Here is a 72089-nt window from a genome sequence, read left to right as displayed (position 1 = left end):
ATATGGGTATTTAACAATGGTATTAGCCACCATGATAAAGTCAACATCAGTGACATTGGTCCTATGGTTCAAGTATAACTTATATTTAACCCTTGCTTAGTTAATCATTATCTATGGTTTAATTTAGTTAATTTTTTTGTGAATTAATTTTGAGGAAGCTCTTGATGGTATTGAATTTGCAAGAGGTCCTATTACATCAAGATGGGGTAAAGTAAGAGCTTCTTTAGGTCACTCCAAACCTTTTGATTTGAGATACGTCGGTATTGGAAACGAGGATTGTGATAAGATAAACTACCAAGAAAGCTACCTCAAATTCCATGATGCCATAAAGCATGCATATCCAGATATGCAAATTATATCAAATTGTGATGCTACCAAAAAAGCGTTGGACCATCCAGCAGAGCTGTATGGCTTCCATATATATTCAAATGCTAAGCAATTCTTCTCATTGTACACCAAGTTCGATCATATGCCTTGTTTTGGACCAAAAGCTTTTGTTAGTGAATATGCCGTTTGGAACGAAGATGCTGGGAAGGGAACACTTTTGTCTGCATTGGGTGAATCTGCATTTCTTATGGGACTAGAGAGGAATAGGTATGCCATTTGCTTAATTATCAAAATTTCATACGAATCGTTAGTTAGTTAGTTAACCCCATTAATAAATTATTTTCACCTTTTTCTTCCAACAGTGAGGTCATCGAAATGGTTAGCTATGCACCACTTTTTGGTAACACAAACAACCAAAGGTAATTAATGTTGTCTTATGCTTTGTGTTATAAAGTTATCTTTTTAAATTATTAATATTTTTAAAAACTGTTTGTAAATAAGTATATATAGATGGTTGCCCGATGCTATTGTATTTTATTCTCATCAAAGTTATGGAACTCCGAGCTATTATTTGCAAAAGCTATTCTCAGACTCTAGTGGAGCAATGCATTTGAACTCAACGCTTAAAGCTCCTTCTTCAGTTGTTGCATCTGTAATTGCTTACACAAGTTTAACGGAAAAGAAGAATTACATAAAAGTAAAGGTAGCTAAATTTAATCCATGATGATCTTTATTTCCGACTAAGAAATAGAGAGGAAAAAACCCTCAAATTTGTGTGCTTTTATCTCATTTGAAATTCAAAATATTTGGTAGGTTGTGAACTTCAATGACAATCGTGCGAATTTTAAGATCACTTTAAATGGGTTAGATGTAACTGCAAAATCAGCAAAACACTACTACAACAGAGACTTTTTGCTTGTGTTTTGAAGGATTTTTTACTTCTGTTTTGGGAAGGACATTCAAAGAAAGGACGTAACTAGTACCCTATATTTGACTTCTGTTTTGAACAGATGAGAAAAGTGGGACTTTTCACGTCTGTCTAAAACAGAAGTAAAACATAACACTTTTATTGTCTGTTTTTGAGAAACAAAAGTAAAAAGTCCCACTTTTTACGTTTGTTTTGCCAAAAATAGACATGAAAAGTGAGTTTTTTTAATTAAAAAAAAAGGCATCTTTTTTGGATTGGAAGTTATTCCAGTCTAAAAAACATGCCATCTACTTATTATTATTACATAAAAATTATTTTAAGATTAACATATTTAATAAAATTAATCAGAAACAATTACCGTGCATTCATAATAAAAAAGTCCATCTCATGATCAATAAAAGAGATCATCCAATGATAATTACAATATAAGAAAACAACTAATAAAATAATATGACTCTTTTGTTCAATACTAAATAATCCATGATAACAATAAAACATCAATACAATGACCCCTATTTTCTTCCGGTCTAAATACAAGTATACGTCCATATTTGGTTCTATAGGCGTTTAGCCCTTCAAGTGCTTCCCACAAAATCCCATTTATCTGCGGCAAAACTTAATTATATAAAAACAATCCAACAGTAGATGAGAATAAAGCATAAGATCAGTAAAGGAACCAAAACTTTAAACTTATTGGCCAAGATGAGAATTGAAGGCATGCACTGACCTTTGAAAAGAACTTTTATTCCTATATACTCTGTACAACAAGAAGTACAACACCAAAAAGACGAAAAAGGGAGAAAGGGGGAAGACAATTTAAATTAAGAGTTTTGACACTCTTATGTTCCCTTTCCATCATTAAAAGTTAATCAAAGAAATTAAATCTGATGGAGTCGTAGAGTAGTCTTTTAGTTTGTTCATCTCCACTTACACATGAGAGATTCAGATTATGTACTTGCCTGAGAACTGCATGAACATATAATATATATTTTTTCCCTTCTTTGATTCATCTCTCTGATTGAAAGTTTGATTGCAATTGTACCAATAGTCTCTTATTCATATTCACAAAACAATTACCAACAAAATTTAGATTCAAAGAAAAAGAAAATTATAAAGAATAACCTTAGAAATAATTAATAAAACAATTACCAATAGAATTTAGATTCAAAGAAAAAGAAAATTATAAACAATAACCTTAGAAATAATTAACAAAAATAAGCAAACACATATACTTCAACAATTGAGTCCCCCTGTATTTTTTTTCAGACACAATAGACTACATATTTTGCAATTTTGTGATAGTCACATCAAGAACAGGAATGGAGTACCTTGAAGTTGCTGTCTTTGTTTCTTGAATAGCTGCTTATAATTTTTTGGCGTTCTTGAGATGAGGAAACCAAAGGCAAAATGAGAGAAGTAAGACTTGCATGAAAGAGGAAAATAAGAAGATATCTCTGAACTTCCAGACAAAGTCAAGCTAGGTACAAGCAAATATGATGTAATTCATTGTCCCAACTTGCAGCATATGCATATAGGTTGTTTTTAATACATAAAATAAAGAGCTAATAGAGGACGGTTGAGAATTTTCATGGGTATAATCAGTTCACATAGCCTCCAGTGGTCCTTTTAATGTCAAGACCTGAATATATTAATTAAAAATAAAAATATTTTGACAAGTCATTATCAATAATAGAACCCCAGAAAAAAAATTGTAATCAAAGACGATCCACATACCAAGTGGTCTAATGAAAGCGTCAGCACATTCCTCATTGTAAGAGTCCTCAGAATCACGAGTGATCTAATAACAAACTAATGTTTAGCTGTCTGCATTCTGCAAGCTTGGGGGGGGGGGTTCTAATGGAAACAATCACGTGCCATAGCTTTGACATATTCAATTATATCAGTATGGTTGTATAAATAATCTTTCCTAGGTATTGATAAAAAATAATCTTTTCTAGATAGGTGTGAGTTTGCAAGATCGGTGTGTTTTTTGACAGTGCGAATGAGAGCAAATAGAAATTAACATCTCGCACTAGCACAAGCCATAATAATTGGGGCAACGCAACAAAAAAAGTTATGAACCCATGGATTCAAATCCTCTTTTATTAGAAAATATAGTTTTCAAACATAGCAAAGTCGTGTTCCATTTAGGTCATTACTACTGTTATCTCGTGTTTGTCTTCAACCGAATCCTATATAATAAGTTCCTAATAAAGCCAGACACCCTCTCAAACATACCAACACCCTAAGCTAACTGTTTCAAGTAAAAAAAGATTGATTCTTTGTATTTTCTGCAGATATCAGAGTTGCGCTGAAAATTTAAGACGCAGATATGAACCAGAACAAGAATAATATAAATCCTTAACTATTGGATCGACGGAGAAAAAGCAAAATACAGAACAAGCACAAAAACCATGGAGGAGAAAAATCAGGATGAGGCCGAGCAAGATGCGCAAAAGCATGATGGGTATAGTCACCGGCGAAGCTTCGCGTTTTAGCTTCTGGAGACCACGGCGAGAATAGCGTTCACGGTGCGTGCTTTCAACCAAACAATCTCCTACGCACTTCAACCGAACAAGCTCCCTTTCACCGGTGTTTTCACCGTGATGCTTCCACCCCTGGAGTCGCGAGTGTGTGTGCGGCCAGTGAAGCCGCGCACAATATCAATCTTCACAAAGAGGAGAGGCTTGAGGGTATAGGGTGTGTCGTTGCAGATTGAATTAGCCCTAGAGTTAATACTTAAGCAAAATGCTTGTCTGTTTTAAAAAAAAAAACAGACGAGAAAAATCTCCTATTCTCGTCTGTTTTTTTATAAATAGACGTGAAAAATTATTTTTTCCTTAGAAATTACAAAATTTTCACTGTATTGATTTTTTATGTCTATTTTTAGAAACAGACATAAACTAGGGAGGTAAAAACTTTTTTTTTTAAATAGTGAAGGCAACAAAGACTGTGCTCACATCTGCTCATGTAAAAGACGAGAATTCCTTCCAAGAACCTACGAAGGTTCATTACATACATCCATACGCACACATGTTATTAATTTGTTGCTATATTAAAATTAGTCTGTGAAAGTGGAGTTTATTTGAAAATTATTTTATCCAAACATTTTTATGTGTGCAGATTGCTCTGGTGCAAAGTCTTATAGAGATTGGAAAGGAGATGACTTTCAAGCTTCCTCCAAATTCAATCACAGGTTTTGATTTCCCAAAGTGACGGATCACTTGAGTTTGAAGATAGGGACACGTATGCAATAAAAATTTCATATCCCTGTGGTTTTAAAAAAATGGAAGAAGATCACCCGTATTATAATGGTTGAATCAATATGATAAACATCCCTTGAATTGATTTCAGACTTTTCCTTAGCAAGGCCCACGACCCATTTGCAAATAAATATGGAGTATTTTTTAAGAAAAATCAATTAATTATTAAATAATTAATCCTTATATCAATCTTATAATTTAAAAAGTTTAAACTTCTACTATAGTATAAAAAAGACTATACAATTGGTCTCTACAAGATCAAAACAAATGTGTTTCGAGTTTTCTTTCTTTGATACTGCATAATGGCATTTGAAAATATATGGACCACACTGTGCATACATATATAAATGTTGACGTATATGTCAACGCACATTTGGAACATTTGAAGGAATGAAATATTTTATTAATGTCGTAGGAATTAACATTAATGTAACATTATGTCCATACATATATAGATGTTGACGTATATGTCAACTCTCATTTGGAACATTTGAAGGAATGAAATATTTTATTAATGTTGTAGGGATTAACATTAATGTAACATTTTAGGCTATAAGGATAAATTTTAAAAAAAACTTCAGATTTATGGGTACTTGTTTAAAATTTGGTATGAACTAGGATCAGCTGATTGATCTTTTCTACCTTTTTATTAAAGAATAAAATTTAGTGATAATGTCCTGGAATGCAGGAATGGTATGGGAGAGTAATTTTATTATTTCAAGAAAAATGAATATAAACAAGTGCGCAGAAGAGAGAAAGGTAGGGGCGAATTGTCTCATAGTCGGAACAAAAACGCTGAAGATGTTCCCAAAGAGGCTGAACTATAGACCAAATGGAGGGATTTTCTCAATTTTAACCCTTTTTAAAAAAAAAATCCTAAGATACTAACTAATATCTCTGATACTTAATATATGATTCACTTAATTAATTTGAAAAGATTAAAAAAATTACTAAATTACTTTAAAGTATATATATTTATTGTATTTCTCCAAACTAATTTGACACATTCTTAAATCGACATATGATCTAATGATACACATAAGTATTTTAGAGAAATCATGTAATTTAGTAGCTTCTTTAATCTTTTCAAATTAGCTAAGTGGGTTTTGTATTAAATATTAGAGGTACTATTGGATAGCTGATAAAAATAGGATGGCCTCCCACTTAGAAAAGAGCATTTATATTACTACCTGTGATCTTAATTATAAGATTTTATTTATAGGGTACAAATGAGATTGTATAATAGGAGGCAGTACTATGCTATAAGATCATTTATTCAGTGGGTCCCACGAAGAGAATTGGAGCGACTTCATGAACCTTGGCGCCAGGAAGAATGAAAATAATACAGCATTTTTTTCCTGTGTGACAATAATACAACCTTATATATATATATATATATATATATATATAAACAGAGCTTTGTTCTCCCTTTTTCAGCGAGTCCCATTGTCATCATTTTTCCCTGTGCAAATTATATGAGTAATTGCGTATATACCAATTACATCAGTGGGCCCATGACATTTAATTAGATTAAGAAAGTTAAGTAGGTTAGATAAGAAAATATGACATGTTTTTCCTAAAACACTATAATCATCTTTCTTAATATTCTTCTTATCTCTTCAATTTGATTATGGTTGAAAGAATATCAATAAGTGTAATTTCAAAAAAATTAATAAATATGATAAATAGGTTTTACATTTAGAACCAAAATCAAATCAATAATTAAGTTTTATATTAAGAACCGGAGGAGTATTTTTTAAATTTATTTTTTCTTCTATGCTTTTGTATCTCACTTTCATTTTTGGAAGTATTTTCTTTTTTTAATTTTCTTCAATCAGAGGGTGAACCCACAAGGCAACAACAACAATTATGTAACGGAACAAAATTGTCTTGAATGAGAAAATATATGTACTTATTAAAAAAAAATTATAAAGCAAAGTTAGACAAAAAGGAGATTTAGTTTTGCATTTACCACCATAGGTTCGGCCATGCTTCTAGTAATGTCGCTAATGTGGTTAAGTTTGCAGTGATGGAAAGATGAATAAGAACTCAAATTCCTATCTTTATCCCAAAAAGAAACAAAAAACAAGAGAACTCAAATTCCTATTCTCCATTCAGTTCTATCTCCCTTTTGTTTCCTTCTAATGTTTGACTGTTACTTTTTGGACTTCTTATATCTAATTTTATATATATATTAAATAAGGATAAAGTTAAGAAAATTATTAAATTTTAAGAAATGGTTAGTGAAATTTAAGTTAATCTATTTCCTGATCTGTGGACTCCAGCACTAATGATGTTTGAACTGCCGACAAATATCATTGTCTCCCCCATATTTGATATAAGAGGAAAAGAATCTACTTTGCGAATTGAATTCAATTGTATCTGTAGTTTTAAATTTTTAGTGCTAGTTTTTATACCTTTTTTTAAAATAAAAAAAGAGGGAATTGAAGATGATATGGAAAACGTGAGTACTTAAAACCGAGAAGAAAATGCTGAGCATGGCCTATGTAGAAGATTTTTAGTGGTCCATTCTATTCTGAATCGTGAAGCGTCACAATTTTCGAATTTATGCAGTTCTTCTACGTCATATTAACCAGAGTTAAACAAAATAAAATGAGTTAATTCCTCAAAACGTGACGAGCCAAAAGGTTTCAATATCTGCTCAGAGAGGTATCAAACAAACGCGGGTTAAAATTGATGTTGAGGCAACTGTATATTTCAACAACATGAGTTAATGAATTTGGAGCAAATAAAAGCACATATTAAACCAAGCATCACTTCACACATCAAACAAGCTAGCTAGTTCGGGAATACAAATTAAACAGCAGTGCCAGTGCATATACAGATGAATACATATATAAATGATTAAATCAGAGATTATTCGAAGCAAAGTAGGCTTAATTAATAAAATCCGCTTATTATGAAGCATCTTACAACTTTCCATAGCAGTCTCGTTGGTACGGACCCCTACAACCCGGGCTTCCGGGAGCTACGGTTTTCCTGTCGCCGAGACAGCTCGTAAAGCGTCCGTTATTTGATGGACAGCTAACTGCAGGTCCAGGGGTAAGGGTCTTGCCAGTGAATTTGAGGCCAATATGCTCACAAATCGAGGATCCGAGTGGAACGAGTCGGTGTCGGCCACATCGGCGCGCGGCAGCGGCGGTAGGAGTCACAGGCTGCGGTGGTTTTGGGGGCATCAGCGGTGGAGGAGACGGTGTCGTTAGCCGGAGAGGTGCTGTGGCGCCATGAAAGAGAAGCTGCCCCGCAATTCTGGGTTTGGAGAAGTATTATGAAGACAATGGAAATTAGAAAGACGAAGCTAAACGATATGTTCATCATTCTGTATCAGTCTAGCTATTTTCTTTCCCCTCCTGCTCACTTACAGATGTGCCTTCTAGGCATAAGGTCTAACTTCATTATCTCAAGCTTTCATATAAAAGATAACTTGAGGTTGGGCTGATGATTGTCGGTATATTAAAAAATCAAGGTCTGGTTAGCTGGTTTGGTACTCCAGAAAATTCACACGCGCACATACATTCTCATATAATTGGGAATCCGTGAGCGATAGTCACTTGAAAAGTCGACTGGAATACTACAAATTGCAACAAATCTCGTGACATGAATAGGTTAAAATTTGTCTTTGGCATATGTGCATTAGGATAACACAAATTATAGCTGGTGGGAATTATTTGTTCCTATGTATACTACTCACGCTGAAATGGGAATGAAATTGGTACGAATTAGATTTTTTTTTTAAAGGAGGACTATGAAAATAAAATGATGAAATAAAATTTATTTATTATCAACATAAAAGATTATATTATGCTCAGAGAACAACACTTTCCTTATGTCTATATATAATGTGTAGTTTTTTTTTTGCCAACAATGTGTAATCTGTTTGATTTTGATTTTATTTCAGTTTATGTGACATAATTAATCCAGATGTATGCAGTAGGAGCTGCATCATCAATTTCTAACTGTATTTCTCTTACAAATTAAAAATTTATGAGTACATATACTAGTACCTATAATTAAAAAAATTATAACAGCTCAATAAAAGGAAAAAATTGCAAAAACTACTCAATTAAAAATGAGGTGACATGATCTAAAATTTGCCCAGCACCATAAGCTTTTTCGAGAGTGCTGAAGTATGCGTGAACCTGGGAGAATGAGGATGAAAGAAGTGGGGTTTTCGGAGGAGTTCTGTCGAGAAAATGTAGAAGGTGTGCAGGAGTTACATTCCGAGACAATTCTTAACACACAAAAAAATTTCTCAACAACAAAAGCCACGTCACTTGCTTATGTCATATGCTAGATAGGATTGTTTTGGTCAAATTTGAGTGAGTCATCAAATTAACAATAAGACAAAACAGTTCTCTTAAAATAGATATGGGTGCACCGTTTTAAACACTTTAAGGCAAAATTGTGCCATAAATAACTTCATAACATTAGGTGTCTCAGCATAGTACTATGTGCACTTTAACCCCAACAAAAAAAAATCCTAGAAATTGTTAAATCACAAATCACGATAGATAAATTTCAAAATTCTAAAGCATATCCTTTGTACTAATTTTAGAATTTTTAAATATTGCAAAATGACACAAATACTCTTTACCTTTTTTCCCTTTTCTTTCTCTTGTTTTTAAGAATGCCACATCAATACTCCTAGCTGAAAACTATCTATTGAAGCTTCAATGGATACTTCTGTTTAAATATTGACTACTATTATTTGACTATTGACTATATTTGTTTGTAGAGCTCTGATAACTATTTTTATTAAGCTATTGACTATTCTAGTATCGTGATTGATTGCTTTTGCTTGTCTCTATAAATTTGATGATTATTCTTGTTTAATTATTGACTACTCCCTCTAGCTCTTATTATAAGAGACTGCTAATTCATTCATACATACTAATAAAAACAGTTAAATGCATTAAATTTGTTATAAAATTTAATTAAGTGATTTCCAATATTACCTCATTAACTACACTAAATTTCAATATTATATTAATTTCTACTCTCTCACTACCCTTATTAAATATGAGTATATATAGTTAATGTTCGTTGAAATTATCATAGGACTAGAGGAGTAACATATAATGTTATTAATTTTATATTTATATATAGGCACACAACTTTGTGCATGTTAACTGAACTGAGAATCGACAATTCACTTGTTACATTTGTTGTAAATCCGAATCATCTTCCACATTATATGCTTGATATTGTAGCGGATTTATGTACATAGGATATTTGTATACTAGAATTGTCACAGCTTTCATTCAATAACTTCCTTTAATCTACCCAAGGTTCTTGATGACCAAATTACTTTAGTACGTGATTAGGATTATGCCATTCTACAATATGAAAACATATTAGAGTAATCAAAGAAAGAAAAATTTTAAGTGTTGTCAAGCAATACTCTAGAATCAATTAGCACAAAGATTTATATGGTTGCCACATTATCTCATCATCGGTCATTTTGTCATAGAAACTCCTATATTAGCATAAGGATGTGGCTCTTGGATGAGGGTTTCGTCGTACATTTTTTCATCTATCATTATCAACCTGAGGATGCATCCACGAATGGATTGTTGAACTTGTACATTGTTTACATGATCGAGTAAGTGATTCAAGTGATCTTCTAACCAACTCATAAGCAGTCATTGTCCATGTATTCTATCTGCAAGTGGTCTAATACCTAGAAGCCATTCTCAAACATTTAACCAATTAAAGAAAATTTTCTCAATGATAGGTATTCCTACACATGGGTTAATGCTTAACTGTATAGCAATATCTTCTAATGTTATTGTGTACTCTTCGCATGGAGTATGAAATGTGTGAGTCTCAGGATACTGCCTCTCAACAAGGGTTGAGGCCAAACTCCAATCATAATCAAATTGTTTTACTCAAGCAACACCCTAAAATCCAAACTAATCTAAGATATTAAAATATTTGATTGGGTGGCTTAGTCATTTGATTAGTATGCATGACTCATCTAGTGTGTAGGATTTGAGAAACGTACAAAGAAAAATAAAAAGAACTCAGTATCAAAGCATAGAACTAATAAGCATTAGTCAAGATCATTTACTTACATTGCTACTCCACACTGGCAGTTAAATATGTTAGGCTTATAAGTACAAAAGCAAGTCCTCCTCTGGACTAAACATGGGTCCTTGTTTCATATATTGGCACAGAACTCTACACATGATAATTGAGTTAAGAATTGACAGCTCAAGTGCGATATTTGTTGTACATCTGACTCATTTCCCAAATTGCATGCTTGGTATTGTAGTGGATTTATACACGTATGATATCCGTATTCTAGATTTGTCACAATTTCATTGGAAAGGAGCCATAACTTTTGTCCAATAACTTCTTTCAATCTACTCATGGGTCATATTTGGATTGACTTTTACTACTTTTACTCTATTAGACTTAAATGTTGTACCAATGAACCATTAAAAATTCGTTCATTTGTAAATATACACACAAAATCTTTTCTGTAATCTATTCAGCTTTCAAAATATTTTACTGTAACTATTAATCAAGCAAAATTAAACTATAAAACTAAATTAGCTCCATAATATCATTATTTTTATTGAATGATTTTTTTAGAAGAAAGTGGGTTGAACTAATCATTTACTAAAATTGTAAAAATTAGGCTATTCTTTTATTAAGAAACTCATCTGACACTTGAAATGTTAGTTATTACATTTTTAATTAAGGTAGTAACATGTAATATCTTTAAAAGAATTAATGATTAATGAATTATAAAAAATTTACGTTATTAAATTCAATTATGTATTGATTTTTGGTTTCAAATTTTTTGTGCCAAAAATAAATAATAAATATATTTCACGCGCGTGGAGCACCTCCCATTTGAGCTTCAGGAGAAGATTATGAATCTAGGACCTATTTAGCTATTGATAAGGTTTGAATTTGATATGCCCTTCGTTTTGCAATAACGCAATATCAGACATCACCATTCACGAGCATGAAATTAAATGGAACATCTATCGTAAAAATAAATTTAGAATAAAAAATTAATATATTAAATTTATTAAACTAAAAATATTAAATTATATTTAAAATAAATGTTACGTAAGAAAATTAAATTATAGTTCTGCTCTATATAAATATAGAATTAATAATATAAATTAAATATTTTAAATAAATTAAATAAATAAATTTCTACTGATTATTTCACACATTTCATTTTATTAAAAAAATTATAATTAAACATTATAAAAAAAGGAACTGAAAAAAAAAATCACTTAGTTAACAGACATTGCAGACAAAACAAGAGATACCGTACTGTGCGGCAACGAGTCCTCAGAATTTTATATTTTAATGTTATTATGACAACAGATAATTACTTTTTTTGATAACCCAACAGATAATACTTTAGTCGCAAAGAGAACTTCTTTTCCCCGGCGGAGGAAAGAAAAGCTCCTTTGTTCCATTAGTATGACTCTCACCGCAGTCTTCTTTTTACCAGAAAAATTGAGACCGTTTAGTTCTGGTTTTGATTGACCATACAAAAGACTAGACTTCAGGAAGCTGGCAACTAAACACTATTTAACAACTTACCTACAATTTATTTTATACAAAAATTAATTATACATCTACATTTTCAATTAAAAGAAATCACTAAACGTAAAAATCTTACCCATCATTTAACAAGAATACATTATAAAAAATTATAAAAGAAATTAATCAAAAGAATTTACCTTAGTCTCAGGTGAAAAATTAAGCTCCAAGTTGAAACAAAAGGTATATACGGGTTTGCAACTGCAAGGCAGCACACACCATCATTTCCATTTCACTGAATGAAACAGTGGAAGGAGGAAGAAGAAAGGAAGGAGCTGAAGAAATAAAGAGAAAGGCAGATTTGAGTGAGAAGAAAAACAAGCATTGCATGCATTATATATCCCAGAATGGAATATATATATATATATATATATATATATATTCTGTACATTCACATGAAAAAAGATGTGACCGGGTCTAAGCGTGGGATGAGAAGACGAGGCTCTCATCCTGTGCTGATGGGAATACTTGGGGGAAGAAAACATAGCATGTGGGAATGGGCAGCTTTTTGTGTGTGGAAAGGAGCATGTGGCCACGTGGTAGTAGGAAAAAAAATACCCGGGGAAAGGTGAAGATCGAAGACAAAATATAGAGAACAAAATTACAATAAAGTTTTACAAAAATCATATTCATTTTAGTTATTTTATAAATTAAATTTATTTATTTAATCATAATTCAAATAATTTTTTTACTAAGTTATTTTTTTCTGTTAATCCAAACGGGTCTTTATTGTCTTGGAATTTATTCTTATAAATTGGATCTTTTAACAATTATGTTTCTGACTTAGGTCCCCCTAAAATTGTTTACGGTAAGAATGAGTTCAGTGGCACAATCACCAAGGGCGAGATGAATAAAAAGAGAATTATAATAAAATATAAAAAAATTACAAAATAACTTAGAAATTATTATTGATTATTCTAAAACTTATGATTACACACTGTTCAGATTGTCATTAAAACTTGTTAATATATATATATTTTGAGATTTAATTGTAACAATGGCCAATCCATTCGGGAGAGACGGAGACCCTTGCCTACACCCTCAGTCCCCACCCTTTGGATTCCAATTTTTTCGCCTACCTCACTCATTGGATCCCGCAACGAGGTGGTCACATGAACTTTTCACGTGGGTCCAATCAAATTAATTCCTACCTCACTTTGACATTTATACTAATCGGAGAATAAGAACTGAGGCATTTTTTAAAAAACAATTTTAAAATATACAAATACTACTCTGGTTTATTTATAAAATATTTTTAACATGTTTTACGCAGACTAAGAAAAATTTTAAATTTTATTAACTCTCATTTAAAATTTAATAACTTTCTAACTTTATCCATATTTAATATATATTATACTTCATGTAAATAAAGTCAACACAATAATAAATGAGGGGTAAAATTATACATCCATACAAAAAATTTCTCTCAGTATCCTATCAATAAGACTAAAAAATACCTTCTTTCTGTTCCTATAAATAAGACCAGATGAGTAAGTACGAAGAAATTTTGTTTAGACCAACTTAAAAAGCACATTTTCAAGTGTTTTGTGAGTTTCCCAAGCTTCCTTTAGTAGGATAAAAAACATTAAATAAGCAAAATTCTGTAGTATTGAATATGGTTCAACCTCAGGACCCAAGATATTATAATTTTTTTTTTACCGGACCAAGATATTATAATTGGAGGATTATGAGCTTAGCATTTATGTTAGATTTGGTAGGAAGTATTGAAAATGAGAAATAAGGATTGAGATTAGGATTGAAAAAAATTATTAAAATAGTCTTTAGTATGAGTAATTGCTTATTATATGGGATTAAGCAAACCCATAGAGATGGGATTGGGAAATACCACTTTCCCCATGATATTTTTCAATCCCACATATATAGATTTGACTAATCCCATATAATAAGCAATATCTTATGTTAAACACTTTTTTAATAGATTTTTTCAATCTCAATCCCAATCTCAATCCCTATCCCTTATTTTTAATGTTTTGTACCAAACGGGACCTTAGGGTTTATGTCACAAAACAATATGCAGGGAGGATTAGTTAAGTCAGAATCAATAATTTTGAATTTAATATAATAATACGAATTAATTATATCAATTATGTGTGTCTATATACATAACAAAGATAAGAGCATGCCCAGCTAACTAGGTTTATCACTGTCTGTGGACCAAAATATCATAAAACTCAGTGGAGGGAGTATAAACAAAATGAAGTGGAGCCCCGCATTGCCTCTTTGGGCGAAACAGAATGAGTTTTATACATTTATGGAATCCTAAACTCAAATGGTGTTATTCAAAGTAATCATGGGATTTATTAGGGTTTGAATTTATGTGATGCGGGTCAAAAAAGCATGTTTTACAGGCAGGTTGCCTGAAAGCTAACTCTAACCCAACAACTAATTACTCTTTTTTTTAGCATATATTTAAAAAAATTTATACAGTATGCGAAAGATATAATAAAAATTTTGTTTTGTTTTATCAAATACTTGATTAAAACACCAAACAAATAATATAAGTATTTACTTTAATTTTTTTTAGATAGAAGATACTTCTCTGAACTTATTTATAAAACAGAGAAAAAAAGAAATTTTTTGATTTTATTTATAGAGTATAGAATTAAATTTTTTATATGAATGTATAATTTTACTCTTTATTTATTATTGTGTTGACTTTATTCTGATGAATATAACATATATTAAATAGAAATAAAGTTGAAAAATTATTACATTTAAAATAAGAGTTAATAAATTTTAAAATTTTTCTTAATATGTATGAAACATGTTGAAATTGATAGATAATACATAATCATAACAATGAGTTATAAATTTATTTTTGAGTTAAAAATGCTTGTTTATTGCTGCCATATTTTGTGAGCCGGCTGGGGATCTAATCGATATTATTAGCTCTAGATACATTTTCCTTTATATTTTTAACTAAAAATATTTATTTAATTTCCAAATCTTAACAAACAATTTATAAATTCATTCTTGAGACTTCTTCCAAAAATTTAAAACTAAAATTAATGTACATGTGATTCACTTCCTTTGCAAATGACTTTTGAGGCAAACGAATCCAGCTGGTTCTAATAAATATTTGTTCTTAATCGTTGTAAATATCCCTTTAATTTCATTCTTCCTCTCAATTATTTACTTGTATATCTGCTTTTGAAAAAAGCGGAGCCAACCTAATTATCAGCCCCACTCCCCGGGGGGGACATTATTCTCTCTGTATTCTTTTATACAGTTATATTTTCATTAAAATGCTGAGTACTTCATTAATCAGTGAACCAAAATTATTTTTCTGATACTATTTATAAGACACTTTTAATATGTTTTACACAGACAAAATTTTTTTAAAATTGCATTACCTCTTTACTAAAATATAACAATTTTTCAACTTTACCCCTATTTAAGATATACTCCTTTAAAAAAAATAACAATCTACACTATAATAAATGAAGGACAATATGGTACATTTATGGTAAAAATTTAATGAAGTAACTAATAACTATGACCAAAAAAACTTTTTTTGCCCTATAAATAGGACCAGAAGAGTATTAATTAACACTAATGTTCTATTTGGATAGAAAGAAAAGTTAAGAGGAAAGAAAATTAGCAAATATCTAAATGATGGAAAAACTGGAGCAAAGTTGTTATTATCCCTCTTGCTTGGATTGATGAGAGAAAATAGCAGTGAAAAAAAAACCGGACCGAACCGGCCGGTTCAACCGGTGAACCGGCCAGTGGTCCGGTTCGGTTAAAAGCAATGAACCGGTCATAAAATGAACCGGCATCAACCCGGTCAAACCGGGATAAACCAGTGCAAACCGGCAAAAACCGGTATAAACCGGTAATGAACCGGTTTGAATGATATTTTGCTATTTATCTTATTTTTTCTTATTCAACTCCTAATATTTCAATCACTATATATTTAAATGAATTTTAATAATAATTTTGGTATTAATAATTATTAATACCAAAATTATTAATAACATTAAGGATTTTGCTATTTATCTTATTTTTTCTTATTCAACTCCTAATATTTCAATCACTATATATTTAAATGAATTTTAATAATAATTTTGGTATTAATAATTATTAATTTTAGTTATTAAGAAATCATAAAGATCAAAATCCTTAATGTTATTGTATTTTGTTTTAATTACAATCAAATTATTGTTGTATTTCCTTACATTTTGTTATTAGTGATTATTAATATTGCTATACTTTGTTATTTTTAATTAAATTTTATCATTTTAATGTGACCGGTTTGATCCCGGTTTGACCCCGATCTGACCCATTGACCCTTGAACCACTACCTCAACCGGTTTAGTGTCCGGTCCAGTTTTTTGTTCCTTGGAAAATAGAGAAGAAAGAAAATTAGCAAATCTCTAAATGACTAAAATGCCCTTATCAAAATATATCATATTTATAATTAAATTAAATATTACAATAGAAAAATTATACTAACATTAGCATCATTAAATAATCTAAAATCAAGTTACTTGACTTTTATATATTTTTTATGTTGTTATATTTTAAAACCAAATTATTTAATAAAAATATTGTTTTAAGATAAAAAAATAAAAAGTGAATAAATTTTTAGATATAATAAAAGAAAATAAATATGGAGAGGAAGAGAGAGGTAGGACAGTCATGAAAATCTTGTTTTTCTTCCCAAATCTCTTCATATGTGGAGAGAAAATTTGGAAAAAAAAAAAGAGATATAAGATCCATCTTATTTTCTCCTCGACTTTTTTTTCCTTCCATATTTTTGCTCCTACCCAAGCAAAAAAAAATTGTTTCTTCTCATAATTTTCTCTCTAGTTTTTTTTTTTAATTTTTTCTCAATCCAAGCAAAAGGAAAAACTCCACTCATCGTTCAATACCCCTAAACATGAAGGTGGGGCTAATAAAAGGTTTCTCTCAACAGACGACAATAAACTTAAAATAGATGCAGGATTAATGCATTAAAAGTCATACATAAAACAATTAATTTGCATGGCTAGACAATGTAAATTTTAGGATTTTTGCCCAAAATTGGAGAAAAAAAAGTTCTTGATTTACTTTATTTTCTTGGTTTAATTTTTTTATTTTATTTTTATTAATTTCTTAATTTTTCTACATCTAATGCTCTTATTAAAAAATAATATTTAAGAAAAAAATCTGATAAAATTTTTTTAGAAAAAAATAATTTTATATATTAATAATAAATAATTAATTTAATGACTTTTTTTAATGAATGACAATTAATTAAGTTAATTTTATATTTAAGAATAGGGGGCACAGCGTATGTGCCTATTTCTATCCCTGCTTTCTCATAAAATATGTATTTTTCAGCCAACTGTGACTCCGTGACCGACAATTTTAAAAGCAGAAGCTGTCGGCGAGACAAACTTTTAAAGGGAAAAAAAAAAGGAAAATTACAAATAAAGACTCCCTAATATATAAAATGGCAATCAGGGACTCTGAATTTGAGAAATTGCTGCAGAGGACCCGGTTCCAATTTGCAATTATGAAATGTGTGTTAAATGGCTGAAACGCTCCTCACTCATTTGGGGAAAAAAAAAGAAGAAGAAAAGAAAACCTGTCCGTGCTCTCCCCCCCCAAAACACACAATAACTTCCTCTATATCCCCCCAGCCATTCTTTGTGGTCTGCTTTGTCCATTTGTGCGCAGGAGTTTGTTTCCATTTTGCTGCGAGAGGAATATAGTGTGAGAGAAGAGTGTATTTGCTGTGGGAGAGGAGAACAGAGTGGTGCTAGAGTGGTGATCTATCGACATTGTTGAAGGCAAGGGAGGAGGTAGAGGCATCGTGACAGTCGTGTGTGGCTATTAAAGTTAACAGCGGCATTTGGCGACAAAATCTGGTGGTAAGTTTCAAGCTTTGGTTTGTTTGTGTTCGTTGCTGCCTGTGTGATACATTAAGGAGAGGGAAGGGAATGCGTTCAGGGCAGGAAAGTATATATATGTTTTTTCTGTTGAATAAGCTGTGACTGATTGGCGAAAAATGGTTATCTGTGGAAGAAGATGGGCGAATGGGTTTGGGTGGGAAGGGAATGAGAAGATCAGTTAGGAGGATGACAAGATTAGTTTGGGAAATGACAACACTGGAATGGGTAAAGTGCAAATTGAATTGGTTAACTGTTAATTGATCTGAAGAGATGTTAAAGTGATAGTCTCGTTTAAAATGACAAAATGGAAGTAGGGGGATTGACAAGTTGATAATGTAAAATAAGAATGTGTAATTGACAAGTTGGTAATAGGAAATAACAAGTTGAATATAATGAATAACAAATTATTGAGCAGTTGGGAATAAGAAGGTTGCCATGGGTTCCTAACAAGATAACAATAGGAAATGACAAATTTAAAAATGACAATAAGAAGTTGGGAATAAGAAAGACGACTATGACAATTGGAGAACTTTATAATGTAAAATAACTAGTTGATAATTGTAAATGACAAGTTAACGATGAGAAATAACAAGCATGAGAAGTAGTTGAGAATAACAAGTTTACTTTGAGAAATTGACAACTTGCTTATATGAAATTACAAGTTCATGTTTCGAAATAAGTAGTCAATGGTGGTGATGTAAGAAGGCTATTGGTTACAGAATAGGTTGTTAACAGAGGTGATAGTTAGTTAGTAAATGTGGTTGTGAAGGATTGTATGTTGAATGTTTTGCAGGAAAAGGAAGATGGCATCAGAAGGAGCCTCTAGATCGAAAAAGGCACACAACGGTTGGTTTTTATTTAGAAGTGAGTTTATGGCCACAATAGCTGACCCTGACATGATAGCCAAACAAAAAAGAGATGATGCGTCAAATGCATGGAAAGCTCTGGCCGCTGAAGAGAAGACGAGGTACACCGAGGAGGTGAAAAAAAGAAGGCCACAAAAGGGAGAAGAGGAGAAAAAGAAACATGTCTCATCATTTCTAACCCAGGTGTCCCTAAAGGGTTTAAGAAAATTACTGTACTTTATGAACAATAATGAAAACTTAAGGGAGAGGGTTAAGAGGATGGGTTTCGGGAGGCTGTTGAAGGTTGGATTAAAGAGACTACCCCGTGATCTCATTGTGACCATGTTGAGATCATATGACCTGTCAACGCATCAATTTACAATCAGGGGCAAATAAGAGGAAATAGGAGCAGAAGATGTTGAGCAACTGCTAGGAATCCGTCACGGTGGGGAGGAGGTGAAAACTAAAGTTGATAACGGTGATGCTACGTATCAGGAGTTGAGAAATGACTATCGGAAAGTGTCATTCAGCAAAATACTAAAATACATTGTTTCAGGGGAGGAGGATCACAAATTCGAGTTTTTATTTGTGCTGTACACCCTGGGTACTTTTCTATGTCCGAAATCAAGCTCAGAAGTGAGTGAGAAGTTGGTTAGTGTCATGCGCTGTACAATGGATGACTTTGGAAAGTATGATCGGGCTACTTATATTATAAAGGACCTCTAGAAAGAAATAGGAGAATATGTCAAAGGGTACGGGCAGGGCAATGAAGGGCAGGGGAGCAGCACTATTGGTGGCTGCATATACTTACTTCTGGTATTACTATTTTGTTTGTCATTGTGTTTGCATTTGATTACTGATGTGCATAATATTAATATTGTATATATGCCTGGCTTGTAGCTTTTTTTGTGTGAGCATTTTAACCTCAACACGCCTGTTGGCCAAGAGTCCACTACTGCAATTGAATACTGGACTGACGAGAAGATAAAAGAATTGGCCAGCAAGGAGAGGAAGAGTGTTAGGGGAATTATGTATGGAGGAAAAGGCAGTGAGGCTGTGACATGGAAAGAAGAGAGGATAATTGTAGAACTTTTAGACCCGGTATGTGGTATAATTGGTAAACTGAAGTTTTTATTTCATAACCTAAACTTGTTATCTGTCGTAGTATTGTTGTCATTTCCTATACTAAAGTTCTGATTCACTATAGTGACATCGAGCTTTGTCATTGTTAAGTTGTAATTTGGCAAACTCAAGTTATTATTCGCAATACTTATGCTGTGATTGGCTATATTGAACTTATCAATGAGTAGACTGACTTGTGATTTTGTATACTGAAGTTGTCATTCGGTATAATGAACTTGTCATCTGCCATACATGAGTTGTGATTTTGTTTACTGAACTTGTAATTCTGTAGAATGAACTTGTGATCTGTCATACCTGAATTGTAATTTGGTTTACTGAATTTGTCATTCGGTATAATGAACTTTGTCATCTGTCATACATGAGTTGTGATTTGGTTTACTAAACTTGTCATTCGGTATAATGAACTTGTCATCTACCATACGTGAGTTGTGATTTGGTTTACTGAACTTGTCATTCAATATAATGAACTTGTCATCTGCCATACGTGAGTTGGGATATGGTTTACTGAACTTGTCATTCGGTATAATAAACTTGTGATCTGCTATACCTAAGATGTGATTTTGTTTACTGAACTTGTAATTTTGTATAATGAACTTGTCATCTGCCATACCTCAATTGTAATTTGGTTTACTGAACTTGTCAATATGTCATAGTGAAGGTGTCATTTCCCATAGTGAACTTGTTGTTGTATATACTTAATTGATTAATGTCTTTTACATGCAGGAGCTGAAGAAGTTACGCGAGTGCCTAATGAAGAGGATAGAGGAAGGGCAAAAGATGCTGATGAAAATGGTGGATGAGGAGCTGGTGAAGGTGTAGATCCCAAGACAGGGAGATGGTGGGAAGGGTAAATCAAGAGGAAAGGCTCAGGTTGAGACAGTGCCTACAAATATAAGTGACTCTGAAGATGATGAGGAGGAGAGGCGCAACAATGATGACACAACTGAGGAAAAGGAGAAGGATGAAGTAAGCAGTGAAGATGGAGACAGTCATGGGAAGGGTGACACAGAGAATGACAGCGACAATAAAGAGAAGGAGGAAAAGGGTTAAGGGGATGGTGATGACAGGAGCGAAGGGGGCAGGAAACACAAGGGTGATGGGGAGGGTGATGACAAGCAACCACTTGTGATGGAGAGTGCAATACCCACAACTAGTTCCCCTATGGAAGTGGCAGGCAATATTATAGGTGATGATGCAGAGGGTGACATACCTGCAGCCAGTCCCCTTGGAGAAGTGTCACCCAGCGTTGAAGGTGATGAGGCAGAGGGTCACTCACCGATGGAGGTATCCCCCCTGGTCATTGTTGAATATGTTGGGCTTGATCCAGAACCTATATCTGTAGAGGCACAACAACTAAGGAGATCTACTAGGGTTCGGTTCAGCAAGATCAAGTCTCCTTAGTTGGAGTTGAAGGCACAATCAAGAGTGAAGAGGCCTATGGAGCCAAAGGATATTTTTTTCAACTTAGTCAGCCGAGCTGTCAAAGGTGATGAGGGCAAGATGTAAATGAAAATCTTTACTTATGCGATGTTATTTGTTGACTACATGTTAACATAACACATGTGGTAACTCACTTGAATATGTTTCAATCCTTTGATCAGAATGTTCGATGAAGACATCCCCCGATGATGGTTGCATACGCTTGGTGGAAATAACAGGGTGAATAACCGAGTGATGTCCTTGGTCTGTAAGGCTTTGGTGCAAGAGCAGTAGGCAATTGAAGGCCGAGTTAGGAGGTATATATTTGATGCAGACTTCATAGTGAGGTTTCTGTATTACTAATATGCTTTGTTGATTTACAAGATTGCAAATGAAAATGACAGAATAAAGTGTGTTACAGTGAATAACAACTTGGTTTTCTGCATTTCATAGGCCATAATGATCTGTGATTCAGCTCGTTGGGATCCTAACCAGCATGCATGACAAATACTTCCGTATTATGTTGGCTACAACATAGGTAACTGCGACTTGATTCTGGGTCCTGCTCTAGTTGGGGAGCATTGGTTCTATTTTGCACTCGAGCCAAAGATCCGGAAGTTCAATGTCCTTGATTCTATGTGAGCAAGTTTATAGCGTAAGAAGACCACCTCCAAGCAGAAGAAGGCAGCCACATATGACCCCCAAGAATTGGCCATCACCGAATGTGTAAGATGTTACTGACCTGTGCATGTTAGATAGGGAAATGACAGTTTTATATTATTATCCTTTTGATGAATATGGCATATATGCAGATGGATCGGTTTGAAGACATATTTTAGATGGTCAGACCAGATTTGAGTCATAACTTGGAAATTGTCCGGCCTGATGTACCACAGCAGAATAATTTGTGAGTGTCTACACCTTACTCATGTGATATGTTATTTGGCTGTGTTGGTTTGAGGAGCTGAAATTGTTAGGGTGGTGTTATGGGCAGGAGGGACTGTGGTGTGCATGTGCTCATATGGCTCAGGAAATGGGAGCCTGATGTTCCCCTTGAATATACCGAGGTATTGACATTACCTTATTTATTGTGCAATCAAGAGTGACCACGTGTGACTTGTTTGGTGGTAAACTTGCTGTGCAGGCTGATGTGTCCTCTTTTCGGCGCAAGCTGATATGGTGGTTGGTGAACCATAATGACAATGAATGCTGTCAAAATGTGTACGATCTTATCTCACAACTAGAGAAGGACCAAATGACCAAGAAGAGGAGAAAGTCTTTGTAGAGAGCATTTAAATTAGGCTGTGTGACTTTTACTAATTTTGTCAATGGATTCATTTGTTGAAATTGTATGCCAATTATTGTAATGGTTATGATATGGTTGGATTGATGGTATAACAACACTTATATTTGGAATGACAAATTTCCCTTTAGTCAGGCCAATGACAAGTTTAGTATAGGCAACGACAAGTTCATTATGGCCAATGACAACTTGTGAAAATGTTTTCATACAAATTTGAGATTTTGTATTAAAGGTGGCTAAATTCGCACATTGATTCATGGAATGACAGGTTGACAAAGGAAAATGACAAGCTGATAATGCCAAATGACTAGTTCCCAAGATGTTTTTATGCAAGGGAAAATTTCTGTTCCAATTAGTGGAATTCTACTTATGATAATCACGGAATGACAGGTTCACTAAGGAAATTGACAATTTGACTAGAGAAATTTACAAGTTCCGATAAGGTTTTCATGAAACCGAGATTCTCTGTTGAGATAAGTGGATTCCCGCTTATGATAATCACGGAATGACAAGTTTACTAAGGAAATTGACAAGTTGACTAGCGAAACTTACAAGTTCTAATAAGGTTTTCATGAAATCGAAATTGTCTGTTGAGATGAGTGGATTCCCACTTATGATAATCACGGAATGACAAGTTCACTAAGAAAATTGACAAGTTGACTTGAGAAATTTACAAATTCCAATAAGGTTTTCATGAAACCGAGATTGTCTGTTGAGATGAGTGGATTCCCACTTATGATAATCACGGAATGACAAGTTCACTAAGGAAATTGACAAGTTGACTTGAGAAATTTACAAGTTCCAATAAGGTTTTCATGAAACCGAGATTGTCTGTTGAGATGAGTGGATTCCCACTTATGATAATCACGGAATGACAAGTTCATTAAGGAAATTGATAAGTTGACTTGAGAAATTTACAAGTTCCAATAAGGTTTTCATGAAACCGAGATTCTCTATTGAAATTAGTGGATTCCCACTTACGATAATCACGGAATGACAGGTTCACTAAGGAAATTGACAATTTGACTAGAGAAATTTACAAGTTCCGATAAGGTTTTCATGAAACCGAGATTCTCTGTTGAAATTAGTGGATTCCCACTTACGATAATCACAGAATGACAAGTTCACAAACGAAAGTGACAAGTTCACTATCGAAAATTACAAGTTCGAATAATGTTTTCATGAAACGACTGGATTTCCACTACTGGTAAACACAAAGTTACAACTTCAGAAAGAGAAATGACAAGTTTACTATGGAAAACGACAATTTTCCAGAAGGTTTTAATACATTTTCATACTTTTGAAGGCAGTGATTACATTGCACATTTCCAAGAGCAACCACTTCTGATCAACGTGGAATGACAACTTGACATTGTCAAATGACAACTTTACTATGGCACATGACAAGTTCCTATAAGGTTTTGACACATTTCGTTTTCTGACAGCAACCACTTCTAATAAACACGGAATTACACATTGCACGTTTCTCACAGCAACCACTAATGATAAACATGGAATGACAACTTGATATTGCCAAATGACAACTTTACTATGGCACATGACAAGTTCCTAGAAGGTTTTGACACATTTTATTTTCTGACAGCAACCACTTCTGATAAACACGAAATTACACATTGCACATTTCTGACAGCAATCACTATTGATAAACACGGAATGACAACTTGACATTGCCAAATGACAACTTTACTATGGCACATGACAAGTTCCTATAAGGTTTTGACATATTTCATTTTCTGACAGTAACCACTTCGGATGAACATGAAATTACAAGTGCACAAAAGCAAATGACAACTTAATTATGCAAAATAACAAGAAGTAACAAGTTTTGATTTCTTTCACAACAACAAGTTCTTTACAACATTCAATGACAAGTGCACATTAACTTGCATCTTCCACTTAATGTCCCTTTGTCCCAAACATAGAAGTAACAAAAAATATATGTACACATCTACAAACACCCTGCTCCCAAAAAAATTAAGAAGGATGAACCCTATATGTGCCAAAAAAAATTAGTTGTCCCATTTGTAAGTGGAAGTCAACTTGGGTTAGGATTTTTGCATGTCCAGGATGAAGACATCTAGTGCAATGATATATTTTTTTGTTGTGGAATTGTGATTCCTTTCTGTTTCTTCTTGGTCTTCCAGAAGGCCTAGCAGTGATTGGGGGTAAAAGCAAGGGTTGGGCAGTAAGATTCTCAAACCTATAGTTATTCAGGTGAGGCATATCAATTGTCACCACTAGAACCATGCTCCGGGCATAGATTTTTTCTTGGGATGAACGTTTGTAACACTCTTCAACATAATCATAAATGTTTCTCCCTATGGTCTTAATGGCTGCACAAGCATGTGAGCATGGAATCCCTAACATTTGCCAAGTTCCACAACTATATTGGTGTAGGCCAAGGTCCACTCTTTGGTCTCCACGTGATGTGTGCACACATATTCTTCCCCCTCCATAATTCTCACAGTGCATGTACCTACTGAAATGCACATGTTCCAATACTTTTGCCTCTATTTTCGGCCCAACACAATTACTCTACTTAGTCATTGCTGCATATGATGCATGCATCTTTCTTGTTACTTTCTCCCGGTGCTCATAGATTATTTAGGCCGCGTTATGCTTCCTCTCCCTTACCATCCAAGCATTACAAGATTCAGCTAAATTAGTTGTTATGTTGTCCCACCTTCTATATGGGAACTTGCTCAATGTCCACCTATCCACATCACCTTGATTCATAACCCACTCATATAACTCATGAGACATGGTTCTGAGATCATCCAGTGCATGATCAAACTCATCCGCAAGTCTTGCATAAGCCACTTTATCTAGTACCTTCAATGCATCTTCCTTTGAATTTTCACTTATCCTTCTCCGACCTTTGTTTAATTTCATATATTCAGAGCTAAAGTTCTCCTTCACATGCCTATAACAGTATGCATACCTTTCACCCCCAAATATTGCTTGCACAACACCAATTATGGAATTATGTCTATCTGACACAATCAGTTGCATTGAACCAACTATTTGTTTAATCTTGTGGAAAAACCACGTCCAGTTATCAAGATTCTCTCCCTTCACCACTGCTATTGCAAACGGCAACATCTCATTATCCGCATCATATGCCGAAGCTAACAGTAACGTCCCCTTATATGGACCACTTAAATGAGTACCATCAACATATAATATAGGCCTTGCACTGTTTAAAAAACCCTCAACACATGCACCGTATGCAATGAACACACACTCAAATCTATTACCAATGGAGGCCCATTCAACAACCGTTTTGTCATCAGTTTCCTTCAACCTTTCACATAACCATGGTATTAACATATAGGATTGTTCCGGTTTCCCATGTATTTCTTCCATTGCCTTTTCCTTTGCTCTATTGCCTGATAATATGTAAGCCTCACACCATACTCCCTCTCCAACATCTTCCTTATCTCAGTGGGCTGTTTTTCAGCATGGTCCCTTATCTCTTCAACTATTACTGATGATGTCAACGCAGCACTCCCACCATAAGTCACAATCAAATTGTCTTGGGTTGAATGAATGTGCTAATTGCAAAATGTAATCACATGTAATAGATGACTATTCTTTCCAACAGCATTTGCACATATCTTCTAAGGACACTCTTCTACTTTACACCTCACATTCATCTTCTCCTTACTATTCCTGACATATCTCGCTGCAAACTATTTTAGTAACTAAAATAACAAGTCTACATCTACAAACTATTCGTTGCTAAAATAACAAAAATAACAAGTATATGGTAATTACAACTTGAGTTACTCACATAACAAGTTTCCATATAGAAACTACTGGTTAGTAAAATAACATCTGTAGATCTAAATAATAAGTCCGTATATGATAATTACAACTTCAATACGTTGAATTACAAGTCTACATATGAAAACCTCTACTTATGTCTAATAACAAGTCTGCATTTCTAAAACACAAGTTTACAAATGGAAATGACATGTCCACTATGTTCAATGACATGCTTGCATTTACTAGTTACAATTTAGGACTGCAGCACCATTAGCTTGGTTACAATATTTCTATACGAATTACCAACAATATATTAGTAAATAACAAGATTCAATTAGAAAACATAACCACTTACACGTCTGGATCATTCCTTGCTCTAGGTTCCCTATCATTCCCTTTCCCTCCTACATACACATGACCACTGCTGTCATTATATCTAAACAAGTTGCAGATATCACCATCATCACAAAGATCAATCAATGTACTCTCATCAAATTTAACTTTATACTTAATCTCATATCCACCACCATCATTACCTATCCACTGTGAAATTATTCCACACAACTCGTCTACTATTATCCATTCTTTTATACTAGTTACCCTTACACTCCCTCCAATATATTTAACTATCCCTCCACCATTTGCTTCAAAATGTCCACCAATGTGCACGTAACAGAACAACTTCTTCCCACAGCTTCTTCGGTTATTGAAATCCATTTTTCATACTAATCTGCAGCAAAAGTTTACGTTTAGTCAGTACGTTAGCTTCACTAATAAATATTTACACATTTATTCTATCAACTCATCATTTACATGCCAAATTAAAACACCCGCGACCTCCTGTCTTCCAACATCACTTTAAGGCTTCAACTTCACTTTAGGGCTTGACGACTTTAACACCGAAAATCATGCATCGTCATTCCCTCCTTCCACGGCAACACCTCAACCTTCACGATCAAACTAACGGCCATTATCCCACCTACACTCTGCCAAACTACTACACTCCTACCCCTTCCCCATCGCAACCAGTACCATGCACTACAAATGAGAGATGACCATTCACACTACAAAAACAAAAATATCCCACCTCCAACTAACCACAACCTTCTACATTGTGATATCTTTCATCTTCAACTACGCCTCTCATTCCCTCCCTACCTCCAGCCTACTCACCCACACAGCAGAGATGAAGATGAAGAATATCAAAATGTGTAACTCTTACAGGGAACAATACAAGAAGGGTTTAGTCAGTAAGTTACTCGCATCATTGTCAATGTTGGAAGATCCCAATATCACACAAACTCGTTCAGCTCATCCTACTCTAGCAGCTCTCCCGCCACCCATTAAAATCCTGGTCTTCGCCTTCATTAACAGTAACGATGAGTGAGGGGTATTTCAGCCATTTAACACACATTTCATAATTGCAAATTGGGACCGGGTCCTCTGCAGCAATTTCTTTATTTGCAATTTTCCCAAAAAAAAATTTCAAAAAGAAAAATTTAGATAGTTTTGTTTTATGTGTTGTCGTATTTGTGTTTTTTTTCCCCACCTAGTGTGTGCTTGTCTTGATCTCTACAAAAAAAAAAAAACACAAGGTGTTTGGGTTGGATTGAGTAGGCTTAAGTTTTTAACTTAGTCATTAAATTAAATTTAAAGGTTAAAAATAAATTAAAAATATCAACAATGAGAGTTTGTGACCAAAATACAGAGTAGGTGACTACCCAAAAAAAAAATACAGAGTAGGTGATGTTATAAAAAAAAAAAAACCTTCTAATTTAATTGTAAAATAATTACATAATTTTTTAATATAAAAATACCTCTAAAACCGGCTTTTATTTTTTAAAAAATACCAAGAAAAAGGCCTGATGTACTTAAATAAACACTAAAAATATATTTTAACAGAGTATGATTTCAGAATTCAGATCAAAACATGGACAAACGCACATATTTCCTTTCCAGTTCAAGGTTTCAAAAAAAAAAAAAAAGTCTCTAGTTCACGCTGTAACTTCTATATGTTCCCTCGGTGATTTGATTTACAATTTTAATTTAATTCTCAATATTAAATGAGGTACCCCTTACAGAGGAACTTGATTTAAAATTAGATAAAATCACAAAGACCTAATGAAAAATTACAAAGGTTTCATTAAAATTAGTTAAAGCTATAAGGACATGATAAAATGAACATAGTTACGGGGACCTAATTATATTTCCTATAAATTTTAAATTTTGGTACATAATTAAATGTTGTTAAGTGACTAGATGCAAAATGAAAATACAAAATTTTATATATTTAGATTTTGAACACTAGAATTCAATCAAACTCCTACAACTGGAAATGACAAGTGATCTCTAGAATTTGACATTCATGATAAAATTATTTGATACTGGCCTATTAAGTTTTAACGTTGAACATTAAAAATAATGTGTCTTACTTCCATGTATAATCTAGATGAGCAAAACTAACATTCTAAAATTCAATGACGTGAAGCAATTGACCCTAAAAAATTTAATAGTGAGTTAATACAACATGATTAATCTTTGGAGTTAATAAGGTCAATGTTACATATATTATTGTCTGTTAATTTAAGGGTGATAACGATTTTGACATCTTTTTGGGTAAAAAGATGCTTTAATAAATAATTCAGGATGAACAGTATTGCTTGCAAAATAATTTAGTGGCAAAAAAAGCCTATTTGTCCTGCCAGAAAGCGGTGGTCATAAAGCATTCTGGCAAAGTGAGAAACCATATTGAAGTGATCGTCCATAGCCATAATATGGTCATAATGGTGCGCATTCCATTGTTGATATTTGACAGTTTTTCTGTTCTGAGTTGCTGATCATCCTTGAATCTGCAATACTCCTCCAGTCCTTAATATAAGACCTATTTAACTGATTTGATTAGATTACGGAAGTTGTGTAAGTTAGTTAATTATAATAAATATAACATGTTTCCGAAAACACCATAATCATCTTCCTTAATATCTTTTTTCCCTTTTCTACTTGATTATGGTTGAGGGAGTATCCATAAGTGTAATTTAGAAAGAATTGATAAATATGAGAAATAGTCTTATATTTAGGATCAAAATCAACTCAATAATTAGATCATATATTAAGGATTAGAGGAGTAATAAGAATCATCATCATCATTACCTTTTCTTGTTATTTCTTTCACAAATCTGAGTCCCTCCATATTTTGATTCTCTTATCTCTAGCAACCTCTCTGATGAGGCACTTTTTATCTTGTTATGTAATTGCTTTGTTGGCATATTCTTTAAAGCTTTAAAAATTAGTACTTTGACTACAATGCAGAGTTGACGTATGTATTGTTGGTTGATACTACCTTTAATACTTAATATAAAAGCTACGGAACAAACTTGAAGATACTAAAAAAAATTAATTAAGCTACTTAGTTATTACAAATATAAGTTGACCTTCCTAAATTATCATCTTAAATCATGTGAATTGGAACTACATTTTTGTAGGAATCTCTTATAATTAATAAGGGTATTTTGAAAAAAAAATGAGAGACAAGATTGGAGTGTTATATTTAAAATAAAATTCAATCCCCCAATTAGTTCTTATACTAAAGACCAAAGGTGATATATAAATATTGCTCTAGCGAAAAGAAAAGAAAAGATATACATATGTATTGCAAGTTTTGGACTCATTGCTTCATATTTTAATTAAGGACACAAAAATGATTATATTTAAAGGAGTTTCTTGTACAATGATTGTTTTGATGACAAATTCTCTTTACAAACAGTATTTTGAAACTTTAATATCATTGATCTGAATTGAATATATATCTTATTGGGGGACAAAGGTTTGAATATAATATTGCAAAGTTATTGTGATTTGTTGCCTCCTAATTTTGTTTGTTTGCTACCTTCTTTCCTTTATGCCTATCACATACTATTTACCACCAACAATATAAGCTTTCTCATTAGTTAAATTATTAAATATGTTTGAAATTAATGAAAGTTACCTATTTACTCTTATTAAAAAAATGTGATTAGAAAATTCCCTTTTTTTCCTTCCTATATTTAAAACCATCATCGATCTCCTCCTTGTAATAAGGAATAAAAATGAAAAACTATCATTAATTATTCCGTCAACCTCATATTAAAGGAGATTAGTTCATGAATTAATATAATTATTGGTTCTTACCATTTGGTTGAATTTTGATTTTATTTCTTTTAGTTTTAAATCATAATTATTGTCCTATTGTTTCTTAAGACTTGATCGATATTTAACAATGTTAACTTTTAGTTAATGCTGTTAACACCATTAAATATATAAACTAAAATCAAAACTTATTTAGGACCGGAAGAATACTCTACGAGTTTTGGTTTTGGTTCAAACACTTCATAAAATTAACTCAAACTAAGTATTTAAGAAACCATGAAACTATAGATATCAAATGTCATGAGTTGAAATTACAGAAAAGCAAGTCCTTGTAGCCTTCTTCAAAATAACATTTGGGAGCGGATTGTTGCTTTGGAAAATGTACTTTTGCAAACTTCTAAAATAACGCCAAGCAACTTTCCTTTCAGTAAAAAGTCTGTTTAAGGTGTTAATAATGTTAGGCCCAGCCCAATCATCTAGACGATAATCCATATGGAAGACATATATGAGTTTAAGTAACAACAGAATACAAGCATGTCACTAACAGGAATTAGATCTAACAGAAGAGGTTAATTCCTCATAATGTGACAAATCAAAATTCAAATCCTTGTTAGAAGAAGTGTTCATATTTAATCTCCAACAGCATTTTTGAATTGGATTGCCCTAATAGAATAAATACATATGCTTTAACAAAAAAAAAAAGAACACAAATATGTTCAGCTGCAGACGAAACTTGCACAGTAGAGTCCCTGTGTGAATAAGAAGAGTCGGACGTATTTTCACATGAGTTGAGATCAAACTCTTCTTACATACTTATCTTATATATGGTAAAAGTATTTTTAAAATTATCGTTTAGTTTTTACTCAAATATACCCCAAATATAAGAGTTAATTGAGAGTTAGATTTAATTTTAAATATAAGACTTTAATTATCTTAATATACCCCTATTGATTATAGCAGAATCCTACCTAAAGGTAATTCTATTCTAATATACATTAATAAAAATTATTTAAAAAAGTCAACACAGATTTATTACTAATAACTAAATTAATTAATTTTTTTAATATTTTAAAATTACATATAAATCTCTCTCTCTCAAAATTCAGGGTAGTGGATAGCGTGGCCATCGGCTGGCTCTGCAACGGCTCCCGTCTTCGCTCTCGTAAACCATGGGTGCCCTGGACTACGCACAGGCAAGTTCACATCTGGTGGCAGAGCTAGGACGGACGTTGGAGCGCTCAACTGCAATACAGGTATATTATTATTATTATTGTTGTTGTTTTAAATTACCCTAACGGACGGAAATTTTTTAAAATTACTGTTTTACCCTAACTTGGGCATAATAATAGGATGTCTTAATTGTATTATTAATACCATATCTTGTAATAACAACTAATTTGACATTTAATTCAATCTTAAATATAAAAATTTATTTTATTTTATCTTTTATATTTATTTATTTTTTTCAAATAGTTCTTATACTAGTTTTACATATTAAATGTTTTATCAAATAATAGTTTCAGCTAATACATATAATTAATAAGGATATTTTAGACAGTATTTTAAAAGTGGGTTGTTTAACTTGAAAAGGCAACAGGATCATATTATGTTCTTAAAAGAATTTTAAGAAACAATTAAATATCTCAATTTTACAGGAACTTAACAAGCTCACGTAATTCACAAAATTATTAAAATAATATACTAAATATAGATAACTTTATATTAATCGTTTTACGTAAAAATAAAATATCAAAATATGTAAATAAATTTTAAATAACACTGAAATTAAAATATATAAAATAAGAAATGAGAAAAAAAAAAATTTATAGATAAAGATCTGATATTAAAGGAAAGGTAAAAAAAAAAAAAAAGACCGCTAGGTAAAAAGGAACTAGTTTTGGTGTTTATAACAATGCTTAGTACCATGATACTTATTGTTACGGTAAATCTATACTATTAAGATATAGTTTTAATTGTCTAGATTTTAAATTTTTAACTGATAATTTTTAAATAGAAAATTATTTTTTTCAAAAATTTATAGCTAAAAATTATATTTACTTTGGATTATCCATCCATTAAAAAAATTTAAAATAAAAATATTAAATATTAAATCTCAGCCATCTATATTATACGAAAGAATCAACAATAGAGTTTTAACTTTTGAAACAACAATACAACTTAATCTATACTAGTACTTTCAAAAAAAATTATAATTAGCAGTGATCCAAAAAGTAACAGAAGCACAAGAAACAACAAGTGACATGAATCAGCAAGTAAAATATCCGATAAAGGAGATGGTGCTTCATCATGTCTCAAATAAGATTAATGATATTAATCTCTCTCATAAATTTCTCGGAATTTTCTAAAACTTTGTGCATATTTTTTAAAATTACCCTTAAAGACCGGCATTTTTCAAAATTTTGTCTACAATACAATGTTATTTTTATTATTCTATTATTCTTAGCTATTATCCAACCATTATTTGAGCAGGTAAGATATTACACAATTACACATTCATCTTATATATAAGTCATTTTTAATATGTTTTACAAGAAGTAAGAACAGTTTTAAAATTTATTAACTTTGTCTAAAAGTTTAATATATTTTTAACTTTATTCTTATTAAATGTGAATGAACCTTTCTGGATTAATCCATAAGCTTAACCGTTTTAGAGTAACTTCAAGGAACAACTTTTTATAATCAAACCATACTAATAATATATTCAAATCTATTATGGTCCTATAAACTAACTTACTATGTAATATTGTTATCCCTATTTTGTAACGAATTCACAATAAACAAATGACATGTAATTCTGGGCCTTTGGCTAGCCACTAGCATGCATACCATAGAAGAATAATTGAAATGACACAAAAGCATGATAATGCATGAATAAGTTAAATACAGATTGTCCTAAGGTGACAATATGCAGTAAAGAACATAATTTATAGATCTAGAAAGCACTACAAGTTGCCAGTGTAGCTATAATTCTCTTGAGCTTTCCTTGATGTCCCTTCTCTAAAATTTTTACTTGAAAAAAATATTAAACAATAGGAATGAGACAACGTCTCAGTAACTAAACCATTTCCTATCACACACACTAGCATAGGGCTAGTGAGGTATCAGGTGGAATACACAAATTTAGTAAAAGTTAATAGACATTTATTTAATAGTTAAACTCATAATGACCAGATAAGTCAAATATTTCAACCAGCCTTATGCAATTGATCATGTCGTCTGCAGTCACTAAACCTAAACCCTCTCATATATTTTTTTATTTTCACTGACTGAACCCATGGGCTAAGTTCTTTTCATTTAATTGGCTAATCTCACAAGCTCACCACATGAGCGACGTGGACCCTCCTCAAAGAACTAGGGGATGTCATAGTCCCTCAAAAAATAGGTGAGATAATAATAGTGGCCAATCATAGAGTTTCGTATGGAGGCCAATGTCACGTGGCAAGTATATGGATTTCAGTAACCCTAATCATCTCCTCCCACAACCCAACTAGATACACAAAGTTCACAATAACACATTTATATGTATAATCAAATGAATTCCAGAATAATACCTTATAGTCATAATCATTAATTTCTAGTAACATAAACAGTTTCAACCCTTTCAAAATAGCATCCCACAAGACAGTTATACCAAAATATAATATACTAGTACAAAAATTAGTTATAAATTACTCACCAACCTCATATTAGAGTATGCAATAGATAAAATTTAGTTACTAGTTTCTTAGCTAATAGTTTAATACAATCAAGGCCTAAACTTGAAAATGCCACAATAGGATTTATTTATTATAAACAAAATTAAAATGTTATTTTTATAGTATTAGAGTTAGGGTGTTACGGGACGGATCGGGATCGGGATCGGGACAGGCCCGTCCTGGTCCTATCCCGATGAACAGTAACGGGACAGAGAAAATCTATCCCGTGTCCTGGCCCGTCCGAGGTTGTCCCGGTCCTGGTCAGGACGAGGACTGGGACCTCCAGAATTTTTATAATTTTTTTTAATAAAATCTGATTTTTTAATTATATTTTTTTGGGCTTAAGCCTTATAAAAACATCTTTTTATTTTCTTTTGTATTTGTTTGGACACTCTTAAACAAAAGCCCACATATTACATATATATAGTCATTAAAAACTCTAAACAAAACTTAAAAATTCTAACCATTAATAATCTCAAATCCTTAACAAATATAAAACTCTAAATAAATATATCCATAGTTCATTATAGTTTCAAATTAAAAAAAAAATATGAAAAAAAATAATATTATAATAAATAGGATAAAAAATTAAAAAAATTAAAAAAAAAAAGGAATGGGAACGGGACTGGGACGGGATGACCCCGTCTCGTGTCCTGTCCCGTCCCCAGTAAGAAGACCGGAACGGGCCGACTAGGACGGTTTGGCCTTGAAAACCTAATTAGAGTAAGTTACTCAAAAGGTTTTAGCCTCTAACTGCCCTTCTAAGAGCTTCAACTGTTATTAGAATTTCTAGCTCTAGAGTAAGAATATATTGTGTGTGTGATGATTTAGATTCAATTCCTAGGTTCCCTTAAATTATTCTTTAATTATTACGTTATATCGTTAGAATCATTAAATTCATGACCTACACAAAAAATCCCCAATTTATAGTTTATATTTTATCTTCAAAGAACTTAGACAAATAGATTTAATATGAGTTATGTTATTTTCACTACAGAAGTTAAATTATTAATTTGAATGTTAAATTTAATTTCTTATCTATCACGAGTCTATTCTTCAAATTGTTAGTGAATGAATTTAAAAACAACATTTTATTATTTAGGATTTTATCTACAAAATCTGAAAAAATGAGTTCAAAGTATACCTAATAACTCGTATATCAGATATTAGATCAACGATCTAACTATTGAAATTGATGAGTTGGATGTGACAAACAGGTTGACAAAATTTCAGCTCGATCCAACGGTTTACAAACTCAAAACTAAGACTTTTTTGAGATTGTCTCAGATGTGTTTGAAAATTGTTTGGCTTATTCTTAATCCTACGTACCACCTCCTATATATAGGCTCATAGAGCTCCCTCACTTTAGTATTTAGTTGATTTGGGACTTCTATATCATGTTATAGTATTTGTTTCTGTAATATTACACACACATTCACACACGCCTAGTCATGATTAATTAAATTTTCTTATATTTTAACCGGTATTACCTTTCTTCTAAAAGATATTTATTTATAAGTTTAATTGAATTCTTGGCATAAAAATTTAGTATGTTACAAAATATCCGTATTTTAGAATTTAAATAACATATACTAATATATAGTGTCGGTAAAAATGAAGCTAATTAATGATAATAAAAATTAATAGCGCATGCTTTATAATTAGGCCAAAACAAGTGGTAGGCTTTAATTTGCAGCTTCCGCCAAGGTGTCTTTCTTCCACAACTGTTTGTTTTCATTTGAAGAGTCGATGAGTTTTGGGCTTTTTTTCCCTTTCTCGAAATGGCAGTTGCCATTGTTGAATGAGTAGACTTCTGTGTTTTCTTTTTTTCCGGTCAACATTTCTTTTTTGTCCAATGAGTAGACTTTTGCGGTTGAAAATCAACACGCTATTATCCAATTGGAGAATACCCATTCATGTGACCGTAGCCAATTATACTATGACACCATGGAGCCTCAAAAGAAGTTATATCTTCAAACCTTGTATTTGTTTCTGGATTACAAGGATGCCTTCGTCGCTGTAACTGCTGTGGGCAGCTTTAAGGAGAACGTTCTCTTCCGTATGACTAACTCACCGACAAAGGCCATGCTTTTTCTCTTACTGTTCAGAATCCTGCTTTTCACTATCTGCGTCATTTCCTACACTCCTGATGATAATTTTGCAGTCAATTGCGGTAGCTCCGGCAATGCTACTTTTTTAGTTGGCCGGAGCTGGACCGGAGATATAGACTCAGAAAAATTCTCTCCGATCAAATTCCCCGATAGCAACGACTCATCGGTAAGTGCCAAGGCACCTTTCAAAATAACCCCTTACAATACCGCACGTCTCTCTCGCTCTGAAATCTCCTACTTGTTTCCATTGAAGACCCACGGCCGAAAGTTTATTCGCCTTTACTTCTACCCATTTTCCTACGACCCCAACTTCCTTCGCTCCGACTCGTTCTTCTCCGTTAGAGTTGGATCTCACACTATTTTGAAAGACTTCAATTCTTCAGTCGCCGCCGATGACGCTGGCAAAGACACCATTTTACGAGAGTACTGCGTCAACATTTATGACCCCAGTGAGGGGCTTATGATAACCTTCACGCCTAGCCCATCTCATCAAAATGCCTATGCTTTCGTCAATGGCATTGAGGTTGTCTCTATGCCCGCCTTTCTTTATTACACAAACCCAGGCAACCTGCGAGGAATGATGCTAAATGGTGGAACCCAACAGTATGAGATCGAAAATAATAAAGCTCTCGAGACTCTGTACAGAATCAATGTTGGTGGGAGTCAGATCCCGCCCGAAAGAGATTCAGGCATGTATCGTTATTGGGACCAGGATAATGAATACTTGGAGAGGGAGCGACCGTACAGTGTTTCAGCAGGTTTTGGTGTGCAGCTAGTATATAGATATGATCAGGATTATTTTGCACCTGATGAAGTATACATGACTGCCAGAAATTATGGGAGGAACGAAACGTCCATATTTAATGTGACTTGGGAATTTGAAGTTGACTCAGATTTTTTTATTATGGTGAGATTGCATTTTTGCGAGTTTGATGAAGCCATTGAAAAAGCCGGAGACAGAGTTTTTCAAATCTTCATAAATGATGCTTTGGTGGAGCCTATCGCCGATGTGATGATGTGGACTCAGAAATTATTAGTTCCTATCCATAAAGACTACGCGGTGTGGATGCCGGGTGACGGAAGGTTAAAGAAGCTGAATCTTTCAATTAAGTTGCAGCCACACCCAACTACAAGAAGCACTTACAGAGATGTTTTATTGAATGGTATTGAAATTCTTAAAGTAAGTGACTTCAGAAACAGCCTCGCGGGTTCCAATCCCTATCAAGCTCTTTCTCCCCCATTGCTTCCGAAGGCTCCTCACAAGAACCCGCCAAAAATGAGACTCACTTCCATAGTTGTGGGGTCAACTTCTGGCTTCATTCTGCTATCTCTCATCGTTTTGCTGGCTTATTGTCAATTGGCCAGAGCTGCAACCAATCAAGAAAATTCACAGTGGGGACCAAAATCATTGGCGACGTCAAAAGCGAACACCTCCTCATTGTTACCATCCGATTTATGTCGTTACTTCTCAATAAGCGAGGTAAGAGCAGCCACTAATAATTTTCATGATAGTTTAATTATTGGTGTCGGAGGGTTTGGTAATGTCTATAAAGGCCACATTGAGAACGGTTCAATTCCTGTGGCAATCAAACGGCTCAAACAAGGTTCACAACAAGGGCTTAAAGAGTTTGAAACTGAGATTGAAATGCTTTCTCAACTTCGACACCATCATTTGGTATCTCTCATTGGTTATTGCAACGATGACAATGAGATGATCCTTGTCTATGAGTTCATGGCTCGTGGGACCTTTCGTGAGCATCTTTACGATTCTGAAAACCAACCACTTTCTTGGAATCAAAGGCTGCAGATTTGCCTAGGTGCTGCGCGAGGACTACATTATCTACATACAGGTGCAAAGCAAGCAATCATTCATCGCGACGTCAAGTCAACAAACATCTTAATAGATGAGAATTGGATGGCCAAGATTTCGGATTTTGGACTCTCTAAAATGGGACCTGGGGGTATCTCTAGATCTAACATTAACATAAGCACATTAGTGAAAGGAAGCATTGGTTATATGGATCCAGAATACTACACATTGCAAATCTTGACGGATAAGTCAGACGTGTTTTCATTTGGAGTTGTGTTGTTAGAGGGATTATGTGGGAGGCCTCCTATTCTCCGTGCGGTGGACGGGGAGCGACAAAACCTTGTAGACTGGTTTCAAAGACATGTTCATGAGAATGCCATCTATGAGACGGTGGATCCATTCATCAGAGAAAGTATAATGCCGGAGTGCTTAAAGGCATATACTGAGATTGCATTGAAATGCGTAGCTAAAAATGGGAATGAACGGCCATCGATGGGTGATGTGATGTTATGCCTAGAGTATTTAACGGAGACAGTGAACAAAGCGGAGAAGACAAAGCTTGGTGGGACTCTAAATGAGGACATTATTGTTGAAGAAGGATCACTATTCGATGGGTGATGGATGTGCCAGTTTTGACTTTTTCTGATAGTACTAGTTGAATCTTTTAAATCAACACACGTAGGTATGAAACTTGTAAATAAGTACGTACAATTTTGCGTTTACTATTAGGGGTGAAAATAGGCCAGGCAGCTTATCAAGAGCCTATGGTCTGGCTTGGCCTATTTAGATATCAGAACAGACTCAAGCCTGTAAAAAGGCCTGTTTACTTTATCAGGCCAGGCTCAGGCTTGATAATAAGCCTGTTAGGCCTGTCAGATGGTCTGGGCCTGTTAACTTTTTTTATTTCTTTTTGAGATTGAAATTCTAAATAGATAGGTATTGAAATTTAACTAATTGTCCACTACCTTACCCCGGTCGGGAAGGTGGCTCCTTCTTATGTACCTATAGTTGTTATTTTAATCGAAATTAAAAATTATCAGTGTTCAGGGAGCATGAATACGTAGGGGCATATATATGATTGATCAAAGTGCTATTAATTATGCATATATATATTGATATATAGTAATTGTACTTATTAATTGCCTGAGGACCAAAAGGGTCTCTAACTACCCAAGCTTTTGCCTTCTGCACCAGTTTTTTTATTTGTTTTTCATATCAGCTTTTTAATTTGTTTTTTATTTCTCAAGCCGCCTTGCCCTTTCTCAAGCAATAAGTATGGTTTGAAGAGGAAACCAAATGTACAAATTTTGAATTCTAAAAATAATACCATTTCTTATATTTATTAGTTATTAAATTTTGTTATGATCTAATTAATACATGTTTGTATTTATTAGTTATTAGCAAAAATAAATTGTGTTAATTTGATAATTTCATATTTCTGTTTGTATTTCAAATAAATTGGGTTGAATTATTATAATTTTGAATTGATTTATATGTGTTTAAAATTTGTTAAAAAAACAGGTCCCTTAACAGGCCACAGGTCAGGCAGGTCAGATTACAGGCTAGGCTCAGGCCTAATAAAAGGCCTTTTATAGGCCAACAGGCCTCACTACAGGCTGGGCCTGTTAAGATTGAGGTCTAGCCTGTTTCCACCCCTATTTACCATTTCGTCATTCATCAATTTTCAAGTTATTAATTGCCTGCACCATTATTATACAAGAAAACATCGCCTTCTTTACGGAGTCCAATTTCTCTCTCTCCCACTTTGCGTAAGAACAGGACTGCTTTTTCATTAAAAAAATAAAAAGAAAAAAAATAGAGACACACACACCCACTTTTGTGGTCAATTCGGGTCGCATCATTCACTAAAATTCCAACTTGCATCTTCCATGAAGTTGTTGAGCACAAAAGCAGATGACTTCCACGTATGACGCTTTATGCGTCCAAAAGAATTGGTTTTAGTGGACAATTCAAAGCACCACATGTTTCATGGAACTGGGTGCTAGCAGCCACATCATATTTTAGCGTTACTTATTAGAATTGTTTAGCCATTTTAAATCCATAGGAGTTTGGTTAAATACTTTCTCCACAATACCGCAGAGGGAGATTAGTTTATGAATTAATATTATTATTAGTGCTGATTGAATACTGATTTTGAATTCTATAGGCTCATAAGGATTTGGCCCGTGTTTAACCGCGTTAACTTTTATTTAATGTCATTAAGACTGTTAAATATAGGGATTAAAATTAAAATTCATTGAAAGTATAGAAACCAGAAGTGTTTTGATTTTGATCCTTGTGTTTTTAAAAAGTTTTATACTTAACGACATCAACTTAAACGAAGTCCTTATAAAATTCTAAGAACCAAAAGTTATGATTCAAAATTATAGAGATCAAAATCAAAATGAATTCCTCCTCTATGAATTTTTTTCGTCTAGCAGTGTTTCAAATTTGCTGAATGGACGACGGAAAAGCAAGTAGTCCTTGTAGCGTTCCCCCATAGACTAACATTTGGGAGAGGATTATTAGTTTGAAGAATGGGCTTTTGCAAACTTATAAAAAATATGGCCGAACAACTTTCCATCTAGTATGAATCAAAGTTTGAATCTGCACTGCAAAATAGAGGTGTTCAATTTGTCCCGTCCCGGTCGTCTCGTCCCGGTTCCGGTGAGGTCGGGACGGGACGGGACAAAAAAAATTTCGGGATGGGACAAGTACGAGACGGGACGGGACAGTGACCGGGACGGGACGGGACGCGGGACGGGGTTGTCCCGTCCCTTCCCGTCCCGGGATATATTTTTTTAAAAAAAATTATTTATTAATAATTATTATTAGATTATTCAATTTACCTATTAATAATAATTATTATTTTTATAGTGATTTTTAACTCTTAAGTTGTAATATTATCTGAACAATATCTCCTTCCTCAATAAAATAATTCATAAAGCCATTATATAGTGTTTCTTTTATTGTTTTTTTTTTACAGTATTGTTTTTACACCTTTTTTATACTATATAATTGAGCTTTCTACATAATATTTTTTATAATGTTTTTATCTTTAAAAGCCTAACAAAAAATAAGCATTATAACATAAAAAATTTCATATAAAAAATTATAGTATTTTTAAAAAAAAAAAAAGGGGAGGGGAACGGGACGTCCCGTCCCATCCCGTCCCGATTCCGTCCCGGTCCCGTCAACCGGGACGGGACGGGACACGGGACTAAAACCCTGTCCCGTCCCTGTTCACCGGGACGGGCCTGTCCCGGTCCCGTGAACACCCCTACTGCAAAATGTGTCTATATTTAGTACTCAATAATATCTCAAATGAAATTATCACCAATAAAAAAAAACCTATACATCGCCATAATAAAAAACCTTCCGTTTAGTAAAAGTCCTTTGGGGCGTTAATAATTTTAGGCCTAGCCCAATTATCTCTAAAAGTTGGTCCAGATAAAGGACATATAGGGGTTTCAAACTTCCAATGCCAATAGAATAAAGAACAAAAAAAAAAAAAAAAAGCCGAAAGAATGCAAATATGTTTCAGATTCATATCATAATAGCTTTATTCACAATCACTATACCCTCTTCTATTACCATAATGGCTGGGGATGGCATCCTACTGCGTAATAAAGGTTTTCACCCAAATCAAACCAATCTCACTTTTGGATCATTGTTTATCAGAACACAACTGTTGCAAATCTTACTGGAACTGCGTATATGGAGTTTGGTGCTGCATAAGTCTGGCACATAAATTGTTTTTCATTTGTTTTTTTTTTAATTTTTTAACCTAAAACATCTAAGCAATAACAAAATGGAATAGAGTGGTACAAGAAATGAGATTCAAAATAAGACGAAGAAGAGTTTAAGAAAGATGAAAACTAAATATTTAATTTATAGAGCCTACTGACTTGGTCTATGTCCAGTCTTCAACAATCCACTTGGGATTTTTGCTAACTCTTGCAAGTTCTTAAAACTGGGTACAACCAACTTATTTAATCTCGATTTTACTTTTCAACCCTTTACCGTTAGCAAACCCAACTAACCAATTCAGGGACCTTGAGTATTCCTCCCAAGAAGAAAATAATTAAATGTTCATGAACTCATTCAATGAGTAGATACAGACTTTGAAACTTAAATCGAGGTATATATTAGTTAAGCATTCAGTTTTTCTCCTTCACTAAGTCTCTGTCACATTCTATTTCTCTCTCTTTCTGATGTTATGTGATCTGAAACACAATTAGAGTCCGCCTGTGGTTTCAATTATATATTGTGTGAAGTAGAAAATTCAGGACGATGAGAGGAATAAGGAAGCAGTTAGTAAATTATTTATGCGAAAATGGTACACAATTAGAGTTGCTCGCTTGTGAATCTGCAGTAATTAAAGATCATGATCGTCAAGAGGTTATAACAACTATTTTCTGCATCTTCCTCAGTTCTCCGGCAAGCTGAGCCTATATCTATCCTTTCCCATGTTACTTTCTTCATAAAATATTGCCCCGTTGGTAGGCTATATAAGGTTTGCTAGCGAGCGAGTAGCCAGGTAATATAATATATACAGTTAAAAAGTGAGGGGTCCGCATTTGGTGCTCATCAAGTGATGAGCACCCTCATCAAGTGACGAGCAATCTGGACGGTCCGAATTAGATATTTTTAAATAATTATTTTAAAATAGAAAAAATTATTTTTTTAAAGCATGATAGTTAAGATATTATGTTTATTTTTTTATCTTGTACCTATTAAAATAATTATTTTAAAAAAATAAAAACAAAAATAAAATTAAATCTGGACTGTTCACATCGGATCTGGACGGTCCATATTCGATGAGCACTGGGTACTCATCAGTTTTGATGAGCACCCAATGCAAAACCTAAAAAGTGACTCCAATTTTTATCATTGATTTTAATTTTACATGGAATAATTACATTTTGAGAAGCTAGGGGTGGAGAACCTTTTTAGAAGCCAAATTCTCCCTTTTAGAAAATTCCAAAAAAAATCCTGAAATTATCATTTCTCAGTTGAAAATGACAAAAAATGAAATTGTGATTGATATGGTATTTTGTAAATATAGTTAGATAACTAAAATGTCTTTGTATCAAATTTGAAAAAAAAAAAAGTTATCAAACTTGTTATTATATTGCCATTACATTTATTGTCATTTGCTATTCAACACTTGTTATTACCGGTTCACAACTTGTTAATAAACTTTTTGATATAAAAACATTTTAGTCATTTAACTAAATTTACAAAATATTAGATCAAACACAATTTCCTCCCCTAAAATTTTAAAGTATTAAGTGCTTGATTTAAAATATTACAATTTTAAACTTTTTATTTGTCATTTACCAGTTGCCATTGTTGAGTAATTACTGAGTAAACTACCGTGCATGTAAAGTATTTACAAATTACACATGTTATTATACGATTGGAGAATATGCACACAAGTTTTTGACTTTTCAAAATATGCATGTGACGTAATTGTGGCCATAATTTTTTTAAATAAATAAATAATAATAATAAAACGGTCTGTGTGAACAGGAAAGAAGATAAAGCCAACTTCTCAATCCGCATTGTTTCCCGATCACAAGGATCCTTTCTTCGCTGTTAGTTGCTGTGGGCGGCGTGAACGAAAACATTGTCTCCAGTATGACTAACACAATGGCTATGTTTCTCTACTTACTCTTACAAATCTTTTTCATTATCTGTGTCACCTTCTACACTCCTGATGATCATTTCGCAGTCAACTGCGGCAGCGCTGGCAATTCTCCTTCTATAGATAACCGGGAGTGGACCGGAGACATAGACAACGGACAATTCTCTCCAATCGAAGACTCCGTCGGTTCCTAAGCTCCTGCTGGTAAAGCAATCCCTTACAGCACCGCACGCCTCTCTCGCTCCGAATTCTCCTACTCATTCCCGGTGACCGACGGCCGAATGTTCATTCGCCTCTACTTTTACCCATCTTCCTACGCCGTCAACTTCCTTCGCTCCGACTCTCTCTTCTCCATCAGAGCAGGATCTCACACTCTTTTGAAAGACTTCAACGCTTCATTCGCGGCCGACAATGCCGGGCAAGAACCATCTTGTGTGAATACTGCGTCGATGTTTATGCCGGTGAGACCCTTATCTTAATAATCACGCCCAGTCTATCTCGTCCAAATGCCTGTGCTTTCATCAATGGGATCGAGGTCATTTCTATGCCCACCTTTCTTTATTACACAAACCCACGCGACCTGCAGGGGATGATGCTAGATGGTGGAACCCAACGGTATCCGGTCAAAAGTAATAAAGCTCTCGAGACTGTGTACAAAATCAATGTTGGCGGGAGTCATATCCCTCCCGAAAAAGATACTGGCATAGTGTATCCGCAGGTTTTGGTTTAGAGGTAGATCACACAAACTATCCAAATTATACTGCACCAGATGAAGTATACCTGCCTGCCAGAAACAATGGGATGAAAGAAACGCCGAAGTTTAACGTGACCTCGCAGTTTCAAGTGGATTCAGCGTTTCACTATATGATGAGATTGCATTTTTGTGAGTCTGATGAAAATATTCGCTGTTAGAATAGAGAAAGAGAGAAAATATTGATGATGAATATTATTTGTATATTCTGAAATGAGATGAGTACATCTATGTATATAAGAAAAAAGAATAATAAATCCTAATAATAAATCAAGAGATGAATACAAATCTAATAAATCAAATCATATCAACAAAATATCAACAAGATATTAACAGAATATCTAAACATCCCCGCTTAAACTCAAGATGGCTTGAGAGAAAGCAGCTTGAGTTTGTTCGCTGAAAAGTGGAAGCGACCATGATTAAAAGATTTGGCAAACAAATTAGCCAGTTGGTGCTTCGTGCGAATGGGAACAAGTTTGATGGTGCCTCGAATAATATGTTGCCGAGTGAAATGATAGTCAATCTCAATATGTTTTGTGCGTTCATAGAACACATCATCGTGAGCAATCTTAATACCTGCTTGACTATGACAATATATATTAGTAGAGGATGTTTGGGAAGCTCCCAAATCATCAAGCAGCCAACGAAGCCAAAGAACCTCAGCAGTAGTATCTGCTAATGCATGGTACTTTGACTTAGCACTAGATCGAGAGGCTGGAGTTTGTTTCTTACTTCTCCAAGAGATAAGAGAGTCCCTAGGAAATATACAAAACCCAGTAGTAGACCGATGATCGGCATGGTCACCTCCCCAATTAGTGTCAGAGTAGGCTCCTAAAATAAGAGAAGACCTAGTAGAGAAATAAAGGCCATGATACAAGGTTCCCTTAACATATCAAAGAATCCAGAGAACGGCAGCATCATGAGTGGTTCAGGGCTCAGACATGAACTGACTAACAATATGAACTGCATAGGCAATGTTTGGACGAGTCACAGTAAGATATATGAGTCCTCCAACCAATTGCCGGTAACGTGTTGGGTTCTCCAACATAGTCCCATCAGTAGGAACAAAATGGGCATTAGGCTCAATGAGAGTGTTTTCAACAGCTTCATCAGTGAGCAAGGCTCTAGATATCAAATCAGAGGCATACTTGACCTGTGAAAGAGAGATACCACTCTCCCCAAAATGTACCTCAAAACCAAGAAAATAATTTAGTCTTCCAAGATCTTTCATCTCAAATTATCCTCCTAAGTAAGTTTTAAGCTCATGAACTCCTACCAGATCATTACCTGTGATAATCATGTCATCAACATATAAGAGGAGCAAAACAATACCTCAGTTACTATTTTGAACAAATAAGGCAGAGTCATGAGGGCTACAAGTGAAGCCAAGATGGCTTATTGTACTATTGAAATTAGCAAACCAAGCTCGAGGGGCCTGCTTAAGTCCATAAAGGGCTCGATGAAGATGACAAACTTTATCTCGTAGATGAGGATACCCAGGAGGAGGCTTTATATAAACTTCTTCCAACAAATCACCATTTCTTAACATCCATCTAATGGAGAGTCCACTGCTTAATAGCAGCAATAGCCAGAAGGCTACGAACAGAAGTAATCTGAGCAATAGGAGCAAAAGTCTCCTCATAGCCTATACCATACTCCTGAGTGAATCCTTGGGCCACTAAACGCGCCTTTCGCTGCTTGAGAGAGCCATATGAGTGAGTCTTATTCTTGTATACCCATCTGCACTCAACCAGAGTTTTACTAGGAGGAAGATCAACAAGATCTCAAGTATGCATTTTCTTTAATGCCTGCAATTCTTCATTCATAACTTGTTGCCAAAGAGGATCACGAGAGGCTTTTTTATAGGATTGGGGTTCTTGAAATTGGAGGATGGTAGAAAGAAAGTGGTCATCATTAAGGTAGGAAGGGGGTGTCTTACACGTGTGGGTCAGATGATGTCAGACGATACGGCCTCCATAGACATGAGCTGTGCAGGAGGATCAAAGACAACAGGCTTATCTAGAGTGGGTGTTGCACAGGCATGTGAATGAGCTCAGTCGGTGAGTTTGGACCTGAGTTACTAGGAAAAAGATCAACAGAAGTATCTAAATTATTAGGAAAAAGATCAACAAAAGTATCGGTAAAAATAGAAGGTGAAGGAGGGGAAAGGGAGGAAAGGTCAATCAAAGATGAAAATTTTATATGTTCCTAAAAAGCAACATGATGGGAGACTCGAATGCGATGAGAGATAGGGTCCCAATAGTGATAACACTTATATTCTGGATCATAACCAAGGAAGCAACAAACATGATCACGAGCTTGTAATTTGGTGGTCTCATGAGATGGAAGAAGAATAAAACAGACACAAGCAAAGACTTTTAGAAGACTATAGTTAGGAGATGCACCATTAAGACGCTCAAAAGAAGAGATGTTACCAATAACTGGTGTAGGAACTCTATTAATGCAATAAACAATAGTCAATACTGCTTCACCAGAGAAATATTCAGGACAGGAAGACGAAATAAGCAAGGCTCTGACAAAATCAAGGATATGGCGGTGTTCACGTTTAGCCCTACCATTTTGCTAAGAGGTATAAGGACAAGAGTACTGAGAGATGGTTCCTTGATCATCAAGAAATTTAAGCAGTCTAGAATCTCGGTATTCTAAAATATTATCACATTGAAAGACTTTAATAATTTTTAAGAACTGAGTTTGAATCATAGTAGCAAATTTAATATAAATATTAGGTAATTCGAATCGGTTTTTCATAAGATATATCCAAGCATAGCGCGAATGATCATCAACAAAAATCACAAAGTATCAAGATCCTCCTATAGAAGGAGTAGGCACGGGACCCCGAATGTTTGAATGAACCAAATCAAAAATGGAATTAGCAATAGAGTCATTTTTATTAAATGATAAAGCAGGTTGTTTGGCAGTTTGACATGAAATACAATGTAAAGACTCATTTTTGACTCGACCTAAGAGACCATTAGAAATTAAAGGATGAAGTTTATTTGAGGAAGGATGAGCAAGATGGCGATGCCATAAATCGAGGGATGAAGATGTAGTAGCAGCACACAATTTGGGAGAAGTGACTTCAGGGAGATGTAGTAAGTTGAGTTCAAACATACAGCCAACCTTACGCCCACTCCTGATGACCTGTCCTATTTGAGAATCCATCACAACACAACCAGTTTTGGTAAATAAGACATTATAACCCATATCAACAAGTTATCCAACAGAAAGAAGATTAAAACTAATAGCAGGGACGAAGTAAGTCTCATGAATGGATAAGGAAGGCAAAGAAATAGTACCGATATGACTAACATGCATTTGAGAGTTGTCAGCAGTATGTCTAGGATGAGCAGTAGTATTTGTTGACATAGAAGGGGAAAAAAACTTTCTTGACCAATCATATGGTTGCAACAAGTAGAGTCAAAGAACCATAAAGTACATGAGCAGGCGGCCAAGGCAGCAGGTAGAGTAGAAGTATTAGGGATAAACTTGCGAAGTAAAGCCTTAAGATTTGTAGTGGAAGATTCCAAGGTAGAATCAGCGGCAGTGGTAGATCATGCAGGCTTGGAAAAGGAACTAGGCCTTGTTGATCTTCCCTGATTAGACCTGAGAGGACGAGTAGGGCATTGATCAATAAGATGCCCAGTCTTTTTACAGTAGCGACATAACATCGTAGGATAATTTGTAGCTATATGTCCCTTCTTTTGACAAGTTCGACACTCAATATAGGGACATTGATCGAAGGAGTGATCAGATTGAGGGCAACAATGGCAAGATTTAGAGGATCTTCCGATGGCAGCAAAAACCATTTCAAGAGTACACTGTAAAAGTCCTAATCAAGTTTCTTCAGAGCGAAGCCAAGGGAGAGCATCCTCAAGAGTCGAGAGTGGACTTTTGTGAAGTAGGGATGCTCGAACAGGCTCAAAATCATTCGTGAGAGACATCAAGAATTGAATAAAATGAAGCTGATCGCGGTACTGAAAGAAAGCATATGCATCTTCCTCATTCTTGGAACTAGGTTTCAAGTAGGCTAATTGATCTCATATAGACTCAAGCCAAAAACTCATATAGGGACTGACCCTTTTCTTACTTCAAGATATTAAGATTTTTATGCAATCGAAACTGATTGGACAAATCAGATGATGTATAACGATTAGCAAGGTGGTCTCATCCCTCTTTTGTGGTCTCAAAGCGGCCAAATTGTTGATTTATGCTACCAATTGAGGTATTTCGAAACTATATGATAATTTGATTATTTTTGCTATCCCACTCATCAAGTCGGTCATTGAATTTCAAATCAGTCTCTTCAACTTCGCGAATAGGAAAACGAATATCACCAGTAATATAACACCATAGTTTACACCCTTTTAAAAAACCACGCATACTCTCCAACCAAAGGTGATAGTTGGAGCCATTCAAGATAATAGAGATAGGATGGGCAATCTCAGACTTTACCATAGTGAATACACACGATAAAAAATGGCGGTAGAAAGGATGTGGAGTGGCACAAATCTGGATGGAACTAAATGGTTTAAAAGCACGTGTGTGACGACACATCAAACAAAGATAGGTGTCGAAAAGATTAGGGCTCTGATATCATGTTAGAATAGAGAAGAGAGAAAGTATTGGAGATGAATAATTTTTGTATATTCTGGAATGAGATGAGTACATCTATATATATAAGAAAAAAGAATAATAAATCCTAACAATAAATCAAGAGATGAATACAAATAAAATAAATCAAATCATATCAACAAAATATTAATAGAATATCTTGACATTCACAACACTAGAGACAGTTTTTCAGATTTTCATGGACGATGCCTTGGTGGAGCGTTTTAATGATGTGATGACTTGGACTCACAAAATATTGGTTCCTATCCATAAGGACTATGCGGCGTTGATGCCGAGTGATGGAAGGTCAAAGAAGCTGAATCTTTCAATTAAGTTGCAACCATACCCAACTGCACGAAGCGCTTATAGAGATATTTTATTGAATGGTATTGAAATTTTTAAAATAAGTGACTTTAATGATAATCTTGCGGGTCCTAATTCTGATCCAATTTAGTCTCCCCTACCGCCATCCATGCCATCCACGTCATCAAAGAACAGAAACAAAGCTAAGGTAATTTCCATTATCGTCGGGGCAACATCAGGCTTCATCGTGCTGTCTCTTATTGTTCTACTCATTTTCTGGCGATTCATTAGAGATCCAGTCAAGGAAGGATCTTCATGGTGGGGGCAAAAATCAGTAGACTCATCCAAGAAAAACAAACCCCGTGGGTCATCATCGTTATTGTCCGATTTGTGTCACTACTTTTCTATAGAAGAAATAAGAGCAGCCACAGGTAACTTTGATGATATTTTCATTGTGGGGGTTGGAGGGTTTGGTAATGTCTATGAAGGCTATATTGATGAAGGAATAGTCCCTGTGGCCATCAAACAACTCAAACCAGGTTCCCAATAAGGGCTTAAAGAGTTTGAAACTGAGATTGAAATGCTCTCTCAACTTCGTCACCATCATTTGGTATCACCCATTGGTTACTGCAATGATGACAATGAGATGATCCTTGTCTATGAGTTCATGGCTCGTGGGACTTTCCGTGAGCATCTTTACGATTCTGAAAACCAACCACTTTCTTGGAATCAAAGGTTGGAGATTTGCCTAGGTGCTGCTCGAGGACTGTATGACCTACATACAAGGGCAAAGCATGCAATCATTCATCGTGATGTCAAGTCGACAAACATCTTAATAGATGAAAATTGGATGGCCAAGATTTCTGATTTTGGACTCTCTAAAATGGGACCTGGGGGTATTTCTAGATCAAATATTAATATAAGCACATTAGTAAAAGGAAGTATTGGATATATGGATCCAGAATACTACACATGTCAAATATTGACAGATAAGTCAGATGTGTACTCATTTGGAGTTGTGTTGCTAGAGGCATTATGTGGGAGGCCTCCTATTCTCCGTGCCGTGGGGAGGGAGCAGCAAAACCTCATAAAGTGGTTTCGAAAATATGTTGATCAAAATGAGATTTATGAGACAGTGGATCCAAACATGAGGAGGAGTATGATAGAAGAGTGCTTAAACGCATACATTGGGATTGCGTTGAAATGCTTGGCTAATAATGGGAATGAACAGCCATCCATGGGCGACGTGATGTTGGGGCTAGAGTCTTTGATGAAGTCACTGAACGAAGCCGAGAAGACAAAGCTTGGTGGGACTCTAAATCAGGAGGTTACCGTTGAAGAAGGCATAGAGGAAGTGGGGCTTGACGTTGACGAAATTGAAGGAAAGAGCGAGGAAAGAGCGAGGATCTGGAAAACGACAAAATGTGTAGAAAGAAAAGTATGTTTCACGAGTATTGATGGATCAAGGAATTAATCAAACAGCAGTAAGCTAACGAGGTCAAGCAGCAAGCATCCGTCTTAATTTGCTTTCTTCTGGTCGCCAGATCATCTCTGACGTAGATCATCCAACAATTTGATGAAATGAAGGTCTATCATGTAGGCTGTGGTTGTTTGATGATTTTAAGTTACGTTCATTTCCATATATATGCATGGGCGGTCAATAACGTTGTAAAATTATATTTCTGATGCACTAAATAATTTCGTTATGTTCTTTTGTATATGCATATATGAGCAATTATTAGATGGAAGACAAATTGCAATTATCTTTGACTTATGTTATACATCAAAATTATGATTTTGTCATTGCGAATAATATTCCAAATATGATTAAAATAAAATAATTTTTATTAAAATTTTCATTGATTATTGATTATGTTTATTAAATCTTTGACTTCGCATATTCTGTACATATGTGTGTAAAAAAAACTTTTAATGGCAGTTTTTTAAATAACCACTATAAAAATTCTATCAGAATTTTAAAATCTATCGCGTGCCAGTTTTCACTTTTTAGAGTCAGAGTTCATAGTCCCCCCCGGTCCTCACTCGATTTCTCCCTCCTCCTACTTTTGTCAGTGTTTATTCCTTGCTTCTATCGTATCCGCCATGTTCTTCCGTCACTGTTGTTGCCGCTGTTGCCGTCACCATCGCCTCATCCTTTTCATTCTTATTTATGAGTTTTTCACTTTCATCCTTTCCATGGATTTTATGGTTTTTGTGGTTTGATATGATTATTTTCTTTGGTTAAAAATATGATATTTAATATGAGTTTAAAGAGATCTGATTTTTATCAGATCTGAGTCTTTGATTTTATCTTTATTAAATTTTAGTGGCTTCGATCTGGTAGTTGAAGGTGAAGCTAAGTGGCACTATTACAGCGGGAATGAATCTACATTTGTTCCATCAGAATGCTTTTAACTAGTGAGAGATTATTGGTTAATTGATTTTTAGACTCCTTCCTTTGAGGCTTTGTTCTCTTGTTCCATCCTTATCAAAAGGTGAAACGTAGACTAAAAACAAAAAATTTTCACTGCAGTTATTTATATAACCACTGTAAAAAGTCACATACCACGTTAGTTTTTAAACTGCCGTGAAATCCTCTACATTTTATGTTGATGGTATAGACGTCGCTCTCAAAACTACCGTAAAAAGCTCAATTTAACCACTGTTAAATGTTTTTTTTTTGTAGTAGTGTTAATGTCAAATTGAATTACAATTAATTTCCCGCGCAATGATGCTTTAACATTATCAAAATTACCGGTGCAGAACATATTCAAAGCAACTTCGGTGGAATCAAAAGGGATGAAGTGCATCCAACTTTAAAGTATTTTTTCAAGTATGTTTGGTATTTTAAAGTATTTTATGATATTTTTCAAGCATTCTAAAGTATTTTCTCAAGATAAGACTAGTATCCTAAATTATTTTGTGGTTCAATTCTACCCTTAAAATATTTTTCAAGAGTAATTTTAACCTCACTATTAACTCCTAAAAAGTGTGTTAACTAAAGATACCCATCTTTCATGTTTTTCAGTAATGAAAAAATAATTAAAGATTAATGTTAAGAATATGAAAGATAATGCTAAAAAATATTTAAGATGACTACTGAAAAATTACAAAACTGATTAGTTAAAGTGTTGATTACGGGTACTAAAAATATGAAAAAGAGTGATAAAAAATTGACTAAAAAAATAGTTTAAGAACAAAATTGTTTTATAAAATACTTTAAGGTGCTAAGCACATACTAAAAAATATTTTAATCTGTTGGATGAATTATGAAATACTTTAACATACCAGATGTATATAGAAAAATACTTCTGGTCGATAGAATCACCTGAACCTAAAATTCTTCAATTCATGTACAGTTAATGCTATCCAACTTATCATGAAATATAAACTTCTAGAAATTGCCAACTAATTATGCACTGAAATATATTTCCATACAGCAAAGATCACGACTATCAAATAATTAAAAGTCTTACCAGTATCCATGCATATGTTGCATAACATGAAAATGCAATCACAAACTGAATTAATTAAAAACTGGCACTACTACGAGATATGCTGTTTTTATCTGTTTTGGAAGTACTTTTTGTCTATTTAAGGGGAGACGTTAACAAAGAAGACGTGTGATAGCCTGTACTAAAATTGGTGAGGAAAGTTCTAATTAAGGAATAATCAGGAAAGAAACGTTGGTATTAGTTATGGTGAAATTTAAAATAACAATTAGCAAATATTACTAAATTCTTCAACTATCAGAAGGTAGTTAGTATATATTAGCAAATCTTACAATATTACTAGATATTTAATTAATTAAAAAAACTCGTCATATTAGAGGATAAATAAATCATAGAAAACCCCTTCATATCAAGATATAACTAGTTTTGTTTTCTTTAAAAAATCTTATTTGAATTTCAAATTTATAATACTCCTCCGGTCCTTGATATAAGACCCATTTAACTAATTTGATTAGATTAAGAAAATTAAATAAGTTAGTTAATTATAAAAAAAGTGATACATTTTTCCTAAAATACCATAATCATCTTTCTTAATACCCTCTCCCTCTTCTACTTAATTATGGTTGAGAGAGTATCCATAGGGGTAATTTAGAGAAAATTGATAAATATGTAAAATAGGTCTTATATTTAGGACCAAAACCAACTCAAGAATTGGGTCCTAGATTAAGGACATGAGGAGTAATAATAATAGATAATTAAATATACTCTTCATAACCCTATTCTCCATCCATCACTCCTCACTTTTCTCATTCATGCCACCGCACCGCTCTTTTCTTCTCTGACTTTTCGATTTATTTTCCATCATGCTGCCAACTTCATCTCTCCAATATAATATTTGCTCCCACTCTCAGATATAAGATTTCTCTTGCATCTATTTTTATTATCCTTTGTGAGTCACGTTGCATTGCCATTCATTTTGTTACTGTTAGACATAAAAGCCCATGATCCTATCCTGATTGTTAGCCTTGATTATAGGAGATTTTAAATGGATACTTTCCTATCATATCTGCCTAGATTATCTTCGCTGATTCTGGTTCATTAATATTGATTGTAATCACCGGATTATTCTCCTCTTAGTGAGATAACCGGATGCCTATATATTGTAATGCTTTCTTATCAATAAAATATACGAGTGAATCATTAAGCATAGTGTCACATCCCAAATTTTAGGCCTAGAAGTACTAGAATTAGCCTGAAATAGGTAGACTACCAGACCCCTTTTGGAGGGACAGAGGGATTCCCAGGGACTGAATCGCAAAAGAAAAGCTTTCTAGGATTGAGAAAAGAGGAAGTTAAAGACTTGGGAAAAGTCTTAGGGCCCAGGAATAAGAAATAGAGATAAATGTAGGCCAAAAGTTATGTTTGAGGCCTCAATGAGGTGAATTTTGAGGTTAAGCCAAACCAGGGGTAAAATCGTAATTTTGTAAAGTTTTGGGCTGGTAAGGGTAAAAATAGAAATTATGCCTGAAAATCCCAGAAAAATCCCAGAAAATGGGAAATGGTAGGTCAAGGCCTGAACACCTCAGAAAAATTTCAGAAAAATGGGAATAAGGTTCAGAGGCCTGTATGAGGCTAAAAATGACAAAAATGCCCCTGGAAGGAATTTGTGGAATTCCTAGGGTTTTGACTGATTTTGAATATTATTAAAAATGAATTATTTAAAGTATACAGAGGCCTAAGATAATTGGAAGAAAATGGAGAAAAATACTTGAGGAATTATCGCAGGTTTTAAAAATAATTCTGTCCCCAGAAAGCGAAGAGGTTGGCTTTAATGGAATTTAAAACCTATTTACATACTATTCGGGGAATGTCAAAGTCAAATGTCTAGAGGTTGACTTTTGACTTAAGAAAAATTAGAGGAACTCCCCGTGATGAATGAATAGTATTGGTACCCGGAGATAGATTCTCGGAGTTGTGGATCGGTAGAAAGAATTCAATCAAGTTCACTCTGAAATAAATATTATTAATTATTTTAATTATTTTAATGGACGAACAAGGGAAGAGCATCACTCTCTCTTTAGAAATTTTATATAATGCCATGTGGATTTATTTGGGGTGAGAAAATAGTGCCAAAACATGCCCCAGTGGTTCTGGGTAAGTTAGGGCCCGAAAAGTACCATATACAGTGCAGAATGGCAAGGTAGGTGGAGGAATACCTAAGGGTTGTATTTTGCACGAATTTTATATTAATTTCCTCCCTATTTTAATCCTTAATGATGAAGGAAAATGGAAGAGACAAGTGTACGGTTAGATGGGAAAAGAAGGTATTATGTGTATGACTGGATGCAAGACACTTGTATGGTCGGATGCAAGACACGTGTACGGTTGGATTAAAAGCATGTGGATTGATGATGTAAGCATGATGTCATCATGAAGAGGTAAGCATAATGTCATAGGACACTTGTCACCACAAGATCAAAAGAGAAAATGGACGGTCCAGATCAAGCCATACAATTTTAAGATTAACGGCCCAGATTCAGTCCGGTTCTCTATAAATACCCCTCCCCACCCCCCCATTTCGTCCAAGCTCCTTGTACCCATGGGAAAGCTCTGGAAAAATGGTTTCTAGAGAAAGAAAGAAGAGGGAGAAAGAAAGGCCAAATGGTCCTAGGCAAGATCAAGCTCTAAAACAAGGTATGTTCATGGTTTCTGATATAGTTTTCACTACTCTTGTTGTTGTTGAGCTTGGTTATGGATTTTAATGATTTTTGGGAGCTTGAAACCCTTGCTGCATGAAATTGTTAAGTGTGAGGGAGGATGAAATTGATGTTAGAATAATGTTTAAAGGCTTGAAAGAAACACGAATCAAGTGGGTTTATGCTGAAATTAGTTGAATTTCATGATTGTGTAACTTCAGGATATATTTTGACCAGACCTATTTCTTGTACCTAGGATGTGATTTTGATGATTTTGATGCTTCCAAAGTGTTTAAAATAAAAAATTGTGTAGGGATAAGATGAAAGAATGAAGTTGGAAGCATTGGAATCAAAACTAGAAATTAAGTGGCAGATTTTGGTTTTTGGCCTAGAACTAGGGAAAGGAATTGGAGTTTGATGAATATAAGCTCATATTTGGATTCTTTGGGCAAAATTGTGTAGGATTGGCATAAGGGAATAATTTTTACAAGGCTAGAACTCTACATTATAAGTTAAGGAAAAAGGGATTAAGTTTAAGGACTTAAATCTTCCATATTATGTAATTCTTAGTCCTAATGAGTAACGTGACCCTTGTGACTGTGATTAGGATCTTGAGGCATCCAAGAGAAGGTTTGGATGTGATTGAGCAAGCAACCTTAATGGTTGGAAACAAAAAGGGAGTAGGAAGAAAGCTTAAGGACACAAGGTAGCAAACTTGACCTTACTCTTATGTGCTTGGTATTTGCTTGCATGTATGACATGTTTCTATGTTATATGATTTTATGAACTCATGTTTTGTGATTGTGAATGTGTTTGAAATATGCCATAGGCCTATGTGTTTTATGATAAATACATGATGATTGCCAAATATGTCATTATATTATAAAGATGTTAAGTTGCATGTTATAAATGCCAAGTTTGCCATGTATGTTTGGATGGTTATTGTTTGCTACTAAGATTCTTCCGAATCTCACCCTCCCTTAACCAATCATATTAGGTCAAACGATAAAGAGAAGGCCTGCATGAAGAAGGACAAGAAGATGGAAGCAAAGAAAGTAGAGAATTTACATGGTTTTCAATGTAATGATTGACATCGCTAATTATGTAATTAATTATGGATGTGTCAAGCATGAAATGTGACATAATGTTTGATGTATAATGTAATATCATGCAACTCAAAGTATATGAATGAATGGAAATTCATAAGGCTAGTTGTTGCATGTTCGAATGAAGGGAGAATTAAAATAAGAATTGTTTAATGGATAAAACGTAGGTCTTGGAACAGTCAGTTTCCAGCTCTAGTTTGACCCATCAAATGAATGAGTTAAGGCAGGAAATTTAATGTGGTTAAATTACACATCCTAAGCTTTAAAACAAGTGGTAGATCACTTAAAACGGATGTGTGCGCTAACAGTTATGCCCTCCCGAAGTTGGACCTATAATCTAGAAAATATCTAGTAAACAGTAACCCGAGAACGAATCCCAAGTTCAATTTACAGGATTGTTTTGGGAATCACTTGAACCATAACGCTTCCAAACACGTACTCTAAGGGGTTAAATGAAGGATGTTTCACATAGCAAACATGGTATCAGAGCTTCTGCGTTTGATCCGAACTCAGAACCGGTGTGCGCTGGAAATCTCACAGTGAGAGAGAGAGAGAGAGCCGTTACGTCATAGTGAGAGAGTGAGAGGCAGTACCAGATATTTGGAAGGAGAAGGGGGTGGACTACACCGCCCCTTTAGTTGTCCTTAGAGGCCACCAATTGGCACTTCCCAGAGCTCTAGTGACGAATAGAGCGGCGTGTGAAGCCCACGCGCCACCACTCTCCTTGAGTGTAAAATCCACGCGCCGCCACAGCAGAAGATGGACAGCAACAATTTCCCCCTCTTTTCGATTCTATTTAAAGGAACTCAGCAAATATGAGAATCCACCCAATAGCCCTCATATCTAGCACTAACTCCCAGACACAAAACAATAGTTCTTCAACCTCTTCTACCTCAAAAACATTTGAAATAGCGTCTAATTTGTCATCTACCACTGAAACTCAAACTATGGTAATTAACCATAAACTCAATGGTAGCAACTACCTTCAATGGTTATAGAGTGTATTGATGTATTTGCAGGGAAGGAGAAAGGAGAAATACATTAATGGACAGGCCCCTCAACCTCTTCCTAAGATCCTACTTTTGGCACATGTTTTGCTGAAAATAATCAGGTAATGACTTGGTTATGTAATTTTATGACTCTTGAAATTAGTGAAGGATATCTTCTTGCTAGGACTGCCAAAGAGATATGGGATGCAGCTAAACGCACATATTCCACCTTTGACAATACCGCAGCCTTGATCTAACTGAAAAAACAACTCAAAGATATGAAGCAAGGTAACTTAAATGTGACCCAATATTATAGTAATCTAATGCGGATTTAGCAGCAACTTAATCTCTTTGAAGTTCACCCATGGAAGAATGTTGAAGATGCTCAGTACTATATGCAATTGGTTGAAAAAGAACGAACTATTGAGTTCCTATTGGGGCTTACTAATGCATTTGATGAAGCAAGAGGAAGAATTATGGCATTAAAACCCCTACCTTCCTTGTTTGAAGTCTTCAATATGGTTAAGTTTGAGGAAAGTTGAAGATAACTTACTCAAGGCAGTCAAATTCCTGGAGAAGGATCAGCCTTAATTACAAAAGGCCCACCATCAGTAGAACAGAGTGAAAGGAAGAGCAACAAGTGGTATAACCATTGCAACAAGAAAGGCCACACCAGAGATGAATGCTGAAAATTGCATGGAAAACCACCTAATGGAAAACAGAAACAGTGACAAGATGGAAGAAGCTATCAAGCATCCTTTGAGGGGAAAGGAGAAGAGGACGATCGCTTGAGCAAGGAAGAACCGTAAGCACTGCGCAGAATCCTTGAAAAGCAGAACAAATCAAAAGCAATTCCTAATGTCAACTTGGTGCAATCAGGTAATTCTATTGTAGCCCTTAATGCTATGGTGACTAGTGAAGACACTTGGATTGTTGACTCTGAAGCTACCGATCACATGTCTGGTAACAAATCCTTATTCACAAAAATTAAATATTGTCATGAAAACCTTAGGGTGAAAGTGGTTAGTGGCATATTTACAAAGGTTGAGGGAATTGGAATTGTTGCTTTATCTAATGATTAGGAAACATACAATGTGTTGTTTGTTCCTGCCCTCACATGTAACTTGATATCTATGAGCAAATTGACTCAAAGTCACAATTGTCGAGCCATTTTTTATGCTAATTGCTGTACTTTTTAGGATTTGACATTGGGGAAGAGGATTGGGATTACTGCTAAAGAATGGGATGGACTCTATTACCCTGAAGGCACGAGCATCAAGAATAAAAGAAAGAGCTAGAAAGGCGCTGGTTAGCTCTAAGTCTCGTAATACTGATGTACTCTTGTGGCATAATAGGTTAGGCCACCCTAGTTTTAATTATATGAAGCATGTGTTTCCTCATTTCTTCAATAAAGACTCTATTCCATTTCAGTGTGAAACTTGCCAAATTACAAAACAAACTCGATCCTCCTATCCTAAACAAACCTATAAACCGACTACCCCCTTCACAATAATCCACAGCGATATATAGGGACCAGCAAAGATTAAAACTCTGAGTCATGCGAGATGGTTGGTTTGTTACGTTTATAGATGATCATACCCAAGTTACATGGGTTTACATGACGAAGGAAAAATCTGAAGTCCTACAAATATTCAAAACTTTCCATTCCTTTATCAAAAACCAATTTCAAAGCTCTATTAAAGTGTTTCGAAGCAACAATGCCAAAGAATACCTTAGTGGATCATTTCGGGAGTTCCTTGATTAGCAGGGGATTCACCATCAAACCTCCTCTGTTTATACACCTCAACAAAATGGTGTGGTTGAGAGGAAGAATAGACACTTATTAGAGGTGACTCGAGCCCTTATGATGGAACGAAACGTTCTTGATGTGTTTTGGGGAGATGCCGTGTTAACCGCAGCCTACCTTATTAATAGAATGCCATCTAAAATTCTTAACTTCCGTACCCCTAGTCAACAACTTCTCGAAACCTATCCCAACTCACCTCTCATAACTACCCTTCCCCAAAAGGTTTTTTTGGATGTGTTGTCTTTGTGTATAAGCACGATGGAGGAAAATTAAGTGCAAAGGCTGACAAATGTATCTTTCTCGAATACTCCTCTACCCAAAAAGGCTATAAATGCTATTGTCCCACTACCAGAAAACTCACCATCTCTAAAGATACTGGCTTCTACGAAGACGATGATTATTACCCCAAATTACCCATTCAGGGGGAGAACATGAACTTAAAATGGCTAAATGTGGATTCTACACCTAATAAACTCACTCAACCACCTCAACCTCCAGCCCAACCTACACTCACTCAACCACCTCAACCACCAGCCCAACCAGAAGTTTCAGAACTAGAACCAGTACATAACCCACCTGAGCCTGCGACCACTGTAAATCCACAAACACACCCCAAACTGAGGAGACTAATGCTGAAATTGAAACTAGGGAAACTGAAGAGTTGAATCCTAGAACAGATAAAGAAGATGCTCAGCAGGATCAGGAGGACAACAACAATAGTAAAGTCCCTCTCATTCTAAGGCAACACCATGACTCTAACCCAATATCAAATCCTGAAGAGTTGGCATGGCCTATTGCACTCACAAAAGGGGTAAGGACTTGTACTCAACATCCTATTCAAAGATTTGTCTCATATGGCAATTTATCTACTAGAATGCAGAATTTTATGATGAACAGCTCACAGATCAAAGTACCAGATACATTTTAACAGGCCATGGCTAACCCTAACTGGAAACAGGCAGCAGAAGAAGAGTTGAGAGCCTTAAAAGAAAACAACACATGGGAAATCACAGCTCTTCCCAAAGGCAAGAAACCAGTAAGGTGCAGGTGGATTTTCACTCCCAAGTTTAACCCTGATGGAAGCATAAACAAATACAAAGCCATGTTGCTTGCAAAAGGGTACACCCAAACTTACGGAATTGATTACCAAGAAACTTTCGCACCAGTGGCAAAATTCAACACTATCAAAGTACTATTGTCAATTACTACCAACTTAGATTGGTCTCTACATCAACTAGATGTAAAGAACGCATTCCTAAATAGAGACTTAAAGGAGGAAGTGTACATGAAAATCCCAAAAGGAGTATTAGCTCCACACAATTCAGTTTGCAAGCTCAAGAAATCTCTATATGGGTTGAAGCAATCTCCGCGAGCTTGGTTTGATAGATTCGCTAAAGCTGTCAGAGAGTTAGGCTACAGTCAAGGACAAGCTGATCATACTCTATTTGTCAAGCATGATAATGGAGGAGTAACTATCCTAATTATGTATGTAGATGACATAGTCATTTTAGGGAATGATGAGGAATCTATCGTCCAACTAAAGAAGGCCTTGGTGAAAGAATTCTAGGTGAAGGACTTAGGACAAATGAGGTATTTCCTCAAAATGGAAGTAGTAAGAACTAGAAAAGGTACCAATGTGTCTCAGCGAAAGTATACATTGGATTTGCTCCAAGAAACAGGAATGCTTAGCGCAAAACCAAATGAAACTCCCATGGAAGATTCATGTAATCTTGAAGTCAAACCAGAAGGAGTACCAGTTGATTCTAAAAGGTATAGAAGACTTATGGGAAAGCTGATATACTTGACTCATACTCGATCGGACCTCAGTCATTCAGTTGGAGTAGTAACCCAGTTCATGCACTAGCCTCAGGAGGAGCACATGGAGGTAGTGTATAGAATCCTAAACTACCTCAAACTCAACCCCGGAAGAGGAATCTACTTCAAAAAGGGAAGCGTAAGGAATATAGAAATCTACATAGATGCCGATCATGGGAGGTCTATAGATAATAGAAGATCAATTACAAAGTATTGCACCTATGTTTAGGGAAATCTTGTTACTTGGAGAAGCAAGAAACAAACAGTGTTGTCTAGAAGTAGTGCAGAGATAGAGTTAAGAGCAGTGACCCTTGGGGTGTGCGAGGGAATTTGGCTAATTAGACTTTTGAAAGAGCTAAAGATTCCATATGAAGGACCACTAAATCTATGGTGCAACAACAAAGCAAGCATTGAGATGACAAGGAATCCAGTGTATCACAATCGGACGAAGCATGCAAAGATTGATAGGCACTTTATTAAAGCAAAGATAGAGGATGGCATCATTAATTTGGGCTATGTACGTTCAGCAAATCAAATAGCAGACATCATGACCAAACCTCTGGCCAGAATCAAGTTTGAAGGGCTTCGAAGCAAGCTAGGAATGATTGACATATACTCTCCTGCTTGAGGGGGAGTGTTAGAGATAAAAGCCCATAGTCCTATCCTGATTGTTAGCCTTGATTATAGGAGATTTTAAATGGATACTTTCCTATCTTATCTGCCTAGATTATCTTCTTTGATTCTGGTTCATTAATATTGATTGTAATCACCGGATTATTCTCCTCTTAGTGAGATAACCAAATGCCTATATATTGTAATGCTTTCTTATCAATAAAATATACGAGTGAATCATTAAGCATAGCAAACAGTTACACCAACATATCAAGTAAAATAATTTTTTCTCTTTCTTTCAATTGCTTTTCACAAACACTCAAGCCTAGCTATCACCATCAAATTCAATTAGATAGATAAGTTCATACGGGAGTACATGCAGGAGGCTTTTGCTTTTAAATCCACATCACGGGATCCTAGAATTAGCCTAAGTTATAAGTTATCTTATGATCGTGTTTAGGACACTGACGATTAATTCACATACTTTATCTATTGTTAAAGGAAGAAGATGCCACCTAGGGATAGAATAATAACTCAAAGGATTGCTGCTGATACAGCATCTAACCTATCTCATGGTACTGCTTTGCCTCTAAAAAATTGAGGACGAGGAAGGGGTAGAGGTTCGGGACGTGGCGCGAGTCATTGATCTGACGATAACCATATAGTTCATCCTGATGAAGGAGTGTAAGATGTGGGCCTTGAGACTAGGGAGGGAGAGACTACTTTAGAAAATGTTATTGCTGAATTTTCTGAGACATGACAAGCTATGTAAGAAATGATGAGAATGCTAGCCTAAGAGCAGCAAAACAATAGCAACAAGGAGTTAAGCTAATGAATGAGCAAGAAACTCAAATAGCAACAACACAAATGGTAGCTCAAAGAGGAGAGGTTTTTTTGCTTAACTTCACAAAGCTTAAACCTCTTTCATTTTCTAGTACAGTTATAACTAAGAATCCACATGACTTCCTGGATAAGAACTTTCAACTTTTTAGAGCATTGAGGTGTTCATCAATTAGGATTACTCAACATGCTGAATTTCACTTGAAAGAAAACGCTAGATAATGGTATGAAGTAATGATAATGAGAATGCCACGAGAATCACCCCTATTGAATAGGGAGGAATTTAACCAGCCATTCATAAGATGAATCCTACCATAAACTTTTATAGATGCTAAGGCAAGGGAGTTTGCAAGGCTAAAGAAAGCAAATAAAGAGACTGTTAATGATTATGAAGTGAAGTTCACTAAATTGTCCTGCTATACCTCCCACTTAGTAGCTACAGAAGAGATGCGAGTCAAACAATTTGTCCAAGGACTAGCAGATTATTTGTTCCGATCAGTGTCTAAAACTTGCTATGAGTCTTATGAAGACGTAGTTGAAAGTGCCAGAGTCTTCGAAATTAGAGTAATAGAAAGTAGGAGCAATTATAAACACACCAACGTGTAGAGACTATAGTAGGCAACAAGCAAAGTTTGGGTGATAATAGTATTGGTATAGGGACACTTCAGGCTATCAGGGTCACAGTAAGCCCTACCAATAGCAAAAAGCTCAAAATTTGTATTATTCATTGGGAAATCGAAGTAATCAGCCACAAAGACCCCAACTGAACAGCAATGTAGGAGGGAATCTTGGAAATCCCTTATTTGGTCTAAGACGTGGCAAATTCCATACTGGTATTTGCCTTGGAAAAGCGTGTTATCACTGTGAAGTACTGAGTCATACCAGGAAAGACTGTCTAATGATAACAACACAATAAATGCTTCCTCAAGTAGCTAGCCCTACAACATTACCACCACTAATGCCAGTAATGCCAGTGGTATCTATGAAACAGATTGGAATACAGCCAACACGGAGATTTGGTAGGGGATAACCTTATGACAGAGGGTTTAGTGGCCAAAATCAAAGCCAAACTATAAGGGCACTAGCTTGAGTTTTTGTTATGACCTATCCAAATGCCCAAGTGTCAAATGAAGGGGTTACAGGTATACTCCTTATTTGTACTTTTGATGCCTATGTCTTGTTTGATCCTAGAGCTACACGCTCTTCTATATCCTCATTCTTTGCCTTGAGATTTAGGAGGGATGCAATGCTGTTAGATGAGCTTTTAGTAGTAGCCATACCTGGAGGAGATTTAATTATAGCAAATCAAGTATATAAGCCGTGTAAAGTCTCTATAAAATGTAATAAATCATCAGTTGATTTAGTAGCCCTAAAAATGGTGGATTTTGATATGATTTTATTTATGAATTAGTTAACTGCCAGAATAAAGAGGTGCATCTGAAGACACTTAAGGGGGAGACATTTACCTTTCAAGGTATTCGGAGTTTAAAGACACTTAATCTAATATCAGTGTTTGGGGCTAGGAGGTTGTAAAGAAAAGGATGTAAGGGGGTATTTAGTAGTGGTTAAAGACATACAGATAGCAGAAATGAGTTTGAAAAGTGTACAGTTCCCAGATGTCTTCCCTGGAGACTTACCCTGTTTACCTCCTAAGTGAGAAGTCGAGTTGTACATCGATTTAGTCCTTGACACCTAATTTATATCCATACCCCCATACAAAATGGCCCCTACGGTATTAACAAAATTGAAAGACCAACTGCAAGACCTCAATGACAAAGATTTCATGCACCCTAATTTATCTCCATGGGTCATTCGTGAAAAAGAAAGATGGCTCGATGTAATTGTGCATTAAATAGGCAATTAAACAAGGTAACAATAAAGAATAAGTACCCATTACCATGTATTGATGACTTGTTTGATCAATTTCAAGGTGCCTAATGCTTTTTAAAGATTGATTTGAGATTAAGGTATCATTAATTGAGGATTAGAAAAGGAGATATCTTGAAGAATGCCTTTAGGACCCATTAGCTTTTAATGATGTCATTTGGGCTTGCAAATGCCCTAGTGGCTTTTATGGATATGATGAATAGAGTTTTCAAGCCATTTTGGATTGTTTTGTGATTGTGTTCATTGATAACATTATCTTTTACTCAAAAAGTATGAAAGAGCATGAATAACATTTACGATTGACCTTATAGACTTTGAGGGAAAATCAAGTATATGCTAAATTCTCTAAATGTGGTTCGAGTTAGACAATATAGCATTTGTTGGGCACACAATGTGTAACATTCTAAAAATCTTAACCCTACAAATAAGAGAATTAAACAGATCAAGGGCCAGTTAAGGCAGAGGAAAATATGGCTAGTAAATTGTTGAATTTAAATTACAATTAGTGACCAGACTGATATTTTAAATATAAGTTAAAGGAGGATTTAATTGGGATGTCAAGTTAGAAATTCCCAAAAATTCCCAACAAATCATGGAAAATGAAAATAAGAGTCAATGAACAATATTTAAGGTCTCATAGGAATTATTGGAAGGAAAATAGATAAATATAGAATTTTCTATATTTATAGGAATTTTTTGTTACACCGGGTAATTGTAACCAAAAGTTAATTATGAAAAATATTTAGAGGCCTTAGTAATTCCGGAAAAAATGTGAAAAAATATCTTGGAGGATTATAATAATTTATAAAATTATTCTAGACTTCAATTGATGAGGATGTTAGCTTTAATAATATTTAAAGGCGATTTTTTGTCGGTAAAGTACTGATTTTGGAAAAAATGGAATCTAGAAAATTCTTGAGGGAATTAAATTTAAAGAAAAATCATGAGACTTTCCTACACTATGAGAAGGCTAACAGTGTGTTGAGATGAATTTTTTGAGACAGTAAAATTGATAGGATAAGAAAAAATTCATGAGGCACTATATCACTATTCAATATAATGTAAGGATAACCAAGGAAGTAGAAAATTTTGCAAAAATTCCCCGCCCATCAGGCCCAAAAATCACGACTAATTAGACCCAAAAAAGGGAAAATATTTAAATAAAAATGAAAAGAAAATAGAGTTTCTAGAAGGTAACTAAGAAAAGTTAATCTTGGATCGAGGAAAGTTAACTGTTACACCTTACTTCTATAATACTTTAGAGTCCATTTTATATGAAATTAGATCACTTTTCATGGCCTTAACCTCAAGAAAAATAGATTTAGAATGTTGCTTTACGGATTCACTGTTCACCTGCTAATTCCAGAATTTCTGTCCAACTTTGAAAATTTGTAATTAATTCTAGAAAAATATAAACAAAGTGTTTCCAAGTCCTACTAAAAGCTCTTTAGAGGAAAAATAATTTTAGGAACCAATTTGGTGTGAAACAGTACCAAATTTGTACAGAAGTTACTACTATTCTATTGGTCAAGAATTTTTTTCTAGATTTCAAATCCTAATTTTAAAAAATCACCATAAATCGTGTGTGTGTATATATATATATATATATATATCCAAATTGAACATTCTACATATTGATTTAAAGCTTAAGACATGAATTATAACCATGACACATTTCAAAATTTAATATGAACCAAAACTTAGTCAAGTTATAGCTCTAAGATAACATCTTAAAGGATTACAGTTGTAACATCCTACTCTATACACCTAGATGAAAGCAAATTTAAAAACTATAGTTGAGAGTTTACACTAAAAAGGTGCTATTTTTAAAACTTTTTATCTACTTTGACTCAAAACTTATAATTTTAAACTTTGAAAGTTTTATACAATATAATAAGACCTTACCCAATAGCAATAACAATTTATCAGAGCTATACAGATGTTACTTCAGAAAACTCTACTTTTCTGTTTCAGCTCTAATAAATCATACTTTGTAAATCCTAAACCATTCATACTATATATGTCATTAATATATGCATATATGTATGCTAAGTACCCAGTTATGCTAAGCTACCCCCCAAACACTCCTCCTTATGGAGGTACATACATCCTATAAGTGGAAATTACATAACCTCACCAAAATTGAAATATAAGCATCACAAAAGGAAAGGGGAAAACAAACATTCAAGATTAATTAACTAACTAAACACTAAGCTCTTCTCTCCTTCAACCTTAACTAAGCTTCCACTGGCTTCTTTTTTCCTTTGGATGAACTGGGCCCTATGGTTAAATAGAAAGGAGGGGTGAGATTCAAAGAATCCCAATAGCAATAATCATATTTCATATATTATGCATGGTATAAAACTGAGCATGCAAAAAAAGCCATGGAGAACAACACCTTACAAAATAACTAAACTAAATAACTAACTGAGGCATACTCGTTGTGTTTTAACTAAATCTCATATAACTGTTGCACATAACTGAGTAACTGAATAACTGAGCAGCTACTAACTGATTAACTGAGATTAACTGAGCATATACATATTGATTAACTGAACAGCTGCTAACTGATAACTGAATAACTGAGCTGTTGCTATCTGATTAACTGTATAACTGTGTAGTTGCTATCTGATTAACTGAATAATTGTGCAGCTGTTAACTGATTAACTGTTAAATGCACATATACTGGACAGCGAAATGCATGCACATGGCCATGCCACTAACTGGTAAGGCAATTTACATGTTCTCATGCTTAACTATAGCATTATGGCACAAATAGATATGCAACCAAGACAAAACATATAAAATAATGATTAAAGCTACCTTCCACCTGCTCTCCTTCGCAGGTACCTTGCTCTTGGTTTCTTCTTGGTAAGCTAGGACGCCAATTAAATCCTAACATTACAAGTACATATATAGGGTGAGTTAAAATTGAGATTTTGGTTAATCCATAACTAGCCAAACCTCTTTATAACCCCCGCTCAGGTGTACTCTCTTCTCTTAAGGTGGCTGGTCATCTCGGCCCAAAATTTATACTTCATCCACGTATTTCCAAAGGTTTCTAACACTTCCCCTTTCTTATGTTTCTCTTAACTTCCTATTCTATTATGATTTAGCTAAGACAGTACAATTTAACTTAGTTATTAACTCTTCATGCTTCTTAAATAATTGCTTAGCATCCAAGAACACAAAACAACAAACTTAAATCATCGTTCAAATACTCTTCGATCATAAATAGCTATATAGAATATTAACTTGACATTTAGAGATGTTTAAAAGGAAAATCAAATTAGTTCTTGAGGTCTAATTCACTCTTATACATTTCACAAACATGGATGGTTTCATCAATCATTTTGGTTTCCTTTATTATCTGTTTTGAACATTTAATCTCACTCACATAGCTAAGAATAACAGTTTAACATCTAAACATATAATTCAGCGACTATATTTGAGCATTTGTTTAACACTATATATCAGCAACTTTATCCTTATAAATACCAAAGAGCAACTTCTGTTGGATCTTTAGCTCTAAGCCTTTTATTCTCTTCATTATATTAAGCCTTTAATAATTCACACATTGTCATTCTTAATAAAACAGTGACTGTCTTATGTTCTTGATCTTTAAATTACAGAACATGAGATTGTAGTAGTAACATAATCAATTCTCACGCAGCAATCATGACTACTCTTAATAGAATTGAGAATTCCTTACTTTCAATTATCACATGTCACTCTAACCATTATAAATAGTGGGTAGCATTTATCATTGGTAATAGCTACAACAAGTTTATATCAATTTCCAACATTCGAATTCAATGAGCAAGTATCAGCACATCCATTATGTCACATTCATATAACTTTATAATCATCTCATTCAAGTACATTGCGCATTTCTCATTCATGAAGTATTTTCTAGATTATTCAGCAAACTTTTCCAAATTTAATATCATCAAATTGCCAATTAGTCATATGTTTTAGTTTTCTAAATGTTAGTTCTTTTGTGAACAAAACCCATTTTAATATCTTCAAACACACAAAGCTGTCATTATCATCTACCAGCAGCACATTTAACAATCTGAATACTCATAATATTTCAGGTATTATATAGAAATTTATTACCAATTTTCTTGCTTCAATTACAAACTCAAAACATTAGAATAGTTCAAATGTCCACAGATATAATAATCCAATTTGAAACACGAATCAGCAAAATTCACATCAATAGCATTCTCAACAAATTTCAGCTTCCAAAACAGCAATTAACAAGTTCAAATCAATTTTCAGTGTCCATCTCATCCAGCAACAATAATATAACACGCACATACATACATACATACATATATATATATATATATATATATATATAGCTTAGTTATTCAAGCTTCAATAATTCAGTTTGGCCTCATGACAGCATCCTTCTTAAATCTAAATTATCATCCTCATTTACTAGCTATCATCATTTTCACTCAGCTTGATTATCATCCAACAGTCTCATGGTTCCCTTAAGAAATCTAGTAGCATTTTAATAGTTTAAACCACTGTTATAATATCAATAATAGCGGCATTTTGAAAGTTATATAAAAATACTCCAGCTTCACGTATCCAGATCACACAACCATACACATATATAGTTCTTATTCCTATGCTTCCTTGAATTGAAGGTGATGGCGCGCGCGCACACAGACAGCAACAAAGACAGTACATTCTGCTATATTTTCAACCTTCAAAATACTTACATATATAATATATATACATGTACACACCAGTTCGGAAAGTGGCAAGTTGCAACACAGACATGTATATCAACTTAAATTCACGTGCAATCTGAGAACATAGATGAGCCCAGATTTCAATCAGCAATCATTCAAAGTATTCAAGAATGCAATTTTAGTTTCAGCAACTTGGACACCGCAGAAGATCAAACAGGGGCGTCCTTGCTACGGCTAAATACCAAAACAGATTTAAAAACGCAAAGCTTCGATCTCGGCAATATGACCCAGAATTTGGATGACATCTACCATCAGTGTTCAAATCTTTTCTTAAATTTACTCGGTACATTATTTTCCTTTAGTTTTAATCGCCTCTAATGCCCCCAAATCAACACCTAGAATCCGATGGCCCTCTCCCAACTCAGACCACTCTAATCGAAGAAATCAAGGACGAGAAGAGGCTGAACGGCTTACCTTGGTTAGACTCTAGTGTTGCATGTGGAATGTGGCCACTCTTCTCTCCTCCGCCACACACTTCGATTCCTGTTCTCTCGATCTCTCTCGATGGACCTTCCCTATCTCTCAGACTCTCACTCTAATATATACCATCAAGCTTATTGGATACAATTCTTGTCTAACAAAAAGAAGGGAAGCGCGTTGAAGGAAATCTGATGCAAGGAAACAGGTGGCTGAAGGTACTGAAAAGGAGGCAGAGCACGTGACACGGAGGTAAAAATTTGGGAACGACCATCGAGGGGAAAGACACAATTGGGGTAAAAGGCAAAAATGTTATTTTTGCATTATCTCAATTCTCCCCTTTTCTAAATTTTTACTTTAATCTTAAATAGTTTTTAAAATTGATCTTCAGTATTTTGTAGGAGTTTTCTTTCTTTTTAGCTTCTTTGGCTCACTAAATAATTTTCCTAAATTTTGGAGGCTGAAAATTAACCTATAACTAATTTTTTTTGGCATTTCTAAAGAAAATAAGCCTTTTATTTAGGAAAATAGATTTTAAATTATCTCTACCTTTTTATTCATCCATAAATACATTTATCTCCCAAAATAGTTATCTATAATTTTTCCTTAGTTATTTTAGGTCACTATATATTTTTAATAATTATCCTTCTTTATTTTCCTATATTTCTTACTCAATAATAGACTTTTATAGAATAATTATTTTCCTAAGGCCTTAACTAAATATTTATGCCTCTCAAACATCTTATAAATTTTTAGCTTCAAAATTTAGGATATTACAACAGTATCCATGCATACATTTAATTACATTGTCAAAAGTCAAGAGGGTTTCATAGATATACACCATTCTGTCAATGTTTTCTCCTTCTTCCTAGATGGTTCAGTCCCTAGAAAAATTCTATGCTTTTGGAAAGAATGAGATTTTATTGACATCCCAATAACAAGATAAAATCAACTATAACATCAAACATGCACTATCATCAAGCATTTCAACATTTGCTATCAATAGGAACTAGCTCTTCCTCATAAGTATTTAATTTCTAACATGTAATAGCCAAGGCATTTCAATGTAAAGAGCATCCATATAAACATTCATCATAGCTCAACCACATAGTAGCAATTATCCATGCATCAACAATCAATACAATATCAACATTAAAGTTAATTAAATCTTGCTACCTTGATCTAATTGCTTTCTTAGTCTTTGTTCTTACTCTTTTCCTCCATAAATATTGAATCCTAAACATCACATTACAAAAAAAGGCAAACACATTATGATTGAAACCACACAAGACTTAATGACAAATCTTAAGTAACCCTTAACCCTTAATTTTTTGAATTTTGGAGCTTTATTTCCTTTAACCTAAAAATTATTCTCTTAGGTCAATCTTACATAATTTTTCATGTAGAATCCAAATACAAGCTTGGATTCATGAAAAGAAAAATCCTTCCTTTCCAAACAGATTTGGGCGAATAGGGTGACACAAAAACTCTAAATTTCCAACTTTAATTTCAATGGTTCCAAAGCTTATTCTTTAGATTTGCCCTACACCATTTTTCATTTTAAACCCAAAAGAAACATCAAAACTCACAAAATCATATCCTATAGTAAGGATTCAAAGTTGGCTGAACAGCACACGCAACATCCATATCATGCAATCTTTTAAATTTCAACACAATACTACTAGAAACAAGCTATAACCAATGTGTTTCAACTAGGTTTAACATCAAAATTATCCTCCCCTTCTCTAACATATTTCTACCGGAACCTTCCCTTAGGGGAAACAACATTTTTCAACTACCCAATCCAAGAATACAAAGCAATATACAAGACAGAAAATCCTACTAACATTGTATCCAAGCTATATGATCAAAGTAGGTGGTTTTCTCTTGATTGCACTTCAAGAAAACAATTTCCAAGAACCTCCCCTGGGTTGGCTGAAAATGGTGTCTTGCGAGAGGGGCAGATGGCTATTTATAAGCCAAGCCTCATGTATTAGCCATCCAAGATTAAACTAATTACAATGATGATGTGTCAACACCCTACTCAATCTTGAACTAATTTCCCTTCTTAAAATAATTCTAAATGAA

General features: G+C 34.3%; 2 protein-coding genes, 1 long non-coding RNA gene and 2 pseudogenes across 3 annotated transcripts; 3 read left to right on the top strand and 2 right to left on the bottom strand.

Moving 5' to 3' along the window:
• Positions 1–1254, top strand: part of LOC114738800 (alpha-L-arabinofuranosidase 2-like) — a 2943-nt pseudogene extending 1689 nt beyond the window's left edge.
• Positions 1255–25346: 24092 nt separating this feature from the next.
• On the bottom strand, positions 25347–27227 carry LOC114738798 (uncharacterized). Its single transcript, XM_028926861.1, has 3 exons — positions 27111–27227; positions 26132–26296; positions 25347–26039 (listed from the first exon to the last, which is right to left on the bottom strand). Exons 1-3 carry the CDS (start codon positions 27225–27227, stop codon positions 25347–25349), a joined length of 975 nt encoding a protein of 324 aa, XP_028782694.1.
• A 10511-nt stretch (positions 27228–37738) lies between these two features.
• On the top strand, positions 37739–38936 carry LOC114738797 (receptor-like protein kinase FERONIA). Its single transcript, XM_028926860.1, has one exon. The coding sequence runs from the start codon at positions 37739–37741 to the stop codon at positions 38888–38890; it is 1152 nt and encodes a 383-aa protein (XP_028782693.1). The 3' UTR covers positions 38891–38936.
• Positions 38937–49780: 10844 nt separating this feature from the next.
• On the top strand, positions 49781–51085 carry LOC114738796 (receptor-like protein kinase FERONIA; annotated as a pseudogene).
• A 15990-nt stretch (positions 51086–67075) lies between these two features.
• LOC114738794 (uncharacterized) lies at positions 67076–70081 on the bottom strand. The gene is made up of 3 exons (XR_003739561.1): positions 69999–70081; positions 67639–67710; positions 67076–67095 (listed from the first exon to the last, which is right to left on the bottom strand). It is a non-coding gene; the product is annotated as an uncharacterized LOC114738794 (long non-coding RNA).
• Positions 70082–72089: the final 2008 nt, after the last annotated feature.

The sequence above is a fragment of the Neltuma alba genome, unplaced genomic scaffold, assembly GCF_004799145.2.
Source record: "Neltuma alba isolate B1F8T4 unplaced genomic scaffold, ASM479914v2 tig00013687_pilon, whole genome shotgun sequence".
Classification (NCBI taxonomy): domain Eukaryota; kingdom Viridiplantae; phylum Streptophyta; class Magnoliopsida; order Fabales; family Fabaceae; genus Neltuma; species Neltuma alba.
The sequence above is the reverse complement of the archived record's forward strand: the minus strand, read 5'-3'. Positions and strand labels throughout refer to the sequence as shown.

Excerpts from the sequence above, each read along its gene's own strand:
- LOC114738798 (XM_028926861.1), bottom strand. The coding sequence starts at position 27,227 with ATGGATTTCAATAACCGAAGAAGCTGTGGGAAGAAGTTGTTCTGTTAC. Across the intron at positions 26,297-27,110 it reads ATATTGGAGGGAGTGTAAGG|CACATTCATTCAACCCAAGA; the intron begins GTAACTAGTATA and ends TTTTGCAATTAG. Across the intron at positions 26,040-26,131 it reads TGAGGCTTACATATTATCAG|GAAACTGATGACAAAACGGT; the intron begins GCAATAGAGCAA and ends GAAAGGTTGAAG.
- LOC114738797 (XM_028926860.1), top strand. The coding sequence starts at position 37,739 with ATGAGACTCACTTCCATAGTTGTGGGGTCAACTTCTGGCTTCATTCTG.